The sequence below is a fragment of the Grampus griseus genome (genome assembly GCF_964374135.1).
Source record: "Grampus griseus genome assembly, chromosome: X".
In the NCBI taxonomy this organism is placed as follows: Eukaryota; Metazoa; Chordata; class Mammalia; order Artiodactyla; family Delphinidae; genus Grampus; species Grampus griseus.
Genome location: NC_138999.1, coordinates 32,986,970 through 33,059,058, shown reverse-complemented (window position 1 = coordinate 33,059,058; position 72,089 = coordinate 32,986,970). Strand labels below are relative to the sequence as shown.

Below are 72,089 nucleotides of genomic sequence, written 5' to 3'. Positions count from 1 at the left end.
AATGAAAGTTCTGTTATTTTCATCCCTAGTGAAAATTAAGATTGTATCATGTACCAACCTTTCCTTAACCTGTAATTTTGTAGGCTAGGAATTTGGATTAAGCTGCATGAGCTAACATAGGCTTTCACGGTTAATGCTCATATAGAATACCACCCAAAATGATGAGGATTAGAGTAGTGGTCTCTGAATAATTAAATTAAAGCAAACTTGTTCTGTAAAGGGCCAAAAAGTAAATATCTGAGACATTATAGGCCTTTGCAACTACTCAAGTATGCTGTTGTAGTTTGAAAACAGCCCAGGACAGTATGTAAATGAATGGGCACGACTGTGTTCCAATAAAACTTTATTTACAAAAACAGGTGGCAGGCTGGTCATAGTTTAACAACCCCTGTATTAGAGTAAGAGGTGTTTCCTAGCCACTTAAAAAATTATACCTTAATAATTTGAGAACTTTTTTCTTTTTGTTGTTCTCAGTTATAAACAATGGAATACAAAGCACTTTTATATGTTATGTTTTCATTATCTTGGACTCAGAGGCCTTACCAGTAAACCAAACTTATACTCTCCTTATTAAAAGAAAGAAGGGCTACAAATCAACTTCTCCAAAACTAAAGTATTCCTTTTTTGATGTATATCACCTAACTTTTCACAAGTTTACAGATAATTTTATATCTTATTATATTGGAGTTCATTTTACAACCTTAGTTAAAGGAACGTTATTATAAAAAGGTTAATGTTTTGTTATTTACTGATTTTTGCTTTTCTTGTGGCTAGGATGGACTCTATTCTACCCAGAGAATCACCCATGCATACTGGACATGGCAGTCGCCCATTCAATGCCTCCTCTTAGAACTCACACACACACACACACACACACACACACACACACACACACACACACACACACACACACACACACACACACACACACACACACACACACACACACACACACACACACACACACACACACGAAACTGCACAGCCCACAGATGAAATGACCCTGCCCCACAGTTTGGGGAAGTAGATGTTCTTTACCCAGGAATGGCTACATATTGCACTAGGCATGAGCACCTGACCCAATGATGGCTTATCCATAGATTGATTTTTAATCCATAAGGTGGCTGGGATACATTAAGCTAAGCAAAGTATTGATAGTTCTCTCTGAAGTTTGGATCAGAGAATAAGGAGAGCATTATTCAATAGGAGAAAACGGGGGGAGAGAAAAAGAAAAGCAGAAGTCTCGTCAAGGACTCATCCAAGTTTTCTTATTAGCAGAACTGTCATCACAGCTGCCCTCTCCTCTCGCTACCACCCTCCAACCCAGGGAAGATAGACCAAACTTCCAGTACCAGCGACACCAGCAGCAGTGTTGAGAATGGTGTCAGCAGCAAATGTGGCAGAGAGAGTGGTGTGTTAGGCAGGGAGCTGGTTGATGGGAATGGTCTGGTAGATGGCTTAGAATCACCAGCATAGGGTGATTAAAAAAAACAGAACAAAAACCTGTACACAAACGTTCATAGCAGTGTTATTAGTAACAGCAAAAAACTGGAAATCACTTTGACCATCAATGGGTGAATGCTTTAACAAACTGTGGTACATACGTGGACTATTACTCAGAAAACACACACACAAGAAGTTGTATGAATCTCCAGAGAATTACGCTGAGTGAAAAAGCCAATCCTAAAAGAATACTGTATGATTCCATTTATATGACGTGTTTAAAACAAAAGCTTAAAAAATGAGGTTGGAGATAGTGGAGGGGGAAGGAGGGAAGGGGGCAGGAGGGAGGGGGGGTGGTTATAAAAAGCCAACATGAATCCTTGCGGTATTGGAACTGTTCAGTATCTTGGCTTTGGTGGTAGATACACAAACTTACACATTATAAAATTGGGTAGAACTAAATACACACAAACGAGTACAAGTAAAATTGGGGAAATCTGAATAAGGTGGGTGGATTTATCAATGTCAACATCCTAGTTGTGATATTGCAGTAGAGGTTTGGAAAATGCTTCCATTGGGGGCAATTGGGAAAAGGATACAGGAGATTTCTCTCTACTATTTTTTACGACTGTATGTGAATTTATAATGATATCAATAAAACTTTCAATTAAAAAATGAAGATGGGGGCTTCCCTGGTGGCATAGTGGTTAAGAATCTGCCTGCCAATGCAGGGGACATGGGTTTGAGCCCTGATCCAGGAAGATCCCACATGCCGCCGAGCAGCTAAGCCCGTGTGCCACAACTACTGAGCCTGCGCTCTACAGTTCGCAAGCCACAACTACTGAAGCCGCAGGCCACAACTGCTGAGCCCACGTGCTGCAACTACTGAAGCCCACACACCTAGCGCCCATGCTCCGCAACAGAGAAGCCACTGCAATGAGAAGCCCGTGCACCGCAACAAAGAGTAGCTCCCGCTCGCTGCAACTAGAGAAAGCCCACACGCAGCAATGAAGACCCAATGCAGCCAAAAATAAATAAAATAAAAATAAATAAATTAAAAAAAAATGAAGATGGACTAAAGACAATTTCATATAAAAGAACATAAAAAAGCAGATCAACTTTTGGTCGGTTTTATTGTCTATAAATTCTCTACAATGTGCCCTCTTATTGCTTGCACCCAGGGAAGACCACTCCCACCATTGCCCATGATATACCACTGGATAGAGACGTAATAAAAGAGAAAAAGTGAATTGCCAGAAAAGCCAAGCTCTTCTGTAATGAGTTGATCTCTTAATCTGGAAAATTCTATGCCTTGACTCTCTTAAATGTGAGCTTCTGAATGATTCATTGTAGCAAGGAGAGAATTACACTTAGACCAAAGAAGTGTTAGTGTTCCCTAAAGTATATCAGAGATATGGAAGAGGGCTAAATATTTCAGTAAAAATCAGGGTACTTTTTATAGTTATTTATCTGTTTATCAGTCAGTGGACATTTGGATTATTTCTCATTTTTCACTCTTCTGAAAAATGCTGCTATGAACATTTGTGAACAAGTTTCTATGTGGACATACGTTTTCATCTCTCTCGGGTATATGCCTAGGAATGTAATTGCTGGGTCACATGGTATGAAAGGTGAGGTGACTATTGGATGCTGGTAAGTAATCAACAATGCCCACTACACTCCCACAAAGAAATCCTCTCACGTAATTACTGAAATAGATAGTCATCTTGATCTAGTTTCTGTTTTCCTGTTTGGGATAGATATGGATATAAGAAATACTTTACTTTCAAGTCAGAAGGAGAAAGACAAATACCATATGATATCACTCATATGTGGAATCTAAAATATGGCACAAATGAGCCTATCTACGAAACAGAAATGGACTCACAGACGTAGTGAACAGACTTGTGGTTGCCAAGGGGGAGGGGCAGTGGGGAAGGGATAGAGTGGGAGTTTGGGGTTAATAGATGCAAACTATTACATACAGAGTGGATAAACAACAAGATCCTACTGTATAGCACAGGGAACTATATTCAGTATCCTGGGATAAACCGTAATGGAAAAGAATAGAGACTGTGTATAAATGCATAACTGAGTCACTTTGCTGTACAGCAGAAATTAACACAACATTGTAAATCAACTACACTTCAATTAAAAAAAAAGAAATACTTTACTTTCTTGTTAACTTTTGTATTAGTTTTCTATTGCTGCTTAAACTTGGTGGCCTGAAACAACATGAATTTAGTCTCTTACAGTAAGTGTTAGAGGTCAAAATTCCACAACAGTCTTACTGGACTAATGTCAAAGTTTAAGCAGCGCTGCATTCCTTCTGGAGGCTCTAGGTGAGCATTCATTTTCTTGCCTTTTCTAGCTTCTAGAGGTTACCTACATTTCTTGGTCAGTGGTTCCATCTTCAAAGCCAGAAATGTAGCAATTTCAAATCTCTTTCCTCTTTGACCTCTGCTTCTGTCATCTCCTCCTTTGACTCTGAGCCTCCTGCCTCTATCCTTCCCTTTATTAGGACCCTTGTGATTACATTGGGCCCACCCAGGATGATCTCCCATCCCAAGATCTTTAATCTAATCACACCTGCAAAGTCCTTTCACCATGTAACATATGAAGTCTCAATTTCAAAACCTCAGTTCTTTTCAGCATTGGTGTTTGGACCTAGGGGGTCTCATAAATAGTACACCTCTTCCCTTCCTGAGTTCTGAACAAATTAAGAGGCAAGGAGAAAGACAGGTTAAAATCGAAGTATCAGCTTTCTGAGAAAAACAAATATCGTATATTAACGCATATATGTGGAATCTAGAAAAATGGTACAGATGAACCGGTTTGCAAGGCAGGAATAGAGACACAGATGTAGAGAACAAACATATGGACACCAAGGGGGGAAAGTGGGGGGAGGGTGGTGGGATGAATTGGGAGATTGGGACTGACATGTATACACTAATATGTATAAAATAGATAACTAATAAGAACCTGCTGTATAGCACAGGGGAATCCACTTTGCTGTACAGTAGAAACTAACACAACATTGTAAAACAACTATACCCCAATAAAAAAAATTTTTAAAAAAAGTATCACCTTTCTGAGAAAAATACCATATGATATCGCTTATATGTGGAATCTAAAATATGATACAAATGTATTTACAAAACAGAAACAGACTTACAGACATAGAAAACAAACTTATAGTTACCAAAGGAGAAAGAAGGGAGGGGAGGGATAAATTAGGAGTTTGGGATTAGCAGATACAGACTACTATATAGAAAATAGATAAAGAACAAAGACCTACTGTACAGCACAGGGAACTCTAGTCAATATCCTGTAATAAACCATAATGGAAAAGAATATGAAAAAGAATATATATATAAAATATACGGATATGTATAACTGAATCGCTTTGCTGTACACCAGAAACTAATACAATGTTGTAAATCAACTATACTTCAATAAAAAAAAAATTTTTTTAAAAATCACCCTTCCGTTGGAGAATGGGACTGAGGGAAACTGGTCTTTTTAATATTGACCCCCAGAATTAGAGTTACCGCCCAGTCATAAGCAGAAACATACTCTCTGATGAATCAATAAAGAGGAAGGTAAGAAGAAGCCACTCCACTTCCCAAGGCGGGAATGAGTGAGAGAGTAAAGAAAGATCAGGAATGCTCTGTGAATTGATGATTCTCCACATGGAGAACCATGTGAAATCCCTTTCATATGAAATCCCAACAGGAGTGGGGATGAAGCACTGCTCCCTTAACACTTGTCACTGATTCCGATTTATTTTTTTAAACACTGTGTAGCCTAACCTTGTACAGGCCAAAGAAAACATGTCCATGGGTTAATGTGGCCCATGGGTCATTAGTCTGCCTCAATTTCATGGTCTACCAGCCTCTACCTTCCCCTCCCACCCTATCCCAGTCTCCTCCACCGTTCGCCTGATGTGGTCGGGCACTGTGATCGTTCTATACATGGTCAACAGGCAAGGGGAAGAAAATTAAGTCAGCTGTTGTCTGGCCTTAAGGCCAACGCAGTATGTCTGGGAGCAGCTATTACTCTTGCACCCTTGATAATACTAACTAGAGAGTTACCACAGAACTACTGTTCTGTGAATCAGTATGCTCTTTGGGGAGGGCACTTTGGCAACGTCTATCAGTTTTTTAAGTGTTATATCCCATGAACACAGTTCTTAACATCTATACAACAGAAATAATAACATGAATGGATAAAAACAAACATTTTCCTTGCAATACTATTTGTAAAAGCAAATTAAACAAACAGAAGAAAACAACTAAAATGTCCACCAATAGGGGAAGAGAGAAATTACGGAGAAGAAAAGGGGAAGTATCACATTTCACTTTATGTATTATACGGTTAGAAACAGTTAAACAATTATACATTACTTTTTAAAATGTAATTTAAATTACACAATACATGAATGCATTTTTTATGCAAAGCTTTTCCATATAACAAAAGCTTAACAAGCCCCTTGCTCCCTATCTTATCCCCTTTTGATCTCCCATCTTGCCATCCACTCCCAAGGGTAATAGGAGGTAATAACTGCTATCATTTTGATGTATATGAGTCTAGGGATTTTTCCACATTTATATACATGTACGCATGTATTATTTGAAAAATGTATATAACATGTTATTCTGCAGCTTGCTCATTTCAGGCAACGGTATGCCTTTGGGATTTTTGTTCATGTCAACATATACAGAGCCACCTTGTTGAGTTTAGCTGCTATATTGTATCACATGGTATGGATGGGCCACAGTTTATTCCATTTCTTATTGGTGGACATTCCACCAATGTTCCACTCTTACAAGCAATGCTGATATGAATACCTTTGCTCAAAGCTTCTTGTGTCCACGTGTGAATGTTTCTCTAGAACACTTTAGAATTGGAATCATTGGGTTATAAGATGTGTACCTTTTAAGTCTTAATAGATCGTATTTCTTCTGTAATTTGTCTTAAGAAGAGAGAAAGTAATTCAGACTCTTGAAAACAGCAAGCAGATATATTTGTACATGGGAGGGAATTTCCCCTCCCGTGTGCAAATATACATGTATACACATGGCTAAAGAGACCCTGTGCCAGCCCTTAAAATGATCCATTCTAATGGGATTCATCGGGAATCACAAAGCACAAAAATCATACACGCTGGGCCTGCTCTTCTCATTCCTAGGATATCTTACCCGCCCAAGTCTTTATATGTGATTATGTGTATTTGTGTGTGTGTGTGCTGCATAGAACTTGCAGTAGGGTTTCTTCTGCATGACTGTCCTGAACCACAGCAATTGCTGTGGAAGTAGGAGGGAAATGTGTAAATGTAAGAAATATAATGGAGTTTGAATTATCTGGAACTCATGACTGGTAGGTCTAGGGAGCCAAGCAGAGAGAAAAACTAAGGATGCCATAGGGTTTGGTTTCTCATCGGTTGAGCTGAACAAGGTTTGTTGAAGTATCTAAAATCACACGGAGCACCATTCACTGGGATCAGCTTCGTTAATGCCCGTAGCTTTGCCTCTTTGCTGCCAACAATGGCATTTGACTGGGAGTAAGAAGGCCTCCATTTTAGTTCTGGCTCTACCTCCGGTTGGCTATGTGATCTTGAAGTAATCATTTCACCTTTCTTCAGCTGTACTTTACTCATCTGTACAATGAAGAGGGCAGGTTAAGCCCTTTTATTTGATTTGATTTTTAATGTATTTTAACAGGTAATACATTTTATTTATTTATTTTTGGCTGCGTTGGGTCTTCGTTGCTGGGCGCGGGCTTTCTCCAGTTGCGGCGAGCGGAGGCCACTCTTCGTCGCGGTGCGCGGGCTTCTCATGGCAGTGGCTTCTCTTGTTGCAGAGCATGGGCTCTAGGTGTACGGGCTTCAGTAGTTGTGGCATGTGGGCTCAGTAGTTGTGGCACACGGGCTTAGATGCTCCGCGGCATGTGGGATCTTCCCAGACCAGGGCTCGAACCCATGTCCCCTGCATTGGCAGGCAGATTCTTAACCACTGTGCCACCAGGGAAGACCCAGGTTAGGGCCTTTTAAACTTTAGTATCATGGACTAAAAAAAAATCCAAACCAAGAGTCTTCTCATCTAACAGATATTTGACACGACATCAACCATTTGCATCTGTCCAGAAGCTTCTCTGGTACTTTTTCCCTCATAATATGTTATAGGGCTCTACAGAACTAAAATGGAACAAATAGAAAATCCAGTGTTTTAGACTGGCACCAAGCAAAGGAGCAGGTTCAAGCAACAAGCCTGGCTAAAGCTGGCCGTGATCCAGAAACAGGAAAGACAGACGGAGAATGAGCAGCAGCTGAGGCCAGAAGGCTTTGCAACATTGGACGATATTGTTCTCCAAGTCGGCCCACAGGACATATCTTATGAGAAAACCCATATCAATTCTACGTATGATATTTACAAATTTTTGACTCTTTGGCTTTAATGGTTCAGGGCAGTGTCAGAGGAGGGGCCTTAGAACCCTGTCTGTTCTATTACCATTTGGGCCAGTATTCCCCAAGTGTTGTCCATAGACCAACCACCTACAGTGGGAAGACCGGAAGTGCCAGCTAAAAGGAAAATGCCCAGGCTCCGTGCGTGCTTGATGTGCTGAATCAGAGGTAGAGGGTGAGGTAGGGGAGAACTGGAATTCTCCATTTTTGACATTCTCCTCTGGTGATCTGTATGCATGTTAAAGTTAAGGGAACCATTAGCCTTGGGAGTCCACTATGTTCAGGACACATTTTAAACATAAGATCTCCAGTCACACAAAAACAAGAGTAAAACGTGTGTTGCTAGGCAGAGGTAAGATGCAAACAGTGAAGAATACAAGGGGGATGGAGATGCCTCCGGCAAGTGAAAGTCTGAAGTGGGAAGGTTAGGGATGGCTGGACTCATAGACTCTTTTTCTTAATTTTTTTTTTTTTTCCCGGTACGCGGGCCTCTCACTGCTGTGGCCTCTCCCATTGCGGAGCACAGGCTCCGGATGCGCAGGCTCAGCGGCCATGGCTCACGGGCCCAGCCGCTCCGCGGCATGTGGGATCTTCCCGGACCGGGGCACGAACCCGCGTCCCCTGCATCGGCAGGCGGACTCTCAACCACTGCGCCACCAGGGAAGCCCCGGACTCGTAGACTCTTGATAGAAGGGAGTGGAGTGAGAAGGGCTCATCATGAAGTCATACAGAAATCCTTCCTACAAGCACATGTGGCAGACGGTTATGAGAGGAGGTTGTCTACAGCCTGGATTAAGGGGTGTGTTTTACATCAAAACTTAGCTGTCGGGGTAATGTTTTCCATTAAAACCAGTCCCCTGGGATGCTGAAGTCATGTGGGTAAGGAAGCATGGTCAGGTTTCAGGAAGGAAAAACACTGCGAGATCTTTATCCCAGGCAAACACACATGTGCACACACACTTCTGGTGGCTACAGGCTTTGAGAGAGAGAACCCTGACATTTTTGTTTTGCCTCTCTTCTTCCAGGCATTTGTCTTCCTGTGCAGGTTAGCTGTGCTGCCACCAGGGGACAGAAGGACGCCACTGATTGTGTCCTGAAGTCTAAGCTTCAAAATCTCTGCTCTCCCTGAGATTCCAAACCATGGCTCTCTGATGGCTTTGATCACTTACCCAAGATGGATAGTCAGAGATCTCCAGCTTTTCCCATAAAACATATCCATTTGTTCAAATGGCTAAAATATGTCAGAGTTTAAACCTATCACACTGGAACCTGCATTTCCCAGGCCTCTGAGTATAAGTAGGAGAAACAGAGTAGTTACTGGTTTGTAGCAACTCGTCCTCAGAGAAATCACCAGAATTCCAAATCCTTCTGTTTCATTTGCGGTCTCTGGGCTGGGTGTCTCATTTGTATTCCTCAGTAGCCCTTCTGGGCCTCCTCTTGCCACACTCCCAAGACCTACTTTCCTTCCCTAGTCTCTTCCCACGTACAGCATGAAGTCAGTAATTCATGCAATAAACATTTACTCAGGGTTGATTACGTGCCAGACACCATTCCAGGCTCTGGGGAAACGAATGAACAAAACTCTCCTGTCGTGGAGCTTACATCCTATTGGAGAGGCAGACGATAAACAGGTATGTTCAGGGGGTAAAAGGTGCCATAGAGAAGTCATAATAAGTAAGAAGTTACACTGGCCGGGGGGTGATTCAGGGAGGGGACAGTGGCAGGGCTGCTGTCTCAGATGGGGTGGTCAGAGCAGACCTCTCTCATAAAGGTGACATTTCATCTGAGAAGGGAAGGAGGTGAGGGAGTGGATCACACAGATTCCTGAGAGAAGGCGCCTTCCAGGCAGACGGAACCATAAGCGTAAAGATCTTGAGGTGAAACCAATCTTGGTATGTTTAAGGGACAGAAAGTGGCCAGTGTGGCTGGAGCTGAGTGAGAAAAGGAGGGACTTAATTGGAAATAAGACCAAATAGGTACCAGGGGACTTGATCACATGGGACCACTTCTGCGTGAGATGACGTTGCGCTGACATTTTTGAGCCGAGGAGGGATGTGATCCCCATGGCTGCTGTGTTGACAGTGGACAGTAGGCCGGTGGGGACAGAAGCAAAGAGCCCCATTAGCAGGGCCACTGCGGTAGTGCAGGTGACAGATGACAGTGGCTCAGACTAAGGTAGTTATGGTGGACGTGATGAGAAGCAGAGGAGGTCCGATTCTGGACATGCTTTCAAGATACGGTCGAGAGGACTTGATAATGAACTGCCTGTGGTGTGTAAGAGAAGAGTAAAGGGCAGGCTGAGGTTCTGGGTAAGGAAATGGAGTCTCCACACCCTGGAGTGGGAAGGCCTGGGGGACAGGCAGTGTAGTCAGAAGAAAATGAGAAGAGGGTGGGGTCCCGAAAAGTCCAGGGAAGAGAGTTTCGCAAGGAGGGAGGGTGTGATCAGTTGTCATGCATGAAGGAGGTGGATGGCATCCCTTGTGGTTGCAGCTGTGGTGACAGTTGCTGCCCACCCCACAATCTCACTGATATCAGTGGACTTTTCTGTCATGTCCAACACTCGCTAGTCCTCCTTTCCCAAGTGTTAGAGACAATTTTCATACACGACCGCAAAACACGACTGTCCTCTGTGTTCCGTTCTCAGTTTCCTGTTTCTTGGAGCCCCACTAGATGGTAGACAGCTGAACTCTCATCCCGCAGCAGGAGACAAAGGGACACATCACTCAGAGCTCCTGTCCAGCACGCCCTGAAGGAAGTCTGTAAGAGGAACCCAGTTTTCTCCATTCAGGGTGGTTCTTTTCCACCTAGAATGCTGCTTCGAGTTGACCATCCACAGAGCACCTAGGGCTTCAAGCAACACCAACCCCTTCCACAGCCATTCACCTCTCACATCCAATCTCCCCAGATAATCACAAGTACTCCAGGACCCACGGTGGCCCTAGATCTGGAAACCATACTGCACTATATTCAAGGATTATGCCTTAAGCATTTTGTCAAAGTAAATGGAATTACTAAAATAGGTGCACGTTATTCTTACTCAATGGTTAACTGTTTACTTAACATCATAACCTAATTTCGCTCTTATATATTGTCACTAATTAAACTTCTGGGTTTGAAAGTAGGATTCTCTTCCAAGATCATCTTTTTTTTTTCCATTTTTCAACTTTTAATTTTGAAATAACTTTCGACTTGCAAAAAACAAAAAAAGTGAGAAAAATACCACAAAGAATTCCTGAATACCCATCCCCTAGTTTACCCAAATGTTATCATTTTTCATGCCACAGAGAAATGATAAAAATAAGAGAGTTAACATTAGCAAAATACTGTTATCTGATCCACAGTCCTTAAGTTCATCAATTGTCTGACTAATGTTCTTTTTCTGGTCCAGAATCCAGTCCAGGTCCACATGTTGCATGTAGTTGTTTTGTCTCCCTTAATATGGAACAGACTTTCAACGTCTTTGTCTTCCATGACCTTGACATATTTGAAGAGTACCTGCCCAGGTATTTTTTAAGAATGTCCCTCAATTTGGGTTTGTCTGATCTTGACTGAATTCAGGCTATGCATTTTTAGCAATTTTAGCAAGAATACCATAGAAGTGATTTTCCAAGTTCATCTTCTGAGGTAAACTCCTACCCTCTATCCCAGTGAACGCCAGTATCTTCATTCATTTACCTCGATCCTTCGTCATTATTCTATGAAGATCCAGGGTAGTAGTTAAGCTTGGTGGGAGACACACCACCCAGATTCAAGTCCTAACTGCTTTGTTTCCTAGAGGTATGACACTGGGAAAATTGCTTAATATCTCTATGCCTCAATCTCCTCCTCTGAAAAGCAGGAATAATAGTTGTGAGGATTCAATGAGGTGAAGCATATAGCATCTTTAGCACATAGCAGAAGCAAGAAGATGGAGTCTGCCCCAGCCTGGGTCCATATAGGAGGAAAATGTTGAACAGTCTCCCCTCACCCCCAGCCAACATGCAATGGTCATGTAGTATAGCAAGAAGTAAGCTTCTATTGCTTTAAGTTGGTAAGATTTGGAAGTTGTTTGTTACTGCAGCAGAGCCTAATCCTGACTTACTGACATAGAAACTGAGATCAGAAGTAGGGCATACTGTGACAAAACCTAAAATAGGCCTTCCCTGGTGGCACAGTGGCTAAGAATCCACCTGCCAATGCAGGGCACACGGGTTCAAGCCCTGGTCCGGGAAGATCCCACATGCCGCGGAGCCACTAAGCCCATGCACTCCAACTACTGAGCCTGCACTCTAGAGCCCGCGAGCCACAACTACTGGGCCCACGTGCCACAACTACTGAAGCCCGTGTGCCTAGAGCCCATGCTCTGCAACAAGAGAAGCCACCGCAATGAGAAGCCCGCGCACCACAATGAAGAGTAGCCCCCGCTCACCGCAACTAGAGAAGGCCCGCAGGCAGCAACAAAGACCCAACGCAGCCAAAAAAAAAAAAAAAAAGGAAAACTTAAAGAGAAAAACCTCTAAAATAAATGACTTTGACATAGCGATCTGTTGGTGAGTGGCAAAAAAGCAGATACTGAAGGCTGAAAAAGTGAAGATCTTTGTTATGCAAGAGGCAAAGCATTTGTTAAAAATGTTGCCTGTAGTCACTTGTATCTAAAATCATGTATCTATTAAGCCTGTAGCTCTAGGAGGGAAAGATGGAAAACTTAATGTTGGCAACGTGCTCTTGGCTGTTAACTGAGAACTGACTGGCTTGCAGGTAGAAATTACAGTAACTCCTGGGTATCAACCAACATTCCTGGGCTTTGAGCTTAATGCTGTGACAGGAAGGGAGACCTTTGGGGTTGTCAACCTTCTGCAAGGGCTGAGCGTATTTTGTATACAAAAGGACCATGAACTACTGGTGCTCTCCACAAGTGTCAAGTATTACTTGTAGGCATGTGGCAGGATAGCACTTTCCAGTTCCCTTGATATTAGGCATAATATCAATATTATTAGGTACAAAATCAAGAAGTAAAGAAGTGAAGCCAAAGAAGTAAACACAGTCCCTTTTAAGTCACATTAAAAAGTCGGGGCTCTATTCTGAAGTAGTAGGAAGCCTTGAAAGTTTTTCAAAAGAGGAAAGACATAAGATGGACTGACCAGGATTGCATTTCCCACCGAAATTTAAAACAGGCTGAAGTTTTGTAAGCAATATCTATGCATGAATCTGATCATGTGAAATCTGATCAGAATATCCAAAAAGTAACATAACATAACATAACACAACACAACATGGAGTAAAAGTGAGAATTCCCTTTCACCTAACCCCAAATCTCTCTTACTTCCTCAGATTATCATATCATTATTTTGGTGTGCATCTTTCCAGAACTTTTTACATATACCTAATTCTCCTGTGATTTGTCTACAGGCAGACCTCAGAGATATTACAGTACCAGACAACCACAATAAAGCGAATATCTCAATAAAGCGAGTCACACACATTTTTTGGTTTCCCAGTGCATATAAAAGTTATGTTTATACTATACTGTAGTCTATTAAGTGTGCAATAGCATTATGTCTAAGAAAACAATGTACATACCTTAATTAAAAATAATGCTGTTGGAAAAATGGTGCCGACAGACCTGCTCCACACAGGGTTGCCACAAATTTTCAATTTGTAAGAAAACACAATATCTGCAAAGCACAATAAAGGGAAGGACAATAAAATGACGTATGCTTGTAATAATTCTGAAATCAGAAAACCAATAAACAACATTTACATTATTATGACATTATAACATTATACATAATATAGATCATTATTTTTTATTAGTATTATTATCTTCGAGCTGAGTTGTGCTAGTATTATTTTTCCTTGTCTATGGATCTAATGTCATGTCTATACCACTAAAGAGAGAATATTCCTAGAGTGACGTCTGAATGGATTCCTTTTTTTTTTTTTTTTAACTCCCATCAAATGCTTTTCCCACATGCTCAAGAAACCCAGCTCTCTAACACTTTACTTATTCCATCAACTTCCTTTATTTCCTGGAGATCATTTTGGAGCACTCTTCTCCTGCTTCTGTCTGAAACAGCTGCTCAGCCTGAAATACACCACAGCCATAATCCTGGGACATTTTTTCTCTGTTCTCCTGGGTTAGAACAATTGCTTTCTAGATCCCATTTCCTCATTTGTTTTAGATTACTTCCTCATTTTTCAAAAATACAGCCTCAAGTGACTTCTCAGGAAAGAGTTACGGGAGGTTAATTTTAGTGTACCTAAAAATCTGAAAATGTCTTAGAGTTCCAATTGCTCCATGTACCCACTAACACCAAAAGTTTTAATTTTAGCTGTATTGGTCGATACGAGGTAGGATTGCCTTGTGATCTTAATTTGAGTTTTCCTGATAATATTGAGAAATTTTCATGTTTATTGGCTATTTAGATATATTTTGTTGAGAAGTGACTGTCCAAGTGTTTTATTCATTTTGAATTTTTTTGTCTCTGTTACAGATCTGTACAAGTTCTTTATATATTTGGAATATGAGTCCTTTATGGATATATGTATTGTAATTATCTTCTCCCCATCTGTGACTTGTCTTTTTACTTGCTTAATGATATTTTTTGATGAACCGAAGTTCCTAATTTTATAAAGTCGGATTTTTAACTTTTTTCTTTTATGGTTAGTGCTCATCGTATACTGTTTATGAAATCGTTGCCTACCCCCAAGATCATAAATATAGTCTCCTGTGTCTTATTCTAGAAGTTTTGTTCGTTACCTTTTCCATTTAGGTCACTTAGGTCTATGCTAATCTCTAATTTTGGTAGAGGTCAAGGTTTATATGATTCCATATGGATGTAGAATTGTTCCAGCACCATTTATAGAAAAGACCATCCTTTCCCTTGACTTAATTGCAATCATACATTTGGTTTACATCAAGTTAATATATTAACTTGATTTATTAATATATATTAAGTTGAATATACATATAAACTTGAAAAAATATATATAGCTTATTTTATATCCTTGCCCTTATACCACACTTTCTTAATGATTATACCTTCATAGTGTGCTAGTAAGTTATAAATTGGGACAACCACTTTGGAAAAGTTTGAAAGTGTCTATTAAAGCTAAACATACACTACTCAGGGACTTCCCTGGTGGTCCAGTGGTTAAGACTCTGCACTGTCACTGCAGGGGGCATGGGTTTGAGCCCTGATTGGGGAAATAAGATCCCGCATGCTGCACAGCACAGCCAGGAATTAAAAAATAAAAAAAAAAAAAATAAAAACCTTCAAAAAATACACTATTCTATGATCAAGGAATCTGACTCCTACATATATGCACATGTCTACCAGAAGATATATAAGAATGTTTAGAGCAGCTTTACTCATGATAACCCAAACTTGGAAACAAACCACATGTTTATTAATGGAAGAATGGATAAATGAATTTCAGTGGCATCACACAATGGAAGATTACACCACCATAAAAAAGAAGAAACTTCTGCTGCACACAACATGGATGAATCGCAGGAAGATTTTTGAGCAAAAGACACAAAACTGCATATACTACAGGATTCCATGTGTATGAAATTCAGAGCTTGCAAAAAACAACAAGTATATGATATTAGAAGTCAGAACAGTGGTTACCTCTAAGGGGTAGGGGATTGACTGTCAAGGGGCATGAGGGAAATCGGGTTCTGGAGATGTTCTATATCGCGATCTTCATGGTGTTACACGGTGCCTACATATGTAAAAAATTCTCGAGTTGTACAGTCAAGATTAGTGCTCATTATACAACTTGCTTTACATATATTATATGTCAATAAATAATTCGAGGGAATTCCCTGGCTAACTGCTGGCGGTCCAGTGGTTAGGACTCGGTGCTTTCACTGCTGAGGGTACGGGTCAATCTCTGGTGGGAGAACCAAGATCCCGCAAGCCACGAGGCATGGCCAAAATAAATAATTCAAAAAAAGGAAAATGGAAGTCAGAAAATGTCTTTATTCTGCCTCACCATGGAGTGTTTAGCTGGGTTATGGGATATAAACTATGTGCTTCTTTCTCTCGGATTCTCTCAAATGCCTCCTTTCTTTCCCTCTTGGTCAGAGCCCCATCTGTGTGGGCTGGCTCCTTTCCTCCCCACACAGACTTCAGTGAAATGTCCCGATGCAGAGTATGATGTCTTCCTAGTTCCTGACACGTCACTGAGGCTGGACGATGCAACCCAAAAGTGTGACCAATATTCCAACACCAGCTGGGTGTCCTACAATTCAATTCAGTTCTGACACCATCTACCTGGAGTTATCAACAGATTACACAAGTTAAAGGCTCAGTCCCACAAGATGGCTCCCATTTCAGATGCCAATCACAAGTCCCAGGTTGTCACCTGTACTTCTGACCCACGGGCTATAAATTGGGGTTCCCACAATCCCCTCCTCAGCTTTGATAATTTGTTAGATCAACTCACAGAACTCAGGAAAACATTTTACTTTCTAGATTACCAGTTCATTATAAAAGGATACAATTCAGGAATAGCCACATGGAAGAGATGCATAGCTTGAGGTATGGGGGAGGAGCCGCAGAGATTCCACACCCTCTTGGGACGTGCCACCCTCTCAGCACCTCTATGTGTTCAGCAACCTGGAGGCTCTCCGAACTCTGCAGTTCAGAGACGCTTACGGAGGCTCCATCACACAGGCAGGATCAGTTATTAACTCAATCACCAGCCCCTCTCCCCTTTCTGGAGGATAGGGAAGTGGAGCTGAAATTTCCCTGCTTCTAATTATGGCTTGGTCTTTCAGGTGACCAGCCCCTATACTAAAACTCTCTAGAATTCTGTCCACCAACAGTCACCACATTCGAACCAAAGATGCTCCCATCACTCAGGAAATTCCAAGAGATTTAGGAGTTCTGTATCAGGAACTGGGGTCAAAGACCAAATATTAGAACAAAAGATGTTCCTAGCACCTATATTGCTTAGGAAATTACAGAGGTTTTAGGAGATCTGGCCAGTAGTCCGGAATATATATATATATCTTATATTGCAACGTCATAGGAGGTTACAGTCCCATGGAATGGATCTTGACCAGTGGAAAACAGACAAGAGGAATACACTGGCAAGATAAATTCCCACCCCTTTCTTTCTTGGACCACTTGGAGGTGCAGTGCCTTTCGAAGGCCTTCGAGAGAAGACTCAAGCACTGAGCATACACACGTAATGAGTTTGGGGCTCAATGTGAATCGGTGGTCAGTGCAGTGATGCTTAACATCTGGTGCTTCATACTTCCTTGCCTCACTTCCCCTGTTCCTCACCCTCACCACCCTGGGCTTATACCTAGCAAGCAAAGTATCACCACTTTAATCTTTGCTTTAAACTCTGCTTTTGAGAGGCCCTACTCTGAGATAGCATAGAATTCAAGGTTGAATATAACTTCCAGCAAAACTTTGAGGGCCTTAGTTCATGGTCTTCTAGTTGCCAGTGTTGGTAGAAACAGTTTGAGTCTTTCTGCATTATGGGTTAACTGTGTTTTGATTTGTTTGATTTTGCTTTAATTTTTCTTCTCTGTAGGCTATTGCCATCTTGCTTTAACCTGATATTCTGAAATGTTGTAAAATTGTGTCTAGATGTGGGGATGTGTTTTCAATGTACTGGTTACTCAGTGGAATCTATCAGCGTGATGACTTGTGTCATTTAGCGCAGATAAATTATCTTATCTCTTTGATGCTTTTCTCCCACCTGCTATCTCTGTACTCTTTCTGGAACTTTCATTGGTTGGATGAGGGATTCTACCCTTGTCAGTCACAGTTGTCACTATTCTCCTTCTCTACCTCTGGTATCTCCATGTCCCTAAACCCTCTGGCATTCTTCAGGATAGGTAGGCATCTTCCTAAGCTTTAGTCTCCTCCTCACATAATTCTGGTTTTGGTTTCCTCCATCCCAGTTCATGAATCACCACTCCTCTACCAATTATCCAGCTTCTAGGAATATGTTGAAATCTTTTATCCCTTGATGGTCCTCTTCTATTCTTTTTGCATGGGTTATACTATTACTATTTTTAAATGTGCTTTATGAGTCTTGGGAGAAAGAGAAGGACAATTGCTTAGGGTCAGTTCACCATCTTGAACTGTAAGTGTCTGAATTTTTATTGTGTAGTTCAATCTGTCTTTTCCATGTGACTTGTGGGTTTCATGACTATTTAACAAGGCTATGTTTTTTCTAAATGCTGGGTATGCTTTGGATTCATTTTCCCAGTATAATCTTCACTTAGAGAAGAGCTTATAAGTTCTCTGCCATCTGAAAGCAATCAATACCACCTTCAGCAGAACTTTATCCAGCAGGTCAAAACTTCCTCATTTCTGAAAATAACTAATTTTGTTTTTAAATACCAGTAAGAAAGTGAAAGTTAAAAGAAAAAACTTTTTTTAGTATATTCTGTATTTTTCACTTTCAGCAGAAGATTTAAGGAATTGTTTTTATAAGCATAAAACTACTTTTCTTTTTCAATGCCTTAAATATCATGTAACTGTTTTCCCCTCCCCACTTTTAAAGCAACCTAATTCTTGATTTTTATCTTTAAATTAATTGTAAACAAAGTTTATTTTTTTAAGGAAAACCTATACAAGTTCTCCTTCCCTTTCTCCAAGAAATGTGGACATTCCTGTACTGGAAATTAGACATACTAACTTATTATTAGACATACTAATAATGCAAAACTTAAGCCGTCTAGGAACACCCTGAAATGAGTCATTCTCAATATCTGCACTTTCCAGATAACTGAAAATTTACCCTTTAAACATAGGCAAAAATCTTAACCACTGTGCATGAATATTTAGCTGACTCAACATGATTTAACTCTTTTGTGAATGGAGTATTAAAAACATCATTGCCATTACACATGTTATTGTGTCAAATTGTAGGTTCTAATGAGTATTCCCAGCCCTTTAGGTTCTGGCCAGTACACTGACCAGAGAAAAAGTTCAGTGTTTATAGCATTTGTTGAATATGAATGAATGAATGAATGAAGACATACAGTACCAAAAGAAAAAAAAAAAAAAGGAATACAGTACCATGATGCCTTTAAGTTCTGTTGAGGTATATGGACCTCTTTGCCCTTACACTAAATGACCCCAGATTGTTGTGCTTCTGAGTTACGGGCCTCTCACTGCTGCGGCCTCTCCCGTTGCGGAGCACAGGCTCCGGACGCGCAGGCTCAGCGGCCATGGCTCACGGGCCCAGCCGCTCCGCGGCATGTGGGATCTTCCCGGACCGGGGCACGAACCCGTGTCCCCTGCATCGGCAGGCGGACTCTCAACCACTGGGCCACCAGGGAAGCCCGCTTCTGAGTTTTTGAGTCTGTTTGTAGCATTTCTTTCTTTGTCCTTTCTTTAGGTTCTCAGATGTCACTTGGTACCATTGTGTGTATACCTCTAATAATTCTTCTCTCTTCTTTTAACCCTGGGACCAAGATCACGAAGCTTGTTATGGCAAGTGTGAAAAGGCTCTGACTGAATTTCAGATTGTTTTTGGCAGATTTGGTTTCAGAGTTTAATGTACTGTTCGTGGATTTTAGTTCTACTTTGGCAGCTCAGACACTTCCTCCTGCCCTCATCCCCAGTTTTTAGTTCTGTTTCAGACAGTAAGATTGCCCGATAGCTTATTTCTACATAGAACAACATGCTAGTCATTTGGGTAGAACTGTCTAAAATAAATTTCCTGTATTTTCTACGTGGCAACAATTTGGGATCCATGATCCCAGGGATTTTCAAAGCAAGTAAAACTCCACATAAGTCATGACAATTCAAAGGATATAGTGTTTTTACTCATAGTGAAGCCAACATGTTCTTTATGGCAAGCCCCAGAAAACTTTCCCAGGCAATGTGAGCATGAATATAATCACCTTCAACTCTCATCCTGGACCCCTCCAGATTCGGCACTACTAGGTCGAATCTGCTCCATTCTACATATTTCACCTTTGAGCAAGCCAGCCTGGGCATACTACCATGGAAAAGGTAGACGAGAAAAAGAGAGAAGAGAAGCATGCCAGGTTTCTTGAGGTCTAGACTCTAGAACACACACATCAATTTCACTGCATTCTATTGGTCAGTGCAAGTCACAGGAATAGCCCAGATTCAAGCGGTGAGCAAATACACTCCTCTTGATGGAAGAAACTGTGAAGCCACATATCAGAGGACATGGATACAGAGAGAAGTGGAAAATCGGGGCCACACTGCAATCAACTGAAATGTTATTTACTTTTTTTAAAGCAAGGAAAAAGAATCACTCCATTTAATTTTAATATTCCCTATTTTGTTTCACTCCGTCTAATTAATGCTGTATCATCTAGTGATGTTTCATTTTTTCCCTATTTCCACCTCCACTCTCGATATACAATATCTTAAAGAGGAAGATTTCTCAAAATGCATTTTTCTACCTACCAAGTGGAAAGTAAAATTTGCTGAATGTTTTCTACAAAGGAAAAAAGTGCAAAAAGTCATATTCCTGAAAGGAGTTTTACAGTCTACTTTCATTGTGAGTTGGATGTGGCCTTTGATCTCAGTAAAGTCACAGGCACATTGGCCCTAGAAGAATGAAACACCGAGTAATAAATGCACCAGGAAGTTGACAGCAGAGTTGCCTGAGTTTAATACTTTAGCCCTGGATAGGTGCTGCAGAGGTCCCAACTGGAAAACAGGATCATCAGATAGGTGTGCTGACCTTCATTAGCTACATATGGAATAACTACCATGTGAATCGTGTGCTCTGGTGATTTTCAGCCACTACAGGTGCGTTAACTAACCCCAGGTAATGCTTAGATAGCATGATTCTTTTTTCTTATCAACCAATGCAAGGATATCTGAAATTTGCTCTAAAATCTCAGGAAAGACAAAGGTGATTCCTTCCTTCTGCCCTGAATTCCCCACCGTCCCCCATCTGATCTGAAAGAGTGATGTTTAGCTTCTATGTGAGTGGGAGGGCTGGTGATTTTCTTGTTACTTAATTGGGAACTGCATGACTGGAAAGAGGAAGCCATGTTTAGTAATCAAGTGGTCTAACACAATGGTAAACTTGGTGATTACTTAATATTCTAATGTAATTCTGAAACTTATGAAGGTCTTTTGAGCCTAATTTTTAAAACATAAGTCAGATTAACTGTATTTGGAGTAGTCTTCTCCGAAGGATGAAGTTTCAGAATATAATACTTTGGGCTGTTTCCAGAAATCAGACAGGTACAGTTCTCAGAGTAAGATCAAGAAAATAAATTCATAGCGGCCACTATTCATGTCTAATGTTTCTTAGTACTTCCTTTTGTCCACAGAATGGTATATACACAACAACATTTAGAGTTGAGAAATTGTCCTTTTATAACTTAGCTTCTTCCTCATGCAATTTTACTTCATAACACACCCACACCCCCCCCACACACACACAATATTGACGATAACTGGCCTTTTCTGTCAGATAGAAATCCTTTATGCACAAAATAAATATAAAAATGTAGATTACATAAATATTATTGAGCCACTCTGAAGGCTTCTTTTCTCCAAGCAAAATCACTCCATTTCTTAATAGGTCCATTCGTAAGTGAAAATTAGGTTACGGGATAGTGACGTAGGAGAACCCAGCTTCCTGATCTCCCTACAAAGATTAATGACTGGACACTCTCCCTGAACAGAAACAGCTCTGGGAGACCTCTAGAGTCCACTTAGGGACTTTCAGCAACACCGTGGAACAAAAAACCTGAGAACAATCACACACAAAGAAAAGAAAAACGAATTCTTTCGGCCCCCATCACCCCTCCACCCCAGCACCTGCAGCTGGCGTTGTTCAGGGCTAAGAAGGAAGCTCCCAGTTAGAAAGAGTGCCTCTCACCAAAACTTACCCCTTCCTTAAGAGTGGGGTGAGTGACAGCGTCCTCAGCTTCCTGGGACCCCTCACGAAGGTTCTGCTTCAGTTTCACCCCACCCCACCAGCAAAGCTGAAATGTCAATACAGCCGGCTACGAGCTAGGAAGGAAAGCAGAGGCTATTATTAGAAGACACGTAGTGGGAGAGAGCGTGATTCACAGAGATCCGCCCTGCACAGAAACTCAGGTTTTCCCACTGATGAAGCCAATGGCCAGCACAGCTGCTGCAGACGCGCTGCTGATATCTCCAGCTTTTGCCCCACAGGTATTCTGTTCAATGACGCTAACTACCTGAGTCTCTCCCCGCTCCCCACCTACTGCCACCCCACCCACCAGAAGCGAGATCACACCTGCAGCCAGTGAGCTCTCTGCGGCTGGGCAAGTGTAAGAGGCCAGCCGCCTGAGTCCCTCCCCACCCCTATCAGAGCCCTGGAGCCATGCTCACAGCCGGGTGGAGCTTCTGCAGCTGCCTAAGTGCAAAATCCCAGCCTACCCCCCACCCCTAGGTGATCCCACGGCCTGCTCTGGAGGCTAGCCCCTGTAGCTGTGCACCACTGCAGCCTGCAAGCCCGGGGGAGGGTGTGTAGCCACGGGTGAGTGAGCAGCCATGGGTGAGTGCACGCACAACCACAGCTGCTTGTGGGCCCAGATCAGGCCGTGTCTGTCACTGGCCAGCACCACCCTGCCCACCTGTGCCCACCTCCGGCTTTGCACCTGCACGCCCCCAGCCTGACCCCATCACCAGCCTCCACTGCAGGGTGCACACCCAGCAGGGGAGAGTATGCAGCCACAGGAAAGCATGTGAACAGCCAGGTCCCCTGCAGCTACTAGAGAGCACATAGTTAGCCCGACCCTTGCTACCTGCCCTGGTTCCCATCACTACGAGTGTGTCTGCAACTAGCCTCAGTCACTACATGGGCACCTGCAGCTGGCCTCCACAACCAAGTATATGTATACCACCAGTTCTGGCCACCCCCACCGCCTACACTAGCTACTGGAACTGGAGGTACAGTTTAGGATCCTAACAGCCCTTGCAGCCACTGCAGACTGCCCCCAGCCCCCGCCCCATGCAGTACTCACCAAGGACCACACAGCGGCCTGAGCTGAAGAGACACTGCACTTCTCCAGACCACACTTGGCACCCTGCACCAGTAGACCCAGGGTCACAACATGATCCAGTATGCCCCCTTCTGCAGGTAAAAGGCTTCCCTTACAGCAGTCAGTCCATCAAGTCTGGAAGAAATGACTGCTTCTTCAAATATGCTGACATCTATTGAAGGCTACAGGGATCATGAAGAATCAGGGAAACATGTCTCCACCAAAGGAATACAGTAACATTTCAGCAACTGGCCCCAGAGAAATGGAGATCCAGGAATTGCCCAATAAAGAATTCAAAATAATTATTCTACATATGCTCAGAGAGCTACACGAGAACACAGATAAACAATTTAATGCTATCAGGAAACAATACAAGAACAAAATGAGAAGTTCTAAAAAAGATAGAAAAAATTAAAAAGAACCAAACAGAAATTTTGGAGCTGAAGAATACAATAACTGAACTGAAGAATTCAATAGAGAGCTTCAACAGTAGACTTTAGCAAACAGAAGAGAGAATCAATGAGTGCGAAGATAGACCAATCGAAATTATCCAATCAATGAGCAAGAAGAGAAAAGAATGGCAAAGGATGAAGAAAGCCTAGGGGAATTATGGGGCACCATAAAAAATAATGTATACATCATTGGAGTTCCAGAAGGAGAAGAGAGGGGAAAAGAAGAAAGCTTATTTAAAGAATAATGACTGAGAGCTTCCCAAACATGGGAAGAGATTTAGATATCCAAGTTCATGAAACTAATAGGTCACCTAAAAATTTCAACCCAAAACAATCTTCTCCAAGAGATGTAAAACAAAACAAAACAACAACAACAACAACAAAAACTGTCTAAAACCAAAGAGAGAATTCTAAAAGCAGCAAAAGAAAAAAAAAAACTCTCGTACAAGGGAACTTCTATAAGGCTATTAGTGGATATCTCAGCAGAGACCTTGCAGGCCAGGAGAGAATGGGATGATATATTCAAGACGCTGAAAGAAAGAAGCTGACAGTCAAGAATACTTTACCCAGCAAAGCTGCCTTTTAGAATTGAAGGCAAAATAAAAACTTTCCCTAATAAACAAAAGCTGAGGGGACTCCTTACCACTAAATCTGCCTTACGAGAAATGCTGAAAAGAGTTCTTCAAGCTGAAACAAAAGGATGCTAATTAGTAACATGAAAACATGTGAAAATATACAACACACTGGTAAAAGTAAGCATAGGGTTAGATTCAGAATACTGTAATATGGTGATGTGTTGACTACTTAACTCTATACAAAGGTTGAAGGACAAAAGTATTAAAATGGCTATAGCTTCAACAATTTGTTAACGTCAATCGTTACACAATATAAAAAGATGTAAATGGTGACATAAAAATATAAAAGGGCGTAGTAGAAGGATTGAGTTTTTGTATGTAATCAAAATGAAATTATCAGTGTACGATAGACTGTTATATATATGTTTTATGTAAGCCACATGGGAACCGCCAAGCAAAAATGTACAGTAAATACACAAAAGGTAAAGAGGAAGGGTACCACTAAGGGAGGTAAACGTAAAGCATACCACTAAGGAATGCCTCAATTTACAAAGGAAGACAGCAAGAAAGGAATAAAAGGAAAATAGAACTACAAAATGGCCAGAAAACAATTTAAAAGATCTCATTAGTTAGTCCTTACCAATCGATCATTACTCTAAATGCTAATGGATTGAATTCTCCAATCAAAAGGCAGAGAGTAGCTGGATGGGTAGAAAACAAGACCCAACTATATGCTGCCTACAAGAGGCTTACTTCAGCTTTAAGGACACACATAGGCTCAAAGTGAAGGGATGGCAAAAGATATTCCACGTAAGTGGAAACAAAAGAGAGCAGGAGTAGCTATACTTATACCAGACAACATAGACTTTAAGGCAAAAATGGTAACAAGAGACAAAGATGGTCATTATATAATGATAAGGTGGCCAATTAGTCAAGAAGATATAATAATCATAAATGTATATGCACCCAATATTGGAGCACCTAAATGAATTAAGCAAATACTAATGGATCTGAAGGGAGAAATAGACAACAATCCAATAATAGTAGGGGACTTCAATACCACACTCTCAACAATGGATAGGTTATCCAGACAGAAAATTAACAAGGAAATGTTGCACCTGAAACACAATTTAGACCAATGGAACCAACAGAAATATACAGAACATTCCATCTAACAGCAACAGAATACACATTCTTCTCAAGCACACACAGAACATTCTCTAGGATAGATTAAATGATAGGTCAGAAACAAGTGTTAGTAAATTTAAGAAGACTGAAATCATAAGTATCTTTTCTGACCACAATGGTATGAAGCTAGAAATCAATAACAGGAAGAAACTGGAAAATTCACAAATATGTGGAAATTAAACAACATGTTCCTGAACACCAATGGGTCAAAGAAGAAATCAAAGATAAATCAAGAAATATCTCAAAACAAATGCAAATGAAAGTGCAACATGTCAAAACCTGTGGGATACTGCAAAGAGTATATCTTAAATGTTCTCACCACAAAAAAAGCGATGGTAATTATATGACAGGATGGAAGTGTTAGCTAATTCTATCACGGTAATCATTTTGCAATATACAAGTGTATCGAATCAACACATTGTATATCTTAAGCTTACACAATGTTATGTATCAATTGTATCTCAATAAACCTGGGGGAAAAAGAAATTGGCAGATTATTGAGGTTTAAGAATCTGGATATTTTGTAAGCATCATTATAAAAATTGGTTCAGTGTAATTTCATCAATGAAGGCCAGAACGAGACTGGGTGAAAGACAATTGGAGAAAATGATATTTATACAGTCAGTACATATTCCCCAAATGCTAATTACTAATTACAAAAGTAAAATAATACCTTTACGTTTATAACAGAAGAATCTGGTGATGAAACTTAATACCACTAATAACAGGACAAACTGACAATACCTACCTCCTAATACAATGCACTAAGGATACAATGTCACCTATACGTAGACTATATAGTAAATGCTAGTTTTGTATCAGTGTTAAATTTCTTGGATTGGTTCATTGCATTGTGGTTATATAAGTGAAAGTTGCTGTTCTTTGGAAAAACATTATTTGGTGAATCATCATGCTGTACGCTTTAAATATCTTATAATTTTATTTGTCAGCTATACCTCAATAAAGCTGAAAAAACAACAGAATAAATAAAAGTAAAAATTAGCATGAATCCAGTTAACGAATGTTTCTAAACTAAGGAACCAAGATACTTCGATGGCATAAACCAGAGGTTTATACCACCACTGTTACCCAGCTATTCTTGGTGCAGAATCTGTACCTAGCACAATAGCTTTAAAAATATCCTTGGTTACTTATACCTTGTCTAATCTGTTAGTGTGGTGTAAAGAACATGGGCTTTTTAGCTAGAAAGATATGGACTTAATTTTGACACAGTCACCCAGTAGTTGTGGGATAGTTTGAGCCTATCAGTTATCCTCTCTCAGCTTCAGTATTTTTGTTTGTTTTTTGTTTTATCAACGAAATTGGGATAAAATGACTTACAGTGTCCTGAGGGATTAGCTGAAGTGGATGTAAAATGTTTGGCATAGTAGGTGTTTATTAAACATTAGCTATTTCTATTATTGACATTTATTTCAGTTAATGACCTTTCCCCCCCGTGGCAGCATATGCCCACACCTCTATCCCTTTCCTACATGGGGCAGGGGGTCATAACTGGTTGACTTGCTTAGAACAATGACCAGTACAGAACCATGAGCACATGATGGCAGCTAATTGCAAAGTTAGAACCGAAAAGGTGAGTGGAAATGAAAAAAAAAAGAGGTCTTACACTAGGACTTCTTTGCCTTTGAAATTCTGTCTGCAATGTCAGGTGACACTCCCTTGTCCATTCCCTTATACCAGTGCTGTGAGGGTCACCAGGACATTAGTACAGAACTCAGTACTCAGTTTTCCCTTCTCAATCCAGAAATTGTGCAGTGTTTGACATATCTACAAAAACACAGAGAATCTCAATCCCACTGGGGCAGAGAAAATCTTTGCCACCTGAATCCACCCTTGAATATGAAGATCAATAACACAGACACAGAGAGAGCTCATTCATTTTAATAATTGAGCACAGTTTTGATAGTTCTTCCCAAGAATTATCTCCCAGGGTCCCCCCACCCCCCGTAAACTATTCACACACAACATCTACAAGTATTCAAATTTCATAAATGCAGTGTTGCAAAAGCAAAAGAAATAAGAAAAGCCTTCATAGCCTTGAGATTAAAAACAATGCTTAATCGTGTTCTCACTACCTGTTACTAAATACTAAATGCTAAAAAAGCTGTGCGGGCAGCCGATGGCTGGGGAGAAGGATGGAGAAGGAAGCTCTCATAATGACAAGAGCTTTCACACTCATTTTTCATCTCATAACCAGGATAACACAGGGAAGATCTATTTTGGTAAGTCTGTTGGTGTCAAAAATAGAAAACCCTGGGGCTTCCCTGGTGGCGCAGTGGTTGAGAGTCCACCTGCCGATGCGGGGGACACGGGTTCGAGCCCCGGTCCGGGAAGATCCCACATGACGCGGAGCGGCTGGGCCCGTGAGCCATGGCCGCTGAGCCTGCGCGTCCGGAGCCTGTGCTCCGCAACGGGAGATGCCACAGCACTGAGAGGCCCGCGTACCGGGGGAAAAAAAAAAAAAAGAAAACCCTGGAGAAACATTTTCAGAGCAACAAATGGAGTTGGTTTTACTTATGCCACACAGGTGAGCGAGGGCCCGGATTCTCAGACTCCTTATTAACTCTGGTTCCCCCTCTGGCTCACACTTTGGTGTAAAGAACTGAAGCTATCAACACAGAGCCTGAGTCATAGTAATAACACAATAAAAGTTTGTTGAATGAATGAACTGATACCTGGGGTGCAGTGTGAACAGGCTGGACCTAAGTTTCTCTTTGCAGAAACAGTCTTGGGACATTGTGGGGAGGTGACATTCTCAAAGCAAGCCTGACTTGTCAGGACCGACCCTCAGTGCCCGGGGTATCCTGGGAACCCAAAGGGACAACTGAGTTCTTACTAGTTCAGCCCAGTCCCCTGAATATGCCCACTCAGCATCAAATTCATGGCCAGAATTTCAGATTCAATACCATATGTTATCAAAATAAAATGAATATGTGTGTACCTCCTGCAATTACATTCAATACGTATAAGACTTTAAGAAATCTGGGGTAGAAAGTGACCCCCTTCACCTACCATTCCCTTTTGCCTTTTTTTGCTTTCTCTCACTCTCCTTCTATTCTCTTCCCCCTTCCCTCCCCTTTCCTCCTAACCCCATCTTCTGCCCTTCCCCCCTGCTCCCTTCTCTTTCTTTCTCATGATCAAAGTTGAATACTTCTAAATATCTGTGGCCCCAGAGGATATAACACATAAAGCTGTTTTTAGTTCCCAGAAGTAGGAGCAGTCCTGAGGCGGGAAAAAAACCTTTCTGGCCACATTAACAATGATTTAGAGACTCTCAAACTCACGGATATCCAGAACATTCTACTGGGTATGAATCCAATACCTACACAGTAAGCTAGGGATTTTAGTTTCTGGGATGTAAATTTCATCATGATCATGATGATAGAACAATAAATCGTTAGTTACACCAGTAAGATCTCTTTCGCTTGTGTATTTAAGTAAAACAAAGTGTGGATGCTATTTAAAGCAGATGGGCATATCAGATACATATTTGTCACCATTCTTAATTTCAGATTCACAAGTGCTGGCTGGAGGAGACTGTTTCCGGCAATAAATCAGTTTGCATTTCTTTCATAGCATAAGGAGCCGGCCAGAGTTAGGACAGGAGTTCAATTCTCTGCCTCTATCTCCCTTTCCTGCATGTTTCAAATAAAAATGTTTGGACAGGCCAACCTACTGGTTACTAACCTTAGCCTGTTCTTTACCTTCAAGAGAATCAGGTTCCTTTGGTCAACAAGAGTCTCAGAAGTGATTTCCTCAGATAATCCTGTTTAAAGCTTTCAATTAGTTCTACCCTGGCATTGTATGGTTTTAAAGGTCCTTTCATTCATTCATTCATTCAGCAAACTTTCATTGAGTATCCACTCTCTGCTGGGGCATACATTAATTCCAGTCAGTCTAATATTCTTTTGTAGGAGGAATCTCTGACCCAGTTAGGCTGCTGCATTGGTAAACTGGAGTGTGCTGTCACCATTAAGTGATGAATCACTCTCAACATATGTTATCTCTTATTTGGAAAATTTCCTTTGATAGGACAATAATGATAACAAAGATGACACAAAAGGGAATATGAAAAGTTACTCCCTGGTTTGCTTCTTCTTTTGGGGAGTATACAAACCTATTTCCAGGCAGCCTGGTATTGCTGAAAGATCACCAAACCTAGAGTCAGATGGTCTAGAGCCAGTCTCAGCTTTAATCTTAGGGAAGCTACTTCACCATTTTGAGCCCCCATTTTTTAATCCTGAGACCTGAGTCTGAGAATCCTTGCCCTACTTCTCTCTGGAATTACTGTGAGGAAACAAAATGAAAAAATGTGTATATAATTGCTCTGAAAACCATAAAACCCCATACAAATGCAAATTTATGACTGTTGAACAATCTTTGACATTCCTTTCAGGGCAAATCATCACATTATAGTTTCTCTTTCTCTCTTTTTCTTGAAAGGAGGGAACTTATATTATCAACTGGCATTATTGGGGCATTTGGCGGTACAACCCACATTTATTTCCTCATGGAAGAGACCAGTTAGAAATTTTCCTTATTGAAAATGAAATGCACTCCCCTGGGGCCAGAGTCGGAGTTGGAGATGCACTGTTTATTGAGGGTTTCAGCCAACGCTTCCGGTCCACAGAGGAAAACTCCTATTCTGGTACTTTTGGGAAAGAAAGAAAAAATACAGTTTCAGGCTTTGGGATGGGCTCAATTACAAAGCACATGGGGGGATTTCCTATTGATTTCAGGCCTCAGAGCAGAGTCCCCTCTGCTCCTTTGTCCTTCCGCAAATGACAGAGTTCAGGTTACCATGAGGGAGCGTGGCTCGGCCCTGTTTGCGGGGCTGGGAGGGGCGGGCAGCTGGCTACTTCAAAAGGCAGCTGACTTCTCTGAAAAAATGACATGCAAGCAGGGTTTGCGGAAACTTCTACTACAGGGAAAATGAGGGTGAATTTGTGAGCCTGTGGGCTACTGCCCTTCAGGGCTCTATGTCCCCAAACACTCCAGCATCTTAAAATCAAGGACAAACCCGCTTCAGGAACACCACCTCTGCCAACAGCTTCGTGTGACTTCATCCCTCAACATTTTAGACTTTAAAGCCTTGCTCCTCTAGCTCTGGTTCCGGACCAGTAGCCTCGGTGTCAGCTTTTTAAGAATGCAGATTCTTAAAGTAGGTCAACTGTGTTTTTAAATTGTTATAACTTCACACCTTTTTGAAATCTGCCCTACAAAATTGGTTTGGCTTAAATGTCAAAGCCGTGACAATTTGTTCTTTGATGTGATTGTATTTCCAATTTCTTGTTCACGTAAGATTTCAGTAAAACTCAAAAATCTATTCAAAACCAAGAATGTAGATGCTTTGGCCCTACCCCACATATACTAAATCAGCGTTTCAAAAAGCTTCCCCAAGTGATTTATATGTTCATCAACGTGTAAGAAGCAATGGCGTAAAGAGTGTATTTATGGTGATAATTCTTGAGTTTGTCATGTGTTCTAGATTTTAGAAATGCAGTTTTCAGACTCCTAGCCCGTCACGATACACAAGAGAGCATGAAGAGTGGAAATGGAGCCTGAAGCCAAGAGACAGGTAAGTAGCACTTCTCCTCTTGAGCTTCATTGGAAGTCTTAGTAAACTAAGGCAAATAAAGGTTGCCTGGAGATGTTCTGAGAAATGTTTGTGACTTTAAAGAAGAAAAGGGAGAATCTGAAAATCTAGAGAACGTAAGAGGATAAGCTTGCGAGACAAGCAAGAACTGTAGTGCTTCCTTTGCATCCTGTTTCTTTCTTAAGCTACTTTCCTTTACCAATCAATCTATTCGAGAAACCAACCAAGCCTCGTTCACTCTAAAGTGTAAATGACTGATAAAGAGTTTCAAGAACAGTCAGTACAGTAGGCAGGAAAAACTTAGAAATACCAAGGAATAGTAGCACAATGAAAACTGACCTAAAACAGTTTCTCAACCTCAGCACTACTCACATTTTAGGTCAGGGAATCCTTTGTTGTGGGGAGCTGTCTTTTATATTATAGAACATTTAGTTTCACGATGACCAAAGCTTTAGTGAGGGCAGGAAGGACCTGGAATATCTGTCAACTTATGATCTTGGACCCAAAAACTATAAATGAAAGTGGGGACAGTGTCTCCTTAGTAATAAATATAAATCATAGAGAATTAATAGAAGTAGATACACGACTGAAATTTAGGAGGTGAAAGAAAAGAACTGAGTTATGGGCCTATGTGGGGGGAACAGGCTTCAGAAAGTCTGAGGTGGGGCCTGGGAATCTTTGTTTGGTGTGATTTAAAGACTTCCTCTTAAAGTCAGAGATATCTAGAACCTTTTATGGGTGTGAATATGGTAACCTAGGTATTTTAGTTTGTGCAATACATAAATCTAGCCATGTTTGGAAGCTGTTGCTTTCTGTAGACCATGAGCCTCAAGAACACCTTGGCAAGAGGGAAGAGATATGGGAACATATGTATATGTATAACTGACTCACTTTGTTATAAAGCAGAAACTAACACACCATTGTAAAGCAATTATACTCCAATAAAGATGGTTAAAAAAAAAAAAAAGAACACCTTGGCGGGGGAATTCCTTACCTGGGGTGTTGACTCCCAATGGTCTTGAACTCATTATCCCAGTTGGGCCGTCCATACAAGGTCTTTTGTTTCAGGCCTGTGATCACATCTTTCTCCTCGTCATGGTGCACAGCAAAGTGATTGGCCTGCAGGAAAGGACATGAATTCAGACAAAAGAGGCATGCTGTATAAACACACACAGATATACTTAGATATCTCACAAACCAAGCTCTAATTACCGTTCTAACTGTATGTATTTGGGGCAAGGCACCATGCTGGAAGCTAGAAGGTCAACACTGAAGAAACCAGTTCTCAAGTAATTTACAGTCTAGAAAGGGAGACCATAGAGGAGGCACAAACATCTCCATGAGGACAAAGAAGGGAGCACGGGTGGAAGGATATGGGAAGGTTTCAGGGTGGCCACATTTGCGCCAGACTTTGAAGTGTGGGTAGGATTTAAATTCTCTATCTCACTGTTTTTCTCTCTGCAGTACGTCTGACAGTCTCTTCTCACCCTAATATACTCCCGCTCCTTTGGGAGAATCACTAAGAATTAAGACAACCATAGACTAAAATGTATTCATATTTTGGTAATGTAATGAGACATCAAACCAAGCCTAAAGCTACTCTCTGTGTGTGTGTATGTGTGTGTGTGTGTGTGTGTGTGTGTGCAGTCATGTGTTGTTTCCTGTGACCATTCTAGGGGGCCTCAGTTTGAACAACAGGTATTTTTTAAAAATAAAAATGGTTAATTACATTTATTTAACAATCAAATCAGATTTTAAATTCACTGGACAGGGAATGGATGATGGGGATGGAAGAGGTTAAGAAGGGTAGTTACCCCGGTTTGATAATCCTGTAGGGACAAAGTTTTGCAAAGCAAAATAACTAGTTTTCAATGCAAAGAGATTTCCCACTTAAAAAACTATGTCTGGCTTTTGAAAAAAACAAAACTGCAAAGCAATTTATATATTATACATTTTTTCCCCTGGGTTTCATTTTTATCAAATTTTGTTGTTGTTGTTTCATTTTTAAATTGCAGAAGTGGCATCTTAAAAGCACTTTTTCTGGAGCAGCAATTTTCATGGTCATGTGTCCCTGGACCTACGTTTGCAACAAGCCTTTCCTAAGACTTGGAGAACCTATGATAAGCGATATGCCAAAACCTAAATGAGAAGAAGTCGGTTTTCGCAGGGACCAGGTGCCTGTGAAAACTGTCTGGGCTGAGGAGCCATTGTGTGGGGATGGCCATCTGAGGCAGTGGCCAGGAGTGGGCAGAGACCCTTGCCTTACCCCCTCACTCAGGGGGACAGTCATGCTGCTTCCAGGCCAAGTCATTAATGTTTGCTTATTTAGAAAGATGTTACCCCCTAGGAATCATTAATTTGTTTCTGAGTTTCTCAGTCTCATCACTTTGGACATTTGGGGCCAGATAATTCTTTGTTGTGGGGGGCTGTCTTGTGAATTGTGACTATCTTATCAATAATTGTAATTAACTGTAATTGTCTTCTCAATCGAAAATTCACATTTCCATTGCTAAATGTCTCAGGAGGGAGAAAGCATATATACATATATACATATACACATACTACACACACATATATACATATACACATACACACACACCCATATATATATATACATATATATCACCTTCATTAGATATATATTGATTTATTTACAAATGATAATCATGAACTACTGGGAGTACTAAGAGTGCAAGTTCTGGAGCATTTATTACTTGGATGCCCTTGGACAAATGACCTAACCTGTTCTGGGCCTTGGCTTCCCCATCTGTGAAATCTGGAAAAGAATAATAGCTACTTCATAAGGTTGTTGTGAGGATTTAATTAGACAATCTATGTAAACACTAAGAACAATACTTGGCACAAGCATATGCTTAATAACTATTGCCAGTTATTATGACTCCTTATTAAATGTATTATGTATAGTATAAAACATGCATAAACATAAATTAAAGGAATATATACACATATATATGCATGTGTATACATATATATGTATATGCATGTGTATATATAAATACAGACAGAGAGAGAGAGAGAACGAGAGAGAGCTGATCTTTTCTCTATTTTCTTCCCATAACCCCGTAGATCATCTTGTCCACCTTGTCCACAAGGTTCAAGTAACCTTGTACCCTGGTGGAGGCATTGCTCTAACAAGGTCAAAGTCATGGCTCTGATTCCCTTGTAGGCTCCCTAGCTTTGACCCGTCCCACAGATACCAACTTTGAATCTAATATCAACCGTCTGAACAAATGGGGATACTGAGTCAGAGTGAATGTGCTGGATCACCTGAACCCATCGACTGTTCTTAAAAACAGTACACAAGACATTCCAATAACCAAGGGGAAGTCGGTAAGCCCTGGGCACTGTGGGAGGGACCTGAGATTGGGGATCTTTTCCTCACCTGAGACTCATCCCAGCCAGTGAGGTAGATGTTGTAGCTGAGGAAGCCGGCGTTGTCCTTCTCCTGCATCTGGGTCTCCAGCAGCTGCAGCAGGTCTGCAAACCACTCAAAGGCATGTGTGTCCCGGCACAGCCAGTAGAAGTAGATCTGAGAGGGGGACAGACCGTGAAGCAGATTATGTTTCTTTTTTTATTTTTATCTTTTTTTGAAAGATAGTTGATGTATAATATCATATAAGTTACAGGTGTATAATAGAGTGATTCACAATTTGAAAGGTTATGCTCCATTTATAGTTATTATAAAATATTGGCTATATTCCCCATGTTGTACATTATGTCCTCGTAGCTTATTTATTTTACACATGGTCGTTTGCACCTCTTAATCCCCTACCCCTGTCTTGCCCCTCCCCACTTCCCTCTCCTCACTGGTAACCACTAGTTCTTTCTCTGTATCTGTGAGTCAAGCAGATTATATTTAAATAGGGACCTATCAGCATTGAAATATGGATTTCTACCCTTCCCACCCCCACTTTTCCCTGCTGCTCAGAATGCCTGGAAACATGGGTTTTCAGAAAGCTCTAGATATCTGACAAACTAGCTCACATGAACCTGCTCTGGCTTTCACACGGCAGGGCAGAAAATAAATAGCTTGTTCTCAGAAATCCGTAGCTTAAGAAGAAAACATTGGCCCACAACTTTCCCCCTGGGTCTGCTCTTGCCCTCCCAGGATCCCCGGCTTCCCTTGACCCTCCTCTCAGAAAGACCAATAGGATCTAGACGAGCCATGGCTGCCACCGCACTACGTCCCTACCCGCTACTGGCAGACTTCCCTGAGTTCGTAGGGGAAAAAGTAGTCCTACCCACACCTCCTCCACATCGAAAAGAGGGGAAGGGGAGAATGAAAAGTCAAGGTAAGCTCAACGTGCCTGTTAGAGGTTATCTCTACAGCTATTAGAATGACTCAAGCTTTATTAAAGATGTCCTTTATTGGGCAATGAAACCAAACTTACATGTAACCAAAACATCCCCCAGGACTTTATTCTGAGGAGACAGCCATAAGAAAGGAAAAAAGTAAAAGTGTCATGAAAGGACATGTCTCCTGCCCTCCCCCTGCAAATAAATGTGCTGGGGGCTGGAAATGGAATCCATGTCAATATCTAATGTAAGATGACAGAAAAATTATTCTATCCTCTCAATGGAACATGAAAGAATCATCAAAAATGATTATCAGCAAGCTTGTGACAACACTGAAAAGTACTATATGTTTTAAAAAGAGCAGGACATGAAATTGTACATACTCAATATATACAGCTTTCTAAAAATATGTAAACATGTTGGAAGAGAATTTACAAAAAGTGTAACTATTGGATTGGGGTTGTGGACACTTTCTATTCCCAACTCTCTTCTGACTTTCCAGTAATGCTACACAAATACAGTATATTTGTACTTTCAATAATAGGCTTGCTTATAGAGAACCACATTTATTTATTTGTTTGTTTGTTTATTTTTTTGGCTGTGCCACGCATGGCTTGCGGGATCTTAGTTCCCGGACCAGGGATCAAACCGGCACCCTTGGCAGTGAAAGCGCTGAGTCCTAACCACTGAACCGCCAGGGAATCCCCAGAAGCACCTTTGACTTATCAAACAGCCCTTTTGTGCAAAGCCTGCCTCTCTGAAACTACCTAGAACTTGTCTCCACTTCCGCCAGTCTCTGCCAGCCTCTGCCCTGAAGGCTCTTTGAGGCTTCACTTGGCAGACTGTGGTGAATGCTCCAAGCCCTCTGAAAAAGAAAAGAACCTACCTTCTTCAGCCTCAGATTGGGGGCTTTATTGCAATACTTGTACCAGATCGACTTGAGAATGGATGCAAAGGGCGTGACCCCGATCCCTGCTCCCACCAACATCACCACCTCATAACTGAACACATCTTCACTGGCAGTGCCGAAGGGCCCGTCAACAGCTATCCTGGAGGGAAGCATGGGGGAGATAGTTACACGGACACCTTGCTCTTCAGAGGAGGATGGGGCACACATTATCACTGCAGGTGTGCGACACGTCACTTCAAACTGGGACAATGTATTGATGTGACACTTTGTTCTGTGAGATAGCTTTCAAGTAACCAACTCGGTGTGAACATCGGGGTTGGAAGTAAGAAGAGGAATTTTTAGCTAACTGAAAACATTTGGTAACTCTCAGGGGTATTTTTTTCATGTCCCCAACCCCGTTCACTCACTACGCACGCGCGCACGCACACACATACACACACACACACACACAAATGTCTGTGTCTCTTGCCAGGTGAGCCCACACTTGAAATTCCTGCTTACACTGTACATTAAAGTGAGAATTTTCCATGTCATGATATCTTATAAATTTAATATCTCTACTTTTTGTTGGTCTATTCATTGAGTTATTTGACATACTTTTCTTCAGCATCTACTAAGTGCCTGACACCATGTAAGGCGTGTGGGAAGAAAGAGGCCAAGTGAGTAACATCTGGCATTTACCCTCAAATAACGTACACCAATGAAATTTTAAGTATAGCTTTGATTGCAAGTTAATATACCTTGGTCTTGACCCTTACAAATTTATAGGCACTGGGGAATATCCATGATTAATATTTGATTCAAACATTTTATATTTCATATAAGATTTATACATATATGCATAAGCACAGCACACGTATAAAACGGGGAACACCGAGATAGCTCCCTATAGAATCCGTATGTTTCGTCAGACTCAGGAGCTAGTAGAGTGACATTTTTCCTGAACTGATGCACCTTTGTAATAGGCGCTTTGTACTCACTTCGGTAGTTTCCAGGCATCTTGAAACTCCTGCTTATCACAGCCACAAGCTTTGAACAGTCCCTCCGTCCAGTCCCCCACGATGCGGATATGGATGCTAAAGAAGTCTTCCTCGGGGGCAGAGGTCAGGGTGAAAGGGTGCCACTCCAGCCTGGACACCACAGGGCACTTGACGAAAATGTATTGGCCCACCTCCATCTTGAATCCTTTTTTCTTCATCTGTAGCTCGATGGTTTTGAAAGGGTGAGTGACCACCTATGGAACAAAATGTGTCTCTGGAAATGAACCTTTCCCCCAGTACTTGCCTTTTCAGTATCCGTATGGATAAAAGGCTGAGCTAAGATGCCCCACACAGGTCCCTTCTTCAGGGCCAACACAGCAGTTCTTCCAGCAAACCTGCCTCTCACTGGCAACTGCCCTCGGCTGTCGCCCATGGCCAACAGTGAGCTGGGGCAGGGATCCAAAGGCCTGGCCCTTGTCCTCACTTTGGGACAACTCCCAGGGGCCATCGCAGCTGCAGCACTTCCTGTAGGATCAGCTGAGGCTGCAGTCGCAACCACTTCGGGCCAGCAATTTCCTTCCCCCAATCCTGCCTTTCTTTTCTTTTACAGGTTCATCTCCTGAGAACATGCCCCGATAAGACTTCTGCATGCAGTTCTCTGTCTCAGAATCTTTGCCAGGGAATCCAACCTAAGACACCAGCTTAATGTGATTTTCTTTTTCTCTAAGAAGACAAGGCAGTTGCTAGAAACAGGAAGAAGAGATGGTTTCCTGCTCAGCCTTCCTATCTCCCCAAGGGATGATCAAGAGCCTTAGCAGCCGGACAGAAGCAGAAGGAGACCCCATTGGCTAATAATATAGCAACATCGCCCAAACCAAGCCTAAGGTGCTGGTCTGTCTTTGTCCCAAGTCCCACCTTGAACCTGCCTGACTCCATGCATTGTTTTTACATTTCTCCCTACCTGGGGAATACACCATCCATCTCTCCCAAAGCCAGGCCCCACCCGCCTGTTGCCATCCTCCTTCTCCGTGTACCTGAATGTTCATAACAGCTTTGTTTACAATAGCCAAAAAATTGGAAGCACTCCAAATGTCCATCAACTGGTAAGTTGGTAAATAACAAAATGATTTCATTGTAATATACAAAGTAATATGTTTCTTTGATGATTCCTGAGATCCTAGAGGGACTTTATATGTGCAACTGAAAACAAACCAAGGGACATCAAAGGAAAGAAAAATCAATAGAAACAAAATAGCAGATTCCTAATGTTGACTGATATACACGAGCTTTTCTTTTCACCCGTGAGGAGTAGGACAATAGGAAATCCTTTTAAGAAAAATTGCCAAGCATTTCTAAAACTTGTGATTCAAACTTAAGTTATATGACAAGGCTGTAACCAACTTCCCTTCATCACTGAAATAAGGAGGTGGAGAGCTTCATTTTGAAACAGAAAATAAAAATGGATGAAAATGAGTTTGAAAATTATGTTGCTCATGTTGCAATTTTGTGTGGTGAGAATGAGTTCCACCATATTGCAATTTTGCTACCACAGGGAACATCGGGATAGAAGGGAATAAAATGCACTAGTGGACAGCGTTGTCACCAGAATACTTTTGGATAGTACCTTGTTTCTTATGTGTGTTTACATGAGAAGAAAATGAATACTTATTTTCTTCACAGGCAAACAAGTTTGCCTTAGAAATAGGCTTAGAGGAAATACTTGTCTGGTTAGTTCATTCTAGTCTAGTACGGGAAATTTTGTGGTGGTTCTTTTTGCTGATCTGTGGGCTTTTTCTCATAGTACAATATAAATATCATAAAAGGAGAACTGTTGTGGCTTCCTATATTTCAAGGTTTCCAATGTCAGCTGGACTAACTTTACTATGACCTTCCATAGATGCCAAGAAAGAAGAGCTAGGGTGGTGGAGTGGAAGATTTTTTGTGTTTTGCAAAAGCAACCCATGGTAAGCTTTTGGTAAATACTTTCTGAACTGAACTGAATTAAATTTTATTTGATAAAAATAGTCCTGTCTGATGTTTCCTGAAACTATAATAAGGCAATTCCGTTTCTATTTATTTAGTTGGATATTTATTTATTTAATGATAAGAAGCAGCATAGACGTGTGGGGAAAAACCACTATATACTTGAAGTTAGCGGATTCAATTCTAAATGCAGTTTAGTTATTAGCTCATTTGAGACTTTGAGTACATTAACTCTGATACTCTGTGACTGTATACAAAGCACAGAGACCCGCCCTTGGTTCCCTGGTTCTTTTGGCATCTGAATATTTTAAGGCTCAGTGCATGACCTTTTGAACTCACCTCTTTTGCTTCTTTACTCTCTTTTTTTTTTTTTTTTTTTTTTTTTGCGGTACGCGGGCCTCTCACTGTTGCGGCCTCTCCCGTTGAGGAGCACAGGCTCTGGACGCGCAGGCTCAGCGGCCACGGCTCACGGGCCCAGCCGCTCCGCGGCATGTGGGATCCTCCCGGACCGGGGCACGAACCCGCGTCCCCTGCATCGTCAGGCGGACCCTCAACCACTGTGCCACCAGGGAAGCCCTGCTTCTTTACTCTTAACTAATCACATCATCTCTCTATGCTCCTCCCCTCTACATACACACACACACACACACACACACACACAGGGATTCATTTACACAAAACATTTGGGTTCACTTTTCAACAGAAAATGTTAACTTCTAGTCTCCCCAATTAAAAGGCCCAATCGGCTTCCCTGGTGGCGCAGTGGTTGAGAGTCCTCCTGCTGATGCAGGGGACACGGGTTCGTGCCCCAGTCCGGGAGGATCCCACATGCCGCGGAGTGGCTGGGCCCGTGGGCCATGGCCGCTGGGCCTGCGCATCCGGAGCCTGTGCTCCGCAACGGGAGAGGCCGCGACAGTGAGAGGCCCGCGTACCGCAAAAAAAAAAAAAAAAAAAAAAAAAAAAAAAAAAGGCCCAATCATTTGATTATCAAGCTAGGTACATTGAAACAAACTGTAGGTCATCTCTCTGCCCTAAGTTTAATCAAAATAAACTGAGTAAAAGTGAGATCTGACAATGATATAGAGAACTTGGATAGACTTGTCCATGATATAGTTAGATAGTATTAGTAATTCCTAACCCAGCCAATACCTTGGTGATGACCACCTTCTGTTGAGATCGCCAAAACCGTACCAACCTCTCACAGAGATACAGGAACATGGGACCCACTATCCATTTCCAAGTCTGTAATCAGAGCAAACAATGAAAAAAGGATGTGTTAAGGGGCGGTACTTGATAAAAGATTCATGGGGACAAAACATTTTAGAAGTTCACCTTTTTTGGTTTGTTTAAATATTCCATGATAGACTAGTAAATTTCTTCTAAAATATCTAAAGTTAAAATAAATTTTTGAGCCAGTAAAAATGAACATTCTCCTTGCCCACATTGGGGAACTATATCTACAGTATGGAACTTTCCCAAGAGGAACTGCCCACAAGAATGGGATTTCCTCCTATTGTCGCAATAGGAGTTGCAATAACCCTACAGCAGAGTAAGGTTGGTTTCAGAATTAACATTTCTCTAAAGGATAGCATTTCAACAACATCATATTTTTAATGCAACGTTGCAATTACTTTCTCTTGGTCACGTAGCCAAAGCTTCATTCTTTGCAACATGAGAAATTTCACACTAGAATTTAGCTCTTCCTCCAATATCCTGGCAAGTTCTAGGAGCTATGCAATGTACTTTCTCTAGGGTGCTCTCTTGTCAGAATCTGCAGTGTTTCAGAACACTGGAATTACCCCGTGGCACTACTGGCTATACAAAACCATTTAGGCCAAACAGATCCATCCTGGGATTCAGTCAGTTAGGTTCCTAGATGAGTATCTGAAGTAGCAAAGAATTTTAGAAGTCGATATCATCTAAAATACAACATTCCAGAAGGGATTCCAAGAGGGGAAAAAAATCCCAGAGTGCTTCCCATAGTCTCGCCTATGATCTTTCTATGAAAAATTTTAAGAAAGTTATTGTTGGAAGTTGAGAGCACCCAAATGTCCCTATCTCCAGCCTAAGCTGAAGAATATCTGCCCGGAAGTCATAAATGCTCTGCTACTGGCCTTCATTTTCATGGGACAGTTTTTTCAAACGGTCTAGCATCATCCATCTATGTCCTGGCTGCCACCTGGGGCCCCATTGAATGGAGCCAGGTCTTGGACATCACTTCTAATCTCCCCAGAAACCCAGGAGCTCCTCTGAGGTAGATGCCTGTGAAGGTAGCAGCGCTCTGACTTAGCTGTCTTCAAGGAAATGTGCCTTCCCCAGCTCATAAGAGGACCTGCAATAGAGTTCCCTTTTAATCCTTTCTATTGATGTCTGCATGTAGTGGGGGTAGTTCACTGATGTGTCTGCTTGCTTTCATTAATGAGCAAGGATGCTGAAAGATGTTGAGTCTGCAGACAGCATGCTGTTTCTAGAGGAAGAGTACTCCTATATTATGAGAGTCAGAAAAAAGGAAGGAGAAAATGGGATGGGAAATTTGCCTTTATATTATACTGTGCTTAAGGACAAAATAATCATCCTGTTCAGAAGCCCTGTACAAAAGTTGATTTTTGCTTAGTTTTATACCAATGGCTAGCATAATAACCAATAAAGTATATTGCTTGCCAATGGGGGAAAAGGTATGAAGATCACATCGTCCACTGCTCACTCATGGAACGGAGATATTGAGAATAAACAAAACGGAGTTCTTCAGAGCTCCCAACAAAAGGTAAATATTTCAGCATCTTTTCCCTTGGTCATCCTTGCCACACTCCTGCTCTACCATGAAGTGCCGATGGCATGACCCTGGCTCTGCAGCCTCCTTTATGCCTCATAGACGGGACCTCCTGATACCTAATGGCAGCCCTATGTGCCACCTCACAAATTTCCTTCCCAGCTCTGAAAGCTGTATAGAAAGTCCTACTTCCTGGAATCTGAAGAGGCTCCTGCCTCCTTATAAATCGTAATCTGAGCTTTCCAACTCGGCTCAGGATGGAATCCCTCTGAAAGTCATTAACTGGTATTATTGTGGCCATCACAACCAGAAGAGAAGAGGTAGAACTTCTTGAACCCAAAAGCACTTTAAAAAACAATACTTTTCCAAGTTTTATATCAGGATGTTCATAACAGACTAATGTAAAGCTTACTTTTCAAGAACTAATTCTAGACAATAAGCATAGCAGAAAAACACTGGATACTTATAACATCCTAGCAGTTCCGTGACATTCATAACGGACAACTCTATGACATTTGTATCTCTTTCTTAGACACAGTTTGAAGATTGTTGGTAATGAAACTATAATAGCTACAATGAATTGTACATACCATAGGAGGGTTCCCAGAGAACTCTGGGATTGGGCAGTCCTTTATTTTTCCCCATTGTGAGATGTTTTGATAACATTCTCTTGGCTTGTGTTTCGACAAACTCTCTGCGGTCTGCCCACGTACAATTCGCCTGAGGAGGAAATGTAAGTCCAGACCATTTAGAAACAAGAGATTAAATTCTTAGTTTTCTGAGATTCTGACATATTTTTATTAGTATTCTCATATGGTTCCTATACTTTTCACTTAAAAGTAATACTTCTTGCCCCCTCCAAATAGATTAGAGGAAGGGAAAGAAAATTCATGATCTTTAGCAATAGAAAAAAAAAAATGGGGACTTCCCTGGCGATCCAGTGGTTAAGATTCCACGCTTCCACTGCAGGGGTTGTGGGTTCGATCCCTGGTCGGGGAACTGAGATCCCACATCCCACATGCCCTGCAATGTAGCCAAAAAAAAAAGAAAAAGAAAAAAAATATGTACAGTGGCACAAAGGATATTTATATGTAACATTATAGAGGGTAAGTTTTGGATCATCAGTACATGTTTTCTGAAAGGCAACATTTGTGCTTCTGTTTCAAGTATTATTCTCATTTATAAACAAACAAATAAAAAGAGAAAAACTGCAAATCCAACAGAGCAACCGCGGGCCCATACAGTACCATTGTGCAAATTAGAACAAGATGCCCCCTCTTTGAGGACAGCTCTAGAGGTAAGAGCTTGGCCAGCAGAGCATGGGCTAATTTCTTTCCCCTTGGCCAGGCACCCTTATGTAGTTGACAACCCATACAACCATATACAGTAGCCCTGAGGCTTAGTACAAATCTTTTATTTGTTGTTTCAAAATTGTCTAAATTCAACCAAAACGTTGAAATCCACTCAAGACGACTTAATTTTGTAGAGATTATGCCATTCTCACAGACATCAATGCTGCTGGTGTGTCCCTTGAAGTGCTCGGAGCCCATTCACTTCAATTCAATAAATATTAATTGAGCAACTACTAAAACATAAGACAATGCAGGTTGAGTGGGAACAGAGGGAGGGAGGCACAAAGTTAAGTCATGTCCCTGACCTGAAGGAACATAAATGACAAGGTCTTCAGAATATATAATAAGAAGAGACACAGAAGGCCCTTTGCTTGGGGGACCTAAAAGTTTGTTTGGGGGACCTAAAATTTATTATGCCAGTTGGTATATTCAGAGGATGTTTTAATTCAAGGTCATTAACCATCGCTTTCTATCCCTAGGTCTTGGGGAAGAGAATTACCATGTATTGAGCATCTATCACATGCCAAGCCTGGGAAAGCCACTGTACACAAATTATTTCAGGTAATTCTCATAACAGGCCTGAAATGTAAGTATTAGTACTCTCATTTTATGTATGAGGACACCAAGGCTTAGAGAGACCAAGTAACTAGAAGCAGAATGATTTGGTGAAAGCAATTCTGGACCCAAGCCAGACAGCCTTGGTTTCACATCCCGCGTCCACCCCTTGCTAATTTGGTGGCCTTAGGCAAGTTATTTAACTTCTTTTGAGCCTCAGTTTCTTCAGCTATAAGATAGGTATAAGTGCCTCATTAAAAGTTCGTTTTAGTAATCAACTGGCATGATGCATATAAAACGCCAGACACAAAGTCAGCGTCCAACAAATGATAACTATTAAAGTTCTTAATGTTCAAGTTTACTTGGGGAGTAAGTGATAGAAAAAAAATCGGATTTTCTCCTTCTCTTCTCAATGCCATGACCGGAAGTCAGTTTTAATCCCAGTTCAGCTGCTACCTAGCCAGGAGACCGAGCAACCAGCCCACCAGCATAAGTAGCAGATTCTCCTCAGATGGAGAACGGGGTACATATATCTCCTCTGCTGGCTCCAGAGGAAAATACATATCTATGAAACTATACAAACGTAAAGTGGTGGAATTACTAAGCTAGAGAGGGGAAGAAATTCAGTTTTGTTTTTTTTTCTCTAGGATTTTCTGAAACAGCTGGATGATGACCGAGTCCCATTTAAAGATACTCAAATGCTTTTAGGAGAGTTAAGAGAGTCTTTGTCTACACAGATTTTTCAGTGCTTAGAAAGAGATGACCAGGCGTCAGGGTCAGCAAGTTGATCAAGAATGCACTTGAGGACAGGGAACAATATTCAGTATCCTGTACTAACCTATAATGGAAAAGAATATGAAAAAGAATGGATATGTATAACTGAGTCACTTTGCTGTACACCTGAAACTAACATAACATTGTACATCAACTATACTTCAATAAAATAAATTTAAAAAAAGAATGCACATGAGGGGTTGCCACAGGCTGCTTCTCTCCACTCTTCCCCTTTTTAGGTCTCAGCCACTTCTAGGCTGACTTGACTCAGACCAGAGTCATTGAGCCTTGACACCTACTTCCTCCACCCTTAGTTATCTGGAGCCCCATACCCACCGGGGAACTTCCCAGGTCTGCTTTTTGCGTGCAGGTGGGAGAATCAGCTAGTGTGAAAGAGTAGAAAAAGGAAGCCTGGTATGAAAGAAGGGTCCCAATAAGGCAAACTCTCCCAGCCACACATCCAGGCACCGTGTGTCTCTATGAGAGCATTCATCATGGCCTGCCTTAGCCCATCCGGTCTCCAACCCCAGCTATGCCACGGATAAACTGGTAGTGGCTTGGCTACACACTTTACCTTTTTTGGTCTGTTTCCTTGTCTACAATTTCCCCTGGAAATGGGGATAGTAAGGGCATCTCTACCTTTTGGAGATTAAAAGAAACATTTCATGTCTGTAACAAATGCTCAGTAGAAGCTAGCTTTCCCCATTATTACGTTAGGATGCTTGAAGGCAATAACCGTGTATTTCTCCTTCTAGTATTCCCCACAGTGCCTGAGATAGGTCCTCATACACAGCAGGCAATCAGTGAATGATTGGCTTGAATCAAAACTCATTGAACGGGGACTTCCCTGGAGGCTCAGTGGATAAGAATCTGCCTGCCAATTCAGGGGACACGGGTTCGAGCCCTGGTCCAGGAAGATCCCACATGCCGTGGAGCAACTAAGTCCGTGTACCACAACTACTGAGCTTGCGCTCTAGAGCCCGCGAGCCACAACTACTGAAGCCCTGAGCCCTACAGCCCGTGCTCCACAACGAGAGAAGCCACCGACTGCAATGAGAAGCCCGCACACTGCAAGGAAGAGTCGCTCCCGCTCGCCACAACTAGAGAAAGCCCACGAGCAGCAACGAAGACCCAACATAGCCAAAAATAAATAAAATTAAACAAACAAAAAAACTCATTGAATGACAGCAAACCTTTCACCTGATTAATCATTAACCTCTCTGGTTTGGGAGCTTGTCTAATTTTCTAGGGATTAAGCCACAGGAAACATCATTGGAGACATCCAAGACCCTGCCAGCACTCTCAGCGTGCTTTCTATACGCTTGCAAAGATATTCAAAACTTTGGTGTATTTTTCCAGCTTGCTATAAATAACCGCACTATGAATAGTTATGAGTCGGGTACCAGAAACTAAAGTGGTGCTGAGTGGTTTCTATCAAAGTGACTTCTGTTTTCCCCTCATATTTCCTCAGCAGACAGGCTAAGGTCACACAAAGACAGGGAGGTCACTGTGCCTCTAACAGAGCATCACATCTGGAAACTGAGGGACATAAAATTCTTGGTCTTGGAGTTTAAATACTCACTCAGCTCCATGGATGGCGAGACCAATGAAGAAGATCACAAAGAGATGGTGTGTGTACCAAAACACTTCAAAGTAAGACCTCCTGATGGTTTTGGTGGAGGAGGTGATAATTAATATGAGGCAGAGTGTGATGACAACTCCAGTGATGCCTGCCAACCGAGTCACAGCCACGTACAGGCCTCCTTCAGGATTCTGTAAAACACACACACACACATTATTTGTAGGCTCTCAAAAGCAGGGCTACCTATTTATAAAGTGTCCAGTGAATAAGGCAATAGGCGTTTTCATCCCCCCTTTAGATTAGCCTAACCATCCCCCCGACAGAGTGGTATAGAATTGGAATAGATATTTCCAAATTTAAAAAAGTCTTACATCTTCTTTACCCATTCATCCGATGATGGACACTTAGGTTGTTTCCATCTCCGTATATACAATGGAATATTACTCAGCCATAAAAAGAAACGAAATTGAGCTATTTGTAATGAGGTGGATAGACCTAGAGTCTGTCATACAGAGTGAAGTAAGTCAGAAAGAGAAAGACAAATACCGTATGCTAACACACATATATGGAATCTAAGAAAAAAATAATGTCATGAAGAACCTAGGGGTAAGACAGGAATAAAGACACAAACCTACTAGAAAATGGACTTGAGGATATGGGGAGGGGGAAGGGTAAGCTGTGACAAAGCGAGAGAAAGGCACGGACATATATACACTACCAAATGTAAGGTAGATAGCTAGTGGGAAGCAGCCGCATAGCACAGGGAGATCAGCTCGGTGCTTTGTGACCACCTGGACGGGTGGGATAGGGAGGGTGGGAGGGAGGGAGACGCAAGAGGGAAGAGATATGGGAACATGTGTATATGTATAACTGATTCACTTTGTTATAAAGCAGAAACTAACACACCATTGTAAAGCAATTATACTCCAATAAAGATGTTAAAAAAAAAAAAGTCTTACATGGTTGAGGTATCATAGGAAATATCAGTTGATACACAGAAAGAGTTCTAAGGGAGTATCAAATAAAGTATCAACTATATGTCCTAACAGGCTCTGAAGCTCTTTCTCCCTTTGATTTGAAAAGTGTCATAGTGCTTAGTTTGTAAATGTATTCTGTGCATGCCTAACATCTTAGGCTGCGTTCCTCCGAAGCAGATCCTGAGATGAGGATTTAGAAAGAATGTGCTCCAGAAGAAGCTGGTAAGGGGATGGTTAATAGGATAGGAAAGAGGAACAAGTCAGGTAAGAGGACGATCTCGGGCCAAATCTTCAGCCTGATGCTGCAGGGGAACTGTGGAGGGTAAATTACACCTTAGAGTTTATCCTGACTCAAGGCAAGGAAGCTGGGTTTTCATGGCCTGCACCCATCAGTTATTGGTTAAGAGCTGCTCAGTGAGATAGCTATCCAGGCCCTTTCAGATATGGGCAAAGGGACTTTGGGCAAAGGGACTCCAGTAGCCCCAGGGCAGTCCTTTGAGGAGCAAAAGCAAATAGAGGAAATTGAAAGTGAAAGCACACAGAAGGGTAGGGGAGCACAGACATAGTAAAAGTGATCTGAAGAGATCTGGGCACAGCACTGCAGTGTCAGCTCACTCGATATGTTCACACTGCCACCCTTACGTATCATTGTACAATGAACAAGTAAAAGAAAAATTATCCAAGACATTATAGAAAAACAATTTCTATTTTATTTGATGTGGTTTAATTCTGTCCCTAAATAGACCAGGCACACTTTTTTATATCAGCCTGAGGATAATTATTTCTACAAAATCATGGAACTTTTCTTGTAATCTATTCTAAACAGACAAGGAAACATGTTTGGAATTCGGTGTATAGTGAGTGATGTGATTCGGCTATCCTCCCAAACCACTGGGCACATGAAGATGACTTAGAGCTTCTCCCTCTGAGTGTAGAAAGCCTCAGCAGCTGCTGGAAGGGAAAAAGTCCTTGCCTGACGATTCCCCAGATGGCTGCCCCTGGAGCAATTAGCAGACATAGGCCACCTCTCAGATGTTGTAGGCAAGAAAGAGGAAATGCATTGCTGACAGATGTCAGCTGGTGGCTGACCTGGTATTAACACCTCAGCCAGAGGGTTCCCTATTTCACATAAACAATTTCATAGAACACCAACGTCAGACAAGGTCATTCTGTCACTGTGATGGACTGACACAAAAACGAGACCACTCTGAAATCTTATCTGAGCCAAGACAAAAACATGGGTGACTGCTGCTTCTTGACCTATTACAGATTTAACCCCATTCTTCTGCCTCCTAGAAAAAAAATTATTAAGATACCCAACGCTGGAACTGTCCCCAATTCCTGACCATACCTGATCCAGAGGAAATGCTTGCTTCCTGAAACCCCTCCTGAATCATCTAACACAAGTCCCACAGCAAGCCTTTCTCAACACCCTCCTGAGATGCCCCCAACTTCCTCATAGTGTGAGGTCTCTTTGCTGCAGTAAGTAATAAACCCAACTTTGTTTGACTAGACTATGTTCCTGGCTTTCTTTGACTGTTGGGCATTGCCATGGATAAGCCTGTGTTACTCCAGGCTCCACATATACACATTCTGATAGGTGACTTTAAGAAACTGGAGAACATCTAGTGACCCTCTACATATGGGATCAGGAGTGTGGGAGACATTTTCTCTGTGGCCACATTCTTAGAACCTACAGAATTGTCCCTCTGATAGTCAACTTTTGTCATTGTTCTGATCAAGTAGAATTCTTCACTCGCTGAAATCTAATCCTCAGTTTTAATGTCTACAGAACATCTGAATCAGGAAATAAGAGGCTTACCTTAATTCTCTGTCGAGCAAAATTGAGGTAAGTTTCACCAGGCTTATCTCCAATGTCAGAGAGTGCTATTGAATAAGGGTCAGAATTGTTGACTCGGGCATTGACACACCACTCCACATTAAATAGGTGTGCAATGGTGTGAATCGCTGAAGAGGGCACAGAAGAGAAACAAAGAGGGTGAAGTGTGTGTACAATTTTATTTGTAGCTGGGTTTCTGGCTGCAGCCCCTGACTCTACGGTAAGTTAGTGGAGATTTGATAAGGATCCCTTCTTACACCACCACCACCACCTTAATAATTATAATAATAACACAAAATATACATAAACACATGAATACTATCATATATACATATGTATATATATATATAAACAATAATAAAAAGAAAGTGTTTAGCTAATAAAGGCTATCTTAAGAAACTCCCAACTTATGGGCTATGGCCTTTGTAGGATTATTGCAAGAAATCCATGAATTACATGTACAACCAAGTATTTAAAAGATGAATGAATAAAAGCTCTCATATGTGGACTAACAAACAATTTTGATGTTAAAAAGTGTATAAAAGGGTGAATACACTGGGATTTTATCAGAAGAGTCTAAGGGGAAAAAGTTTTAAGACCTGAAGGAATAAATCCTAGTGTTGGGATAGCAGAAAGAGGGGTGAATATTTTTTCATAGAACTCATTCAAAAAGTACACATCCAATCACCACCTAATCTACCTGCAAAGGCTGATCCCTTATTTTAAAAATATCTTAGAGGGAACACTCTGGTTCCAAGTTTCCTTTGCAATCTCAAATATCTTAATGAACATACCAGTGTGAAGTGCAATCATCCATGCCACCATTTTATGAAAGGTGAGGTTCCTGTCCAGTTGTCTTCGAATTCTTGTTGAGCAGCACTTTGGATTAAAGGGAAAAGAATGAAATCGTAATTGTTAACAAGAAAGTTTTCTCTGTGCCAGGCATTAGACACATATCATCTCATTTAATTCTTATGACCACCCTAAAAACTACATCATTCTACCCATTTGACAGATGAGAACACTGAGGCTCAGATAGATGTAGTCATCTTCCCAAGGTCAAACAGCCAATAAGTGGCATGGCTGGCTTAACCAATGTTTTAGGTTCTCGTACTATTAACATAAAAAGCCTCTCATGGAATCCATTGCTTAATTGTATAAAATATGAATTTGGACAGAAAACATCTAACTACATAGTTTCTAGTTCAGATTAATTTATTTAATAACGAGGGGATATAGAAATTTTAAAAGGACAGGGCTGCCCTCAAAGACCTGAAAGTCCATGGGGATACAGACAAGTGAACAGTTCTAGAACAAGTGAATAGTTTTAGAAGAGCACCCTTCCAGGACATAGACACTATGAGAGGAGAAAAAAAGTGTCCACCTGCATATGTTGATAGAGACAACATAACAAGGGAGATCATTAACAAAATAATCATAGCAAAAATTATAATAGTACTTACAAAGAACTTGTGCAAGGAGCTGCTTTAAGTGTTTTTTTTTTATTGTTTTTAAAATTTTTGACCGCACTGTGCAGCACGCAGGATCTTAGTTCCCTGACCAGGGATCGGACCTGTACCCCCTGCAGTGGAAGTGCAGAGTCTTAACCACTGGACCGCCAGGGAAGTCCCTAGGAGTTGCTTTAAGTGTTTTACATGCATCGACTCATTTCATTCTTACATTAATCCTATGTGGGAGGTACCACTATTATCACCACATGACAGATGAGGAAACAAAGGCATAGAGAAGTTACCTTCCCTTAGGTTGCATAGTTAATAAGTGACAGAGCTGAGGTCTAAACCCAGGCTCTCTGATGCCAGAGATATCAACATTCTGATATTTCATACCTTTTATGATTACCTTGGCATTAAAATGGCATTTTGGTCAACTGGTTAGTGTAATTGTCCTACCGACATATGTTAGAAGATGTGGGTTTGAATCTGGATTCATGTCAATTCCCAAAGTAGAGGAAAAAAACAAAACAAAACCTGGTTTCTGGTTGAATCAGACAGAGCTTTGTTCTCTGAAAAGTGGTCAAGTGCTCGCTCTGGATGCTTTGTTTCCAAGGCTAGATGTACTGCCATAGAGATTCAGAAAACTTCTAAGGAGAACAGAGTGAAGTGCAAAAAACCCCCAAAACAAAACAAAAAGCTCAGGTATTTTAAACACCTGGTTCCAAACATATTCAATTTCAATATACGGGTGTTAAATATTTGGCTTATTTATTTTTAATAAAATGTTCTGGTTTTATAGAAAAATAGAATTGCATAGAAAATTGTGCTTACTCCACTACCTCTGAGTTAGCTACATCTAGGGAGGGCAGGCTGTTTGGATCATGAAAGCAGGTTCCTGGAACTGCAGAAATACCAGTAAGGAAGACACTGAAGACTTCAGAGAAAGGAAAAAACATTTAGGCTTTATTGAGTGGCTTCTGTGAGCCAGGCAGTTTACCCATAATCATTGCCTCATTTAATGTAACCAGATAAGTATTACTGTCCTTATTTTACGGATAACAAAACTAAAGCTAACTCTCACATTGGCTGGGATCCAGGACGATTTGTCTTTAAGGTTCATTCCCTTTTCCATCAAACCAAATGTAAAGATACAGTCACTATTATTCTACATGTCTAAAAACCAAGACAAGAAGTTAAGTGAAAGTACTCTATCTGGAAAGTGAGGTTAGAGGGAGTAAGTTTGGGAAGGGAAGGAAACCAATAAAGGGTGTATTAGCACATCAACTACCACTACCATATCTTATCAGCGGGCTCTCTGATCAGGGAACTCTGGGAGACTGTGTAGGATACGCCCCCAGAGGTTTGTTACCTGAGGGGTTAGGAAACTTGGGTAGTCTCTACCAACTCCTATCCATCATGGGCTGAGGGCTCTTCCCAGGGCATCAACTCCCTGGCATTTCCAGCTTGTCCCAGGAGAGGGCTGAAAGAAAATCCTCAGGCAGAGAATGACCTGAGCTGGCAGAAGACAGCTGCCCCATGTACTGGAACTGACAGTGCAGAGGGAATACGGGTGGAACCCTACCAGCAGCAGCTACAACAACCTGTTCACCGGTGACTCAGGCTCTCAAAATAAGGGTTTCCTGGTTGAAATCACTTCTTTTACACTTCTGTGGGTGAAGAATTGACTGTCCTGTTTTCTTTTATAGCCTCATTGTCTTTTGTGTTTATTTCAAGCGCCGTACATTGTTTTACTCCTTTGTGGTTTTTACAGTGTTAAGGAAATATCTTTTTCCTGTTTCCTGATTGCTAGGTTCCTCCACAGCTTCGTAGAGTCCTTGTGGTAGGCAGAATTGTAAGATGTTCCCCAATGACCTTATATAATCTCCTCCCCTTGAGTGTGGGTGAGACCTGACCTATAACTATGATAGGATGACACTCCTGTGATTTCGTTACCTTATATGGAAAAAGGGATTTTGCAGAGGTAATTAAAATCCCAAACTGACCTTAAGAGAGAGATGATCTGGGTGGGCCTGACCCAATCACACGAGCCCTTTAAATCTGAGTCTAACAGTCAGAAATCTTAGGTGCAAGAAGTATTTGATACGCTGCTGCCGGCTTGAAGATGGAAGGGGCCACATGGCAAGGAATACACCTCGGACCTGAGAGCAGCCCCAGAGTAACTGTCAGCAGGAGACAGGGACCTTAGTCCTGCAGCTGCCAGGGACTGGATTTTGCCAACAAGAATGAGCTTGGAAGATTTTACCCAGAGTCTGCATATGAGTATTCAGCCCAGTTGACGCCTTGATGTCAGCTTTGTGACACCCTGAGCAAGCAGGATGCTGGACTTCTGCACAGCTGTGAACTAGTAAACGGGAGTTGCTTTAAGCCTCTAAGTTTGTGGAAATTTGTTACACAGAAGTAGATCATTTAATACAGTCCTCATTGGAGTGATAGACGCAATTGGAGTCCCAAGAATGAGAGAATGGGAATTAGTAGGGTCAGAAAGCAATTTGCCATCAGATATATCTGTGCTGGACCCCAGCCCTACCACCTAGCTGTGTGACATTGAACAATATGCTCAGTTTCCAGCTTTCTCACCTATATATTTATCATAATTATTCCCTTGTAGGTCTGTTTCATAGATTCATTGAGAGGTATTTAATAAACACTCGCTTTTTTTTTTTGGTATCGTTATTTAACTTTTCAGCTAGTATGGCATGGCTCCCCAGCTAGAGGGTAAGCATCCTGTGTGCAGAGCAATATATCATGTATTTTTAACAATCCTTACATAACTATTTGGTTAAATGACATTTTCACTGTCCTAGAACCCAAGACAATTATTCTAAACCTATAGAGATGTATTTGCCCACATATCTATACATGCCAAACGATTTTCTTTTCTACTTCCAGACAAATTGTTTTGAAACTTTTGGGGGAAAAGATACTTGCTCCTGCATGCTGAATTTGAAGAAAAGGAATGTGGTTTCCTCATGGTCTCTACACTGTCTCCATAGTTCTACCCTTATCATCATCAACATGGATCATCAAAAATATGAAACAATAGATTTCAATGTCTCTTATCAGCTTGAGCAACAAACTGTTAGAGAAAAGTTAACTGAGTGCCAGAAAAATGGAGAGATGTGCTTGGGAAACACAAGGTCCATTCAGTAATAGTCTGATCTTAATAGGTGGTTTAAAAAATGCTATTTAGTATGAAATACATACATTTTATTAGAAGAAAAAACGGAGACTCTTAGTCACTAATGAGTTAGTAGAAATAACTAAGGTCCTACCAGGGCACCAATCCCTCATTTTTCCAAGCCACCCTCTATAGTGTGGTCAGGAATGGCAAACACATCCAAAGAGAAGCCGTAAGCCATGATTATACAGGGCTTCCAGATATAATTTCCTCATCATTTCCTGACAAGGTGGCAAGATGGCTGGGTGGGGTAGAAAGGAGGGCTTTGCTGCCTGTGACTGCCCAGGGCTTTTTTCTCCCTCCCTACCATGCAGAAACCATTTTTATGCTTTTGAGTCACTTGTGAATTACCGCCAGCCACCTACCAATTACCCAAGCTGCCATCATGCACAACAGCTTCCTCACCGAACAACTGCTCTTCTTTTTGCCATTGACTTCTAAAGGGAAGTTCCTCTGTTACTGTCAACTAGAGCCTTGCCCAATCTCAATAAGCTAACATTCAAGTGCAAGGGAGATTATTGAGTTATCTCGGCAGCTTGCTATGCTCGATTCAAATTGTGAGAGCAAACAAATTCAAAGCATTGAGAAATGGAACAAAGAAGTGCATATTTAATGGGGCAAAACATTAGCTTCTGTAACATGAGTGTTATGGAAACTTTAAAGTTCTATTTTATGTACACCTGGTCTCGCCACAGGTGCCATGAATGAATTTGAATTAGATATTTATAAGCAGTTTGAGAGAAATTGCAAAAGCCAGTCTTGAATCTACAGAACTCAGGCAAAGAAACTGACAGTAATGTTGAAACCTGGTGGCAGTAGAATATGTGATAAATACGAAGAACACCACTGGATTTGTAGAGCACTGCCTATAATTTTGAAATTACATGTTTATCTTCTATCTCTTCCATAAAACTCTAAGCTCCCTGAGCTCATGGCTCATCCATGTCTTACTCTCTACTCACTCTACGTCCGCTGTGCTTAGCACGTAGTTGGCACTCAACAAATATGTGTTAACTGACAACTCATTAGTTGACAGGCTTAGTCCATTAACACACTTTTAGAATATCATTCATATTCATTCTTACACTTGCATTATCTCACCTGCTTTTTAGCTAAAAACAACAACAAAAAGAAAAACAACAACTATGAGACAGGAAGTCCAAGAGCCTTGCCCTGGACCACATGGTCAGATATAGAGCTATATCGAGGGCCTCTGACCCCCAGGCTATATAAGGTTAGAGAAAAGAGCTCACTCTCTTGCCTTCCTGTTTCTTTCTGATCTTCAGACTAGAACTTCCATCCAAGTTGAGGTTATTAAGGCTTCTTTGGGGACTTCTGTATGCTGAGTCCCACCATTCCCCATTTCCCTCGACAGAGCAGGCTCAGAGTCTTTACCCCTAGTTTTCCTGGGATGGGCCAACCCTGTGGTTTTCTTTCTTTCTCCAGTTCTGTGACTGTTAAGTTTGCATAAAGGCCTACTAATAAATCCTTGAAGTTACAACACCCCTGTCACTTCTAGCCTAGGTTATTCAGCCTGCCCAAATATTCATATATACATGATGGCCTTTCTAAGACCGTAGGACCACCACAAGAGAGTTTTTTTTGTTTTTTGTTTTTTGTTGTTTTTGCGGTACGCGGGCCTCTCACTGTTGTGGCCTCTCCCGTTGCGGAGCACAGGCTCTGGACGCGCAGGCTCAGCGGCCATGGCTCACGGGCCCAGCCACAAGAGAGTTTTGAGTTTAGGTGGCATGTAGGAAAGTGAAGAGGCTCTGGAGGCACAAGCACCTGGGCTGGAATCCCAACACTCCCAATGAATTTCATCCCCACCTCACTGGTCTGACATGCAGATTTCACGAGGTGAGGTCCAGGAAGACTCAATAAGTGGCAGGTGTTATAATTTCCAACATTAGTCACAGCATGTGTACTCATTTTAATCCCAATCAGAATAGAAGGTTCTTTGCCCAGTTAACATTTCAGATTGGGAAATCTGGAGGAGGGACACACCCCATCTGTAAAAGAATCTTACTTGCTGCTAATTTTTAAAAATATTTTCTTTGACATACAGGTCTCTCTGGTTAGAGAGTTGAGTGTCTCTGCAATTTGAAGAGCAGCCTCATTTCACCCTGTCTTTAGAGACTCTCATGAGGATCTTCCCTCCTTTTAGGCCACAGGAAGCCTAAAAGTGGCCATTACAACATGTGCCACTCATGGGGCATGGCCACGCAATGGCATCGCAATTTGGGCCTGTGGGGTAACAAGGATTTCTTAACAGGCTGTCCTGGCGAAAACACTGCCTGTTTCTCAGGGTTTACTTCCTCTAAATAGAAAGTATTTGAACAGGGGGTGGGGGGAGAATAAAAAAACTACAGTCCCCGAACTTCATTTAGCAAATGTTCATTGGGCACCTGCAATATACCAGATGTTGTACTTTACAGGTGGTTCATCAATAAAACTTTGCAATTACCCTATGATCCAGCAATCCCACTCCTGGGCATATATCCGGACAAAACTCTAATTCAAAAAGATACATGCACCCCAATGTTCATAGCAGCACTATTCACAAGAGCCAAGACATGGAAACAACCTAAATGTCCATCAAAAGATGAATGGATAAAGAAGATGTGGTACATATATACGATGGAATACTACTCAGCCATAAAAAGAATGAAATAATGCCATTTCCAGCAACATGGATGGACCCAGAGATGATCATACTAAGTGAAGTAAGTCAGAAATAAAGACAAATACCATAGGATATAACTTATATGTGGAATCTGAAATATGACACAGCTGAACCTATCTACGAAGCACAAACAGACTCACAGAGAGAACAGACCTGTGGTTGCCAAGGGGGAGCGGTGTGGGGGAGTTTGGGGTTAGTAGATGCAAACTATTACATATACAATGGATGAACAACAAGGTCCTACTGTATAGCACAGGAAACTATATTCAATGTCCTGTGATAAATTGTAATGGAAAAGAATATAAAAAGAATGTATATATATGAATAACTGAGTCAATTTGGTGTACAGCATAAATTAACACAACATTGTAAATCAACTATACTTCAATTTAAAAAAAAGAAAACTTTTCAATCAAATGGAATTCTACCTCTGTGGTTTCTTAGGTTAAAAAGATGATTTTGGAAATCCTTGTAATCAATGTCTACTGTTAGTTGTAGCCTGCTAACCCTATATTAGTAAATCAAGTATTGTATATTCTCAAAGAAAAAGAATCTCCTTAGGATCGATGTGAATTTAGTAAGACTAGAGAAAATGAGGCAGAGCTCAAGGCAAGTTTTGTTATTGGCAGTTTAGATCACTTTCCTTCACACACTTAGTCTTCGATTACCAATTAAGTATTAACATCTCAGCTATACATTTAAGGTCCTAGTTTACCAGCAAAGCTCCAGCCTGACCTCAGACACCTACCCTTTAAAATCCCTACACTCCCATCAAAGTAGATTGCTTGCTTCTCTCCACTATAAATGACCTCTACTTAATAGGTAATTTTTTTTAAAAGCTAGTTAATATAAAAAGAACATCTTATTAAAAGGAAAAAGAGAGGCTACTAGTCACTAATGGGCAGTGGAATGGGTCCCACCAGGGTATCAGTCCCTAACTTTGGAAGAGCTGCCCTCTATGGTGTGGTCAGGAATGGCAAACACATCCAAAGAGAAGCCACAAGTCATGATCACACAGGACTTTCAAGGATATGATTTCCTCACCATTCCCTGTGCTTTTGCCCATACCGTTTTCTCCATGTAGAATGTCTTTCTCTCTCCTTTACATCTCGTACAGGCTTATTTTATCCTTATATGCCCATATCTGATGCCACCTTCTCTAAGAAGCCTTTTTCCATCCCCTGCGCCACCTGATATAATTTCCCCCTCCTTTGATGGATTCCCTGTGGCTCCTTATTTGTAACATTTTGTGGGACCCATCATATTTTGCTTTGTATCGTATTAATTTGAGTACATGTGCAGATTCCAAGTTCCTCTTTTCTCATCTTTGTATAACAATATCAATAAGAAATTCGTATACCATTTTATAGATTACAAAAGCTCTTCCTACATAATCATTTTTTTCTTCTAGCATAGTATATTAGGGGCTCTCTGGATTGTTGAAGTGAGGGTGAAAGACCCCGGGCATTTAGAAAGCTCTGAACTCCTCAATTCCATGGACATAACACCTGTCACATTCATTACATAGTGACTCATAGCTCATTGATCCCATCTTCTTTGGATATTATCCACAAAAGAGATTTTCTCTGACTTAAAAATTTTGAGAAACATGGCACTGTGAGATTAATTCCCAAATTTCACGTCAGTCTCATAAATCTCTGCTTATATACATATACATATGTCATATGATGTATGTCTGTGTGTGTACATGCATATGTACTTTATTGCTATTGTTGAGGTATATGTTGATTGGTTGTTGTTTACTTTTTGTTTGTTTGTTTTTAATGTCTGTTCCAGGTTAAATGGCTATCCCAAGGAGCTCCACCAACAAATAATATAAAAATAAACTAGAGAATCAAGCATTGCTTGGCTTGTGAATATTGTACAGAGGTTGGAATCCTCACAAACTCTTGGTTTGCTTTCCCTATTGGTGCAGCCACTATGGAGAACAGTATGGAGGTTCCTCAAAAAACTAAAAATAGAACTACCATATGACCCAGCAATCCCACCACTGGATATATACCCTGAGAAAACCATAATTCAAAAAGAGTCATGTACCACAATGTTCATTGCAGCTCTATTTACAATAGCCAGGACATGGAAGCAACCTACGTGTCCATCAACAGATGAATGGATAAAGAAGATGTGGCACATACATACAATGGAATATTACTCAGCCATAAAAGGAAACGAAATTAAGTTATCTGTAGTGAGGTGGATGGACCCAGAGTCTGTCATACAGAGTGAAGTAAGTCAGAAAGAGAAAGACAAATACCGTATGCTAACACATATATATGGAATCTAAGGGGAAAAAATGGTTCTGAAGAACATAGGGGTGGGACAGGAATAAAGACACAGACCTACCAGAGAATGGACTTGAGGACATGGGGAGGGGGAAGGGTAAGCTGGGATGAAGTGAGAGAGTGGCATGGACATATATATACTACCAAACGTAAAATAGATAGCTAGTGGGAAGCAGCCGCATAGCACAGGGAGATCAGCTCGGTGCTTTGTGACCACCTGGACGGGTGGGATAGGGAGGGTGGGAGGGAGACGCAAAAGGGAGGAGATATGGGGATATATGTATATGTATAGCTGATTCACTTTGTTATAAAGCAGAAACTAACACACCACTGCAAAGCAATTATACTCCAATAAAGATGTTAAAAAAAGTGGGGGGCGGCATTGAGCTTGATGGCCTTCGAAATTCTGAGGAACTCAAACTTTGTAAATGTTGGTTCTTACCGCACTGGAACCCCTGAGGAAAGACAGTAGATTTCGACAGACTGGCAGTAGAATCAGCATGCAGTTGAAATTCAGGCAGGCTGCAGGGGCCCTGGCCAGTGCCAGCGCTGACTGGAAAAGGCAGGATAAGAAGCAGGGTGACTCTTGTGCGCCCAGGACACCGCCCGCCCCACTTGCCTACACCCACTCCCCCAGGCTTCCCAGCATGAGGCCCACACTCCAGAGATATCAAGTTATAGGGGCTTCCCTGGTGGCACAGTGGTTGAGAGTCCGCCTGCCGATGCAGGGGACCTGGGTTCGTGCCCCGGTCCGGGAAGATCCCACATGCCGCAGAGCGGCTGGGCTCGTGAGCCATGGCCGCTGAGCCTGCGCATCCGGAGCCTGTGCTCCGCAACGGGATAGGCCGCAACAGTGAGAGGCCCGCGTACCGCAAAAAAAAAAAAAAAAAAAAAAAGAGATATGAAGTTATCTGGGAAGGAAGGTCCTTTAGAGCCAGGGCTCTTCTTCATCATAAATGAATAAAATGTTGGGGTGGGGAGCAAGGGCCAGATTAAAATAAATATTATGAATATTTTCAAACATAAAGAGAATTTGAAATAATTTCACAATGAATACCTGTTGATTCATCTCCAAGATTCTACCTTTTACATTTTACAATGGTTGCTTTAGCACATGTCTATTCACCTCTCCATCCATCTACCCATCCCTCTATCCATCCATCAATGCATCTTATTTTTGATGTATTTCCAAGTAAGTTGCAGATATCAGTTTACTTCCTCCTAAATATTTAAGCATGCATATCATTAACTAGAGTTCAGTATAGAAATTAGGTCTTTGTAAAGAAGATTTTCTTAGCACATAGACTAACCTCAACAGTAACTAAGTTCGTACGGTATAATTGTTCTTTGTAATGCCTAAAGAAGTTGCATATTTTGGAGGAGGAAAATGCAAAGGGAAATCATCCTTTTCAGCATCAACCTGAATAAGTTAACAACAATTATAATAATGTAGTGTAATTATATGTTATAATTATTTATGCATATGATGTATAGTACATATTATAATTAGTATTATTAAGTAATGGTTTCAGTATGATGTAACAAATGATATCCTCTGGGGGCAGCCGTAATTGTACTTATTTTCTTATTTTCATTTATGATGAAGAAGAGCCCTGTCAGTTCAAGGAAACTGAGAATGTTATTGGACCCAAGAAAAGTCAGGGGCCTTTGCTCTGCCAGTCGAGTCAAAGAACGTGATCTTTGGGCAGGTTCCTCAAAGCCTCCATATGTAGGGAGAGGCTTATTTCCTGAAGAGTATTTCGTAACATGTCATTAGGAGCAGGGATTTTCATGCACAAAAGTTAATAGGAATCGGATGATTTAGAGAATACAGGAAGTCCCACTTGTGCCACGTGTGTCACCCCTGGATCGATCTTTGCAACCTGCCCATCCATTCCGGAGTCAGTATTAGATTTCTCCTTCAAGCTAACAGTAGCACAGTAGTTCTTGGGAGGGGAAGGATGCTGCTGGGACCCTCTGCCACACTTCTGTCTGTCCCACACTGGAAGGCCTAAAGACTCTTGCCCGGGGGTTGCAATGGAGGGAGTGAGGCCGATGGTGCTCTTTGGGTTGGTCAGAATATCTCTTTAAAATGTTAAAAGGAATAGGAACAAGAATCTCTGATTAGACGTGGGAGCCAGTCAATACCGAGGGAGATGGAACTTCTACTTACCCCAAGAAGCTTTCGAGTGTAGAAGAACTTATCTGGAATATCATAAACCCGGTAGTACCAGACAAAGAGGAAGACGTTCATCCCCAGCCATACCAGCTGCGCAAACAGAAGTGGTTGCGGGAAGTGGTCATGTTTCAACAGGTAGATTTCACAGCAGTTTAGAGTCAGACCAAGGTCAGGACTTCCCCAAGTACAGCCTTCGATTAAGGTGGTTACAAAGCCAGCTCCTTCCTGCAAGAGTATCACTACACTTCTCTGTAAGTAACCTTTCCTCCCTGTGTTGTCCCCCGTGATTGTTATACTACTTGGGCTGTATGCCGAGTTATTATCTATCTCCCCTCCTTTCTTTCTCCTCCTTTTAGATTGATAGATGACAGCAGGTGACTCTTCTTACAAAGAGAAGGGAAAGGAATCTGTTCCTATACTGTCCTCTGCACCAGCAGGACTTTGTGTTTGATTCTCACAGGTGTGATTACCTCTCTCCGCCACACAGCATCCCGCCCCAGCTAGTGGAGGTCTCATCAGCTAAAATGACAAGGCTTTAATTCTACTTGATAAGTTTTGCTTCACTTTTTAATTTTTTTTTTTTTTTTTTTTGCGATACGCGGGCTTCTCACTGTCGTGGCCCCTCCCGTTGCGGAGCACAGGCTCCGGACGCGCAGGCTCAGCGGCCATGGCTCACGGGCCCAGCCGCTCCGCGGCATGTGGGATCTTCCCGGACCGGGGCACGAACCCGTGTCCCCTGCATCGGCAGGCGGACTCTCAATCACTGCGCCACCAGGGAAGCCCTGCTTCACTTTTGAAAGAGGGACTATTCAGCATCAATGAGGGAATGAGAGGCATGGGATTTTTTTTTTTTTTTTTAAGGGAGATCCTTCTAGATTGTGACTGCTCATTTCATCCCAAGCACTGATTGCATCAAACGATGACTCTACCCAGTCCTCCACCTTCAGCTCCACAGTAGCAATCTGTTCTTAACTGTGCTTTGAGGCTATTTGATGTCCTTCGATGCTTGAGAAGAGTCTCTATAAAGAAGAAGGTACTAAAACCACTTCTCCATTTCCTAACCTTGTCATTTTTACTCTTGCCTTCCAAGCTGTGGGTTCACTTTCAAGTACATGAGTGTATAATTTAGACAGAGGTCACTTCCCTGGGAAAACTGTGGTAAGAGCTAAAAGTGTTTATACTTGAACTTATTTTTTAAAGGAGTAATCTGTTCTTCAAATGGGGATAAGAAATCAACTTAACAGCTTGGAGTCCTCAGAACAATTCTGTATTGCATTAGAGTGTTGATTTGGCTTAATTTTTTTTTAAATGACAAAATATTTGTGATTTTTATTTTATCTGTGCCACTCATTTCTCTCTACCTCTACAGCTCAAAGAGTCATATTTACTTCATGATAAATTCTTTCAAAAAATTCATACATAAGTGTTCTTTTTAACATCTGGGTAATACTTTAGTTGGCTATTTGGAAAAGCTACTTATAAATCACATTTCTATCTTCCCAATTGTCTGTGATTGCTTTGCTGAGACCACCATCTTAAAAAAATAGTTGATCTATGTTATGTTAAAAACTAAAGAAATCATCATGTCTGTTCGAAAATTAGCCATATCTTTACTTACAAAAATTGTTTCTCAAGACAGACTATATTGATTTATATACAGCTAAATATAATATATATCATATATACGCTATAAATATGTGTCTAGATAGTTTTTTTTTCAATTCCCTTCCCTTAAATTTTTCAAAACCTCACAAATAACTAAAGTTTACCTCAGAGAAAAGAAGACACTTTTTTAAAAAAGAAAATTGAGAACTTCAATTATTTTTGGTGTAATTACTGAAATAAAGGCCAATTTCCCACACATGAGCCAGTCTTGCATTTGTTATTTGGAAAACTGTATAAAATTTCAATTGCCCATTTTTAGGTGGTATAAATACATTAAAAGTAGAGAAATTTGCCTCTGAGTAAACAAGGATCATTAGCATGAAATGTCTCCTACTCCCACTGTGAAACGCTGGCTAATTTATTACTCCTAAAAACTCCAGAAATAAACTAGGTGAAGTGAGTCCCCAGATACATTCTTTCCATGAATAAGTTTGGAAGAATGGACTCACTCTGCTTACAGATGGATGCATGTTCACATAATAAATCAGTTTCAACACAATTTCTCAAACAAAACAAACAAAAAAGCTTTGCTCTATTTTCATTTCCAAGAGAACCCAAACAAGTCGGAGAATTTTTCATTTCATTCTCATGGGTACTTACAATGACGAAGATGGACAGGCCCTCATTCACAAACAAGTTCCCCATGGTGGCGGAGGTTCAGTGCCTTGAGCGTGCACCTTTCTTCTCTGCTATGCTTCTTCCTCCCATGAGGAAATGAAAACAGCAGCCTTGGGGCAATCTGTTTCCTTTTCTATGATCAGAAATTAGCTAATCATTGGTCAACTGAAAAGCTTGTCTCCATAACAAATTTAAATCTTTAACCACAAAAAAATGACAGAAAAAAAGTCTACAATGATCCAATCACAACTAAACATAGTGTGAAATGAAACTAATTTCTACAACTGAGAGGCAAATAACAGTACAATTCATGGTGTTTTACACTGTGAATTAATTTTTGGACTGATCAGTTATCAAGTGTCAATTTTTAAAAAGTCACCCAACTAGTCATGACTTTGGGCTAGGTAAAAAACATTAAATAGATGTGGTATCTTTTGATAGGCTGGCGCAGCATTTAGAGTCTTGTTGAGAAAAATTATAACAGGTGTGATCGCTGATATTTATAGAATGCTTACTTTGTGCCAATTTTCTAAGATATGTATGTGTGCATGTAAATACATGTGTATGTACATATATACATACACATATGTATATATGAGTTGATACATATCTTATGTGTGTGTCTACACACAAAGACACCCATACACACACATACATAAATTCAGTATATAAATAAATTAATTCGATACTAACAATTCAACACTATAAAGTACTTTCTATTATTAGGATTACATTTACAGATGAGGAAACTGAGACCCAGAGCCGTTAAGTTACTTGGCCAAGGTCATGCAGTTAGGAAACCATGCAGTTGGGATTTAAAACCCAAGCAATTTGGCTATACTTTTAGCCACGATACCAGACAAAAAAGCCTGACAGTGGCAACCACATCCCAGATCATTCCTAATACAACCATGGGAAAAGAAAACATAACAAATAGACCAAAATGTTTGAATGACTGTAGTATTCCCAGGCGGACGTGACATTTTTCTAGGCAAGGTAGGTAAACAGGGTCAGAACAAAGGTATGTCAGATGTGGTAGATGCCAAAGGCAGATTTAGCATTTTTTTTTCCTCTGACTCCCATCCAGTCTTTAGGACGTGAAAGAGACAGAAGGGTAGGATGGTAACCCCTGATTGCGTCAGGGTGGTTGTACAACAGCTAGAGTGAATAGAGAGGTAAAAGAAGAAACTGAAGGAGCGAAAGGGAACAAGAGGAGAAAAAAGAGGAGAGGCCTGAACTCTTTGGGTTATTGTCTATGAAGCACTTGAGACAACCTGCAGAATTATGACCGTGAGTAAAATAATATTGTTTTTCACTTTTTAATATTTAAGGAAAGGTACTCCACTGTGACTTTCTGCATGGCTCTTGAGTCATAGGTAACCCACATAAAAGACAGTCGGTTCCCTGGTTCAGTTACACACAGAGATGAGTTCAAAGACACACAGTTAGACCATCAAGTTATACGCCAGTTATTTGCCTCTCTGCTCTGGGACTTATTCCTCAGCCTTTACTCGCTCTGTTCTGTTTCAGATGAGGAACAGAGGGTGGAGGATAGGGACACCCCCCGCTTTCTGCTTCAAGTGGCATCTTGGAAGTGGCTGCCTTTCCACCGGAAGCTCCGGCTCCCACCGGCCCGCCTTCCCCACTGTGGCCTGAGCTCCTACTGGCCGTCACCACCGTAGTTCCAGCTCCTGCCACAGGCCCTGGCTTCTGGGCTTGACTTACACAACCTCCTCCTGCCAGGTTTCGTCCAACCCGGAGGGCGGTCACCACTTCCTGTAGTTGTTAATCTTGATGTTGCCTCTGCGCCCACGTTGGGATTCTCCACTTTCCCATCATCCGTGTAGCAAATCCCTGGGGTGAAATTCCCTCTGCTGAGATAGGGTGGTTTCTGTTTTCCTGACTGGACTTTACCTGATACAGAAAGGAATTCAGACCTGTACTCATTTTCTGGTGGAATTAAAGAAGTGAGGCATATATGCCTAATGAGGAATAAAACACCTTAAAATCTGCTCTCCGTCTGTCTGTTACTCTCACATTCTTTCACAGGGATGACTGCGGCTCCATCAGCCTCTTTGAAACTTAGCAAAGTCTTCCCCTCCCTACCCCTCCTCTCTTTTCTCTTTCCCAGCCTACTGGGAAAGGGTTGATCTTCCCTTACTCTATCTTAATCTTCAAGTCTCTCCCACATTTTTTCATGTACCTCCTGAGGCCCGTGCTCTGCTGGGGAAGCAATGGAGAAGGGACCCTGGATACTCATATACTAGGAAATAATGTTCCTCGAATATTTCCCAACTTCTTTCCCCTCCCTCCGCAGTTTGAGAAGAAAATTCAAAAAAGAAAGAATATTTTTGTGGGTGATCAACCATTCCCTCCTATGGTTTTTTTTTTTCTCCTTTATAAAAGTAATCACAGGGCTGTGAGTAGAGCTGTCTTACGAGCCTTAAGAACTTCAATCAGTTTCACAGCTGGAGGAAGAGAGCTCAGTTGCAATGAAGAGTAAAATCTTTCTTTTATGGAAAGTAACTTCCCTTTTGAGAACACTGTTCCAGTGAATTTCAATGTCCTCTGCTCTTGAAAAGACAAGCGGAGGGTTTGATAAAGGAGCAACAGGTACTGGTTGACCGGTATGGACTGGACACCAAGAATGAAGAAAATTGAACCTCTGCATTAGCTAACCGTCTATCTTCTCCCAGTCACTTCGGCTTCCACTGCCTCCTAAACTGTTAATGTCAAGTTAGACTGTGATGAATGTAAGGAAGTATTCACCCCTTCTAGCAGGCAGTAATGACCAACACCATCAGGCTTGTGATTGAAATCCTAGACGCCTCTTGCAGAGGGAAAAAAGAGAGAAGCAGTCCCAAGTCTCTAGGAAACCCCCTGATTTTGCATCGTGACAATAATTCCCTCTTGATTTGTCAAAGTAAATAAGTAGACTCTTAATTTCTTCCAAGAAGGATGTATGGAATGCTGAAGAAAGGGAGGTGTGTTGCCACACCAAGATGCCTGATGAATTTTGTTCCTGGTGATGATGAAAAATGGATTTGTGTTCCTTTTATCGCTACTGTGCATGCTATTCTTTTCAGAACTGCCATGATTCCACTCTCTGTGCATCCATGAGTTATGTGGCCCCAGTTTCCTTGCTTAAGGATGACAAATGAGAGGACTTCATCTCCCTTGATACAGTGATTGTCCCAGGGGTGGGCATTTGACCCAAACGAGGCCAATGAGAGTTTTATTTGCATGAGGAGGGAGTTGTTAGGGACTATGGAAGAGAGTGGGTGATGCATGCCTGCTGCTGCCATAGACCATCTCTATTACCTTGCGCTAAGAAGCTGCATAAGAATTACGCCAACACAAAATCAGATCAGTAGCTGGGGAAGGATTGAGAGGTTTTGAGACAAATACAATGACAAGGTTTGCATTCTTGGGTCTGATCTACCTGAGACACTTGGACATCTCAGTTATTCTTACAGATTGGGTTCCCTGGAAGTATACTCTGAGGTGGAGATTAGTGTTCAGAAGTTCTATCTGAGAGTGTCCTTGGAGGTACACACCCGTGGAAAGGAAGGAAAGATAAGAAAACAGGAGCGGGCAGAAGGAGAAGTTGAATTATCGTGTGGTCACAAGAAAGGCCTCCGCAATCCTGTAGGCACCACTACCATTTCCTGCTATAAAAAAACTTTGAGTTGGCTTTCTACCACTTATATCTAGAAGGGTTCCTACTAAAGCATGGTGTAATGAAACCCACTTTAATTCCATAGCCATGGTCTCAAAGGTTAGTGGAAGTTGAATAAGGCAGCTGGAATGGGATCCAGACGTTCTATTTCCTGTTTGAAGGAGAAAAAAACAAAGTGAAAGAAGAGACGGTCAGGGAGGAAGGGGCAATTTTCTGATGTAGGTGATTAAAGGCATTAAGAACATGGTTTTACCTGGTACTGTATTTATTAGAAAGTGAAAATGTCTGGTGGTGAGGATTTAAAATTTAGCTCTTTAGGTTAAATGTGATTTGCATACATTTATTCATGAGAATAAGGAAGAAAATGAGGAAAGCTTACATATTTTCTCCTACTAATCATTGATTTGAATTTAAAACTTTCCAGTATGCTTCCTGTGTAAATTATTTTCTCTTGAAAAAAAATCTATTTTTACAGACTTATCTTGGTCTTAACAACAGCCAACATTTGTAAAGCATTTTACACACGCCCAGTGCCTTATGTGCTTTACCTCATTTACTTTTCATGACTACACTATAAGGTGTGCAAAATTACCATATGTATTTGAAGTAGGATGAATATTGCACCCCCCACCCAGAGATGTCTAGGTACTGATTCCCAGAACCTATGAATATGTTACTTTACATGGTTAGAAGGACTTTGCAGACATGATTAAGTTAAAGATTTTGAGATGGGGAGATTATCATGAATGATTCCGGGGGGGCCAGTGTAATCACAGGCGTCCTTATTAGAAGGAGGCAGGAGGTTCAGAAGCATTGAGAGAGGATGTGAGGGATGAAGCAGAATTCAGACAAGAAAGAAGATGCTATGCTGCTGACTTTGAAGATGAAGGAGGAAGAGCCATGAGCCAAGGAGTGCGAGAAATGCAGCTCTAGAATCTGTAAGAGGCAAGGAAGTGGCTTCTCTTCTGGAGCCTCCAGAAGGAATGTAGATCTCCTGACACCTTGATTTCAGCCTGGTGAAAGTGATTCCAGACCTCTGACCTCCAGAACTGTAAAAAAGTAAGTTTGTGCTGTTTTAAGCTGGTCATTTGTGGTAATTTGTTACAGCAGCCATAGAAAACTCATACACTTTACAGACCAGAGAGAAGAGCTGCGAGGACAGAAAGTAGCTTGCCCAGAATCACATGGCTGCCTGACACCAGAGCTGAGATTCGAATCTGTGCAGTCTGATGTATCACTGCTTATTCGAGCCACCAGAATCATTTTGTAAAGCTAGGGCTTCATTGTCAATAATGAAGTCATTTTATGAGCATCAGCTGCTGTCCCAAGACCCCTGGATTGAACTCTGCTATCCTGCTGTCGGTTGGCGACACATATTATAGCTCTTCCCCACAGGACTGATCAGAATAGCCCTTGATTTTCAGCCTCCTTCTGACAGCCTATGTGTTGCTGACAGCTTCCTGCAGTAACCATTGGTGTGCAGAACCAGCTCGGCCCAAGAAGCCTGAAGTTTGCTGAGCCACAAGTGTTAGGTCCCTATAACCAGTTTCTGCATATTTCACCTTGACCTGAAGCATGAAAGCTCTGTCTCTGTGTCTCCACTATCACTTTTCCTTGCCCCAGGATGTATCTGAGCTCTCATAGCCCCACTTTGGGCAGTTAGCCAGGGCTCATCCTGGTGAAGGTGTTAACCAGTCACTTAAGCGTTGGCCACGTGAAAGAGTCAAGTGTCGGTTCTTGTAGGAATGCCGGCATTGTAATAGGATTCTCTCCAAGAGAAAAGGCATATTCCTTTCACACGATCCTCAGGTCTAGCTCCCTTGATTGTTTCAGCAAATGATATCTAGCCTAAGAAAACCAATAGTGTCTGACTGCTTGCTAAGGAGAAGTTGAAGATGTTTCATGTAAACACGTGTAGTCACATATATAGCCACAGTACAATTATCAAAATTAGGAGCTATAACACAAATACAATATTATTGTCTAATCTACAGTTCATAGTCAGAGTTTACCGACTATCTTAATAACGCCCTTTTTGTGATTGTTTTGTGGTTGTTGTTTTTGTGCTCTAGAATCCAGTCTAAGATCATGCATGGAATCCAGTTCTCATGTATCTCTGGTCTCCTTTAATCTGGACCAGTTCCTCAGTCCTTATCTTTTTTTTTTTTCCTGATTGTGGCATGCTTGAAGAATATAGACTGGTTATTTTATAGAATGTCCCTCATTTGAGGTGTGTATTGTATTCATGACTAGACTCGGTTATGCCTTTGGGACAGGAATATGCTAGAAGTGGTGTGTGTCCTTCTCAGGGCATCACATCAGGAGGCACATGATGTCAGTTTGTCACATTGCTGGTGATGACCTTGCTCTTAGGAAATACACACAGAAATATTTAAGAGTAAGTGTAGGCAATTTATTTTCAAATGGTTCAAAAAAAATAATATGGAGGGAGAATGATCACGGAAATCTGACAAATGGTAAGAGTTGATAAATCTGGGTCAGGAGCACACTGGATTTCTTCGTCCTATCCTGATAACTCTTCTGCACGCTTGAAATTATTTTAAAATAAAGCAGTTAAAAAATCTGACATATTAGAAGCTGTCTTCAGTGTACAGATTGCTCTGGCAGCTGGGGAGCATTAGTTTTGGGGGGATACTGCTCTTTTGTTGGGGAAGGCACTTTGATGGGCTTTTTGGCGATTCAAAGGCACTGCCTGGTCTAGGGGTTAGAGGTGGAGTCAGAGAAAAGCTAAGCTACTCAGCACAATAAAAGGAAAGGATGATGTCCTCAGGTGGAGAAACTTACAGTGTTACCTGATGTGAGGCTCGCACTGGAGACTGTGAAAGAGAGCGTCATGGAGGATAGATGTGGCCCCAGAATAGGACAGAATGTCTGGCCCAAGAGAGGACATGGGCAATCAGGGACTTTCCTGTTCGTGGTGATGATCTGAGAGAACAGGGCCACACACTAACGATTGTTGGTTTTCCCTTTCCTACATTGTAGTTCCTTTATGTTGTTTCTATGTCTTCACTAAAGCTGACTGACCAGCACAACACAGCATCAGCCTTGCATTAATGGTCATCTTGAGGGATAAGGCGGAAGCTGGCCGGAGGGTGAAATAGACTAGAAGGGCCTGAGGCAGCAAGGAGAGAAAAATGATGAGCTGATCAGAGGTGACCCAGAGGAACAGCAGGAGACATCAGGAGGATACCAACAGTCTGAGAATCCCTGGAAATATCTGGGAAGAGACATTGGACTTCTAGGTGTTCTCTGGCGTTTGAATTGTAGTGATTTGGATATTAAAGGGAAGCAGACTGCAGAACTCTGGGGAACTTCATCATATATAGGAAAGCAGAGTTCAATTGCCACATATGGGTTGCATACAGTAAATGGTTAAAAAATACATTTCAGTGGTTTACTCTAGTCCAAAGGAAGAGTTGGTGTGCCTACCTTCTACTGCAAAAAAAGCATCAGGAGAATAATGATTTTGTTAGGCAGAGTCGTCCATGGCAGATGAGGTGGATCAAGAATGAGAATTTTCCTCTGTGTGTACTTTCAAACTTTGCTAGTTTAGGGACGATAATAAGATAGATAATGAATACTTATTTTATTTTAATGCAGTGAGATTATTAATTTGTGGTCACTTGTGAGATTTACTGAACTGCTTTCTTGAGACTGAGATCTCGGGAATTGAAAAAGTCTAAGAAACTCAACCGGCAAGAGTTCAAATGAATCATAAGGTTTTATTTTCTCACTGATGTGAGAAGACATCTGCACACAATGAACTTGAAACTACAGGCTAAAAATGTGAATATTGCTGTCAGTTCAAAGAAGTGAAGATAGTCAGACACAGCCCAGACTGTTCTATAATTCAGAGACCACATCCATTTCCCTTATTAAACTTCCCTGGACTCAATGGATTAATGATTTTGAACAAAGGCAAACATTTTGCTGGAAATGAAACCATGATTTTAAAAAAAGATTTGATGACTATGGATGACACTTAAAATTTATTCAGTTGCCTTGGAAATTTAAACGTCTATATCTATACACATATCATTGGATGAATATCAGTCCTGTCAGTGTGATTCAGTTTTAAATGTACTGACTGGGCTTAAAAATAAAACATGCCCATAAAAACGGATAGTGTCCGTGGAAATATAACAATATGTGACTATAGATGCTAAAACTCTCATAAAATATCTAGCAATATGGTGCAGTGATGAACAATGCTTGGGTCTTAGGTAACTGTATAAAATTGCTGTCATTAATGAAATAGCTGAAATCAAAGAGGCACCATGAGCCACGCAAGCCCAGAGTCAAAGTGAGGTACTCTCTAGCTCTATCCACCTCACATTTCCCCAGGATGGTTTAGCCTGTTAAATACCAGCACAGCAGGCACTGTTTTTCATTACTCTAAAGATTTTCTTAACTCCCTTCTCGTCTACTGCCTCCCAATATAGAGGATGAAAAAAACAAATACTAGGTCTCCCGAAGTTCCCAAACTTCCTTGCAAGTAGCCTTTTAAAAAAATCTTCCAGGAGGATGGAAGATAAAGCATTACGGGAAAGCTTTTTCTTTTATTGAAAAAGTAATAATAAAAATAAAGTCGGGGATGACGTCAGTGAAAGTGGTGACGTTATAGACTGAATTGTGTCACTCTAAAATTCATCTGTGTTTTTTTTTAACAGCTTTATTGGAATATAATGGCTTTACAATGGTGTGTTAGTTTCTGCTGTATAACAAAGTGAATCAGCTATACGTATACATATATCCCCATATCCCCTCCCTCTTGCGTCTCCCTCCCACTCTCCCTATCCCACCCCTCTAGGTGGTCACAAAGCACCGATCTGATCTCCCTGTGCTATGCGGCTGCCTCCCACTAGCTAGTATTTTACATTTGGTAGTGTATAAAAAATAATAATAATAAAATAAAATAAAATAAAATTCATCTGTTGAATCCCTAACCCTCAATGTGACTGTATTTGGACACAGGGCCTTTAGGAGGTAATTAAGGTTACATGAGGTCACAAGGGTGGGACCCTAATCTGATCGGACTGGTGTCCTTATAAGGAGAGGAAGAGACACCAGAGGCCTGTCTCTTTTTCTCTGTGTGCACAGAGAAGAGACCATGTAAGCATACAGTGAGAAAGCAGGAAGAGAGGCTTCACCAGAAACCAACCCTGACGGCACCTTGATCTTAGACTTCTAGCCTCCAGAATTGTGAAAAACATTTTTCAGTTATTGAAGTCACCCAGTCTGTGGTATATTGTTGTGGCAGCCTAAGCAGATAAATACAGGCAGAGTAAGGAAGTCCAGGAGGTTGTCCATGCCCAGAATCATTGAAAAACTGGGGGAAAGACTGTCAGAAGCCTCATCAGAACGCTGGACGATAATGAAATGTTTACAGCAACAAGTGAATGCTTAACTAAGAGAAAGGCCATGAGAACAGAGTAGGAGAACTTTGTGGCACTTTAACTTACCTTGGTCCCATCCCTCTCTGCAGGGTGGCAGTTGACTTTGAAGACGGCAGCCTGAATTCCCATTGTGGGCACCTGGCTGC

General features: G+C 41.4%; 1 protein-coding gene across 1 annotated transcript; it reads right to left on the bottom strand.

The window, feature by feature from the left end:
• Positions 1 to 29,634: 29,634 nt before the first annotated feature.
• CYBB (cytochrome b-245 beta chain) lies at positions 29,635 to 62,925 on the bottom strand (the record flags this gene model as incomplete). The annotated part of the gene is made up of 13 exons (XM_082681916.1): positions 62,830 to 62,925; positions 60,559 to 60,654; positions 58,828 to 58,938; positions 49,541 to 49,625; positions 48,729 to 48,874; positions 45,930 to 46,120; positions 42,257 to 42,386; positions 40,046 to 40,138; positions 36,914 to 37,167; positions 35,910 to 36,072; positions 34,110 to 34,256; positions 31,701 to 31,825; positions 29,635 to 29,761 (listed from the first exon to the last, which is right to left on the bottom strand). Exons 1-13 carry the CDS (start codon positions 62,872 to 62,874, stop codon positions 29,635 to 29,637), a joined length of 1,713 nt encoding a protein of 570 aa, XP_082538042.1. The 5' UTR covers positions 62,875 to 62,925.
• Positions 62,926 to 72,089: the final 9,164 nt, after the last annotated feature.